The sequence below is a fragment of the Saimiri boliviensis genome, chromosome 8, assembly GCF_048565385.1.
Source record: "Saimiri boliviensis isolate mSaiBol1 chromosome 8, mSaiBol1.pri, whole genome shotgun sequence".
NCBI lineage: Eukaryota > Metazoa > Chordata > Mammalia > Primates > Cebidae > Saimiri > Saimiri boliviensis.
The window spans coordinates 76,522,414-76,594,502 of record NC_133456.1 but is presented as its reverse complement, the minus strand read 5'-3'; the positions used below and the strand labels follow the sequence as shown (position 1 = coordinate 76,594,502).

General features: G+C 43.5%; 2 long non-coding RNA genes across 2 annotated transcripts; one reads left to right on the top strand and one right to left on the bottom strand.

The window, feature by feature from the left end:
* Window positions 1–32,928: 32,928 nt before the first annotated feature.
* Window positions 32,929–52,421, top strand: LOC120367595 (uncharacterized). The gene is made up of 3 exons (XR_005581942.1): window positions 32,929–33,009; window positions 42,658–43,138; window positions 52,234–52,421. It is a non-coding gene; the product is annotated as an uncharacterized LOC120367595 (long non-coding RNA).
* Window positions 41,599–63,117, bottom strand: LOC141585266 (uncharacterized). Its single transcript, XR_012518663.1, has 3 exons — window positions 63,053–63,117; window positions 46,509–46,802; window positions 41,599–42,862 (listed from the first exon to the last, which is right to left on the bottom strand). It is a non-coding gene; the product is annotated as an uncharacterized LOC141585266 (long non-coding RNA).
* Window positions 63,118–72,089: the final 8,972 nt, after the last annotated feature.

The window sequence follows — 72,089 nt, the reverse complement described above, 5'->3', positions numbered from 1 at the left end:
TGTTGCATTTCTGGCTGTGTATTATTGACAGAGGAAATGCTGATTCATGGGTCTGAGTTATAGGAAGCCTTGTTTCCTGGTGGAGAAATAAGCCCGGTGGTGCTGCCAGGAGCCTCCTCTGCCAGTTTCTGCCACATGCCCTGCTTCTGGGCCTGCACCCAGACAGGCTGCAAAGCAGTAAGGCCAACTCGAGTGTGACCAATGAGGTCACTTTCCCTGGTGAACTGAGCTCAGCTCAGACTCCTCAAGGGCCTCTGGAGGCTCTTCAGCTCTGACCTCGCAATACCTTTCCAGCCCATCTCCCGCTGCTCCCTCTGGCTCCCCATGCTGCTGTCATACATGACTACTCCCAGTTCTTTGTGAACATCTTATATTTTCCAGTCTCTGTGCCCTGGCTCACGGTGTTCCCTGCCTGGAATGGCCCCTGACCCAGTGTCGGCTCATTGAAATCCTACCCATGCTTCAATTCTGCTAAACTGCTTCTCGCTATGTGAAGCCTGCTAGATTTCCATTTCTTTCTTTCCTTCTTTCTTTCTCTTTCTTCCTTCCTTCCCTCCTTCCTTCCTGCCTTTCTTTCTTTCTTTCTTTCTTTCTTTCTTTCTTTCTTTCTTTCTTTCTTTCTCTCTCTCTCTCTTTCTTCCTTTCTTTTGGGATATTTTCAAATATACACATAAGTAGACAGAATTATGAATTTCCATGCACCCTCACCCAGCTTCAACAGTTCTCTGATTCTTCTTGAATAGCGCTTGGTCCTTCCTTCTTTGAGCTTCCTCAGTAGCTCTTGTGTTCGGTGCATAACCCATATTTGCATTCAATTCAGAGTGGGAAGAAGGTGATTGTGTGGATTCAGGGTGCTCCTTTTACCCACCCCCCACAATGAGGAAACTCAGGACTGGAGAAGTGAAGTGAGTTGCCCAATGCCATAAGACAGGTAGTGGCAAATTGAAATCAGATTCTTTTGAAGGGCCTCCCAGTCTAGTTAGAAAGCTGAGATAATATGCTCAGAACATGCATATGTTATCAGATCTCAAGTACTACAGGAGCTTAGGTTATTATTGTGTGTTGAATGAATAAATTAATCTTCTATCCAACTGATTAATAAGATGACCTCTTAAGCTTGGCACTGAGTGGTCCATTGGTCCTCTCCATTCTATTACCTGACATCGCCATGCTGAAGGAGATTCCTGATTTCTATGGAGAAAAATCCTACACAATTATAATAGCCAGTATGAGTGAGTGAGTTTACACTGATATTCAAAAATTAATTTTGTTTTCTTACTACATGGAGTAGAGAGTGGGTATTTTGTATCTGAGGAACCTAAATACTCAAGAGTTAATTCTTTCTGGAAAGGTAAGAAGAAAAATTAAGGGAGTCTAAAGTTCTGTGGTTTAAAGTAATTGTACTTTGATGACTTGGGAGAAAGGCATAAAATGAAAGTGTGACGAGATAAAGGAAGACTTAAAAAGCCAGCGCTGGGATAATGGCAATTTTTTCCTCTTGATCCAGACCTGGATGAAACAGAATCTTAGACGTACAGCAAGGGGTCATCTGGATGTCCAGTCTGAGGCGCCCTGACTGTGCTATGCAGTCATGGGAGCAAGGATCTGGTCATCAGACAAGCACCAAAGCTGTTGCCAATTGGGCAGGAAGCGGGGTAGAAATTGTGGGTGCCTTTTCTTCATAAAATGGAGTTAAGACACAATTTGAGAATCTTGAGATTTTTTTTTTGAGATGACGTTTCACTCTTGTCGCCCAGGCTGGAGTACAATGGCATGATCTTGGCTCATTGCAACCTCTGCCTTCCAGGTTCAAGCGATTCTCTTGCCTCAGCCTCCTGAGTGGCTGGTGTTACAGGCGTGCACCACTCCGCCTGGCTAATTTTTTTTTTTTTTTAAAGTAGAGATGGGGTTTCTCCATGACGGTCAGGCTGGTCTCGAACTCCCGATCTCAGGTAATCCACCCACCTAGGCCCGCAAAAGTGCTGAGATTACAGGCATGAGCCACCGCACCTGGCTGAGATTCTATTTTTGAGAAGATCACTTGAATCAGATTCTTTCTGCAGGTCACACAGAAGCGGTGCATAATCACTGTGTGTCATGGTAGAGCAACATAAACAAGAAGAAAAATGCAGGGAGTTGCTGTCAGGCATCCACCAGGCATTCTGCCTGCTCTGTCCCGTGAGCTCCTTTGAAGGATGGTGGTCATGTCAATACCTAGGTCACAGGGCGGTTCAGAGGTTCATCAAAGTTGTGGAGGAGAGAATGATTTGCAAGCTATGAAGTGCCTCGTTCAGGCCCTGACTGCTTCACATCCGCTGTTCTTATTGGGGTACACTAGCGGTACCTGATGACATCAGAGACGTTGCCCTGAAGGCGAGAGGGGAGACAAAGAGGAGTTGTTAGAGGAGAGGTTGCATTTCACATTTTAGTGTGGGCCAGAGACCCGGGTAAGGAGAGCACTGGGGACATTCCTGGAACTCTTCTCCCTTCCCTACCCTCATCAGTTTCTGTTGGTTTCCCTGTGAAGATGATCATAAAATGCATCACAATAAAACTTGCCCCAGGTGCCAATTTTAGGGGCAGCGAGTTGAAGGGTGGGTACATGGGAGGACACGGGGTGGTGAGAAGTGTTTTGCATTCTGTAGGCAGCCTGCAATTATGACGAGAGAAAAATGAGTAGAATTTGTAAATTTTGTGAGGAAAAAAGGATTTTAGGAGGACGGGGAAGAAAGATGGAGTGTACCCCTGAATTGGGCTCGTGGTGGGGGGGGGTCCTTTCATGTACAGAAGGAATAAAATACTGCTAAAAGGAGATTTATGACACCCACTACAGTCAGATAGGATAGCGGATGATAGTTTTCTCTCTAAAATCTGTAAGAAAACATTTCCTCCTAAGGAAAAGTGTCCGTCCTCCCACCCCACCAGGCATAGGCGTACACATCTATTTATTTGCTTAATAAAGTATTTCTTCAAAGTTCCACTCTGTATGTTTATCTAACTGTAAACTCTCACATGTTAGAGTTCATTTAACCCCCAATAAGCCTACAGCAGTGCATCATGCATAGCAACTGTGGAAAAAAAAGAACTTTATGATGAATACAAGCATACAGAGGATGAATACGCAAACAATTAACATTTTAACAGCTTCCATTAATAAATGGCTGCTATGTATCCAGACAGAAAAAAGTATTTCTTCAAGGGAATTAGATAGGTAAGTGCGGCCTGGCACTAAGTAAATATTACATACTCTAAATGTAGTCTTCAGGACAGTAAACCTTAACTAAATACCATAAAGGGACAGGACACTTGTTCAGGCCTCTAGGGGACACATATCGGAACAGAATTTGAGCCCTCAAAATGCTCATCCGTTAGCAAACTCATGTGGCTCAGAGCCTTCACAATAAAGAAAAAAAGGCAAGCCCTCCCTTTTCCCCTGTAAAGGATGCATCTTCTTCTATACCCTCTTTGTTACAGGACAGCAATGCTTCCAAGCTAGAGGCATTGAAGGAGTGGCCCAGAGAACATGTCGCTTAGGGCCTGGAAGATTTCCGCAGTGTTCAGGTAACACCTTGGCCCCTGGAGCCTGTCCCACCAGGAGGGAACCTGGCAGGAAGAAAACACTCTGGTGTGTGAGCTGATCTCATTAGTGCTAGGGTTAATCCAGAGCTTAATGTATATTTGCTAGATTTTTTTGTTTCCTGGTGTAATATTTCCATCCCTCAGCTGAATTGCGCTGTAGGCTTTGGCATGGATTTAGCTGCATTCTCACTGAAATGCAGTGCCTATCAGTGTACATAAAAAAAGCTCTGGGGTCTTCTCTTAAAAGGGCTACACTTGAGTATTCAGGTCGGATGATCAGGCCCAGAGAAGGTACAGAAGAAATGAAAGGTCTGCACTGGTGTGCCTGTAAATGTTTAACAAATGGCTCTGTGGGGTGAGGGGGAAGCCCCGTTTGTAGTATTTGCTGGTTTCTGCTGTGTAAATACTCTCACTGTGCCTGATTTCAACCCACCAATATAATGCTTACTGAACATGGAGTTGGGAAGAGATGCTGGGGGCAGCTCTCATGAGCTGGTACCTGTTGGCTCCCAGGCACCATTAGCCTGCAGTCAGAACAGACACAACTAAAACACACTTGGAGGAGTGTTGGAACTCAGATGAGGAGGTTAGGTAGGTGCGATGGTGAATGTGGGAGTATCGGCAGCACATGAAGATAAGCAAGAGGTGGACAGACTTGGCTGCAGCCAGCATCAAGCCAGACATAATAAATGGTCATCCCAAGAAAGACAGCTACTCTTTACTGAGCAATGCTATGCGTCAAGCATTCTGCCTGCTTTTTCACTTATTCTCACAGCATCTCTGCAAGGGTAATTTTATTCTTATTTAACAAATGAGGAAATTGAGGCCTGGAGAGATGAATCACCAGTCATATAAAAAGTGATAGAGCCTGTAATCTCAGCACTTTGGGAGGCTGAGGTGGGCAGATCATGAGGTCAAGAGATCAAGAGCATCCTGGGTAACATAGTGAAACCCTGTCTCTACTAAAATACAAAACTTAGCTGGGCATGGTGGCATGTGCCTGTAGTCCCAGCTACTCAGGAGGCTGAGGCAGGAGAATTGTTTGAACCCAGGAAGCAGAGGTTGCTGTGAGCTGAGATCATGCCACTGTACTCCAGCCTGGCGCCTGGCGACAGAACGAGACTGTTTCAAAAAAAAAAAAAAAAAAAAAAGTGATAGAGTCAGAGTTCAAACCTGCTGTTTGTTTCCACACTACCATCAAGCATGGGGGAGGCTGGGAATAAGTCCTGTTCCTAGAGAGGAGGGCTATATAGCTGCTGGTGGAAGACCTTAATTCTAGGGAGGGCTAACAGTTTTGCAGGAATGAAGACCCTAAAATCAGGGATAAGATGAGTCACTGGACCCAGGGTGCAAGGTCAGAAAGGGACAAACTTGATGCTGGATCACCTGCCTCCTTAAATGCCCTCTCACTGAAAACAATAAAAGCCCTCAATCCTGGAGTGGAGCTGAGAATTAAGCTGAGAACTCTTGGGGTGTCAACCCTGCAAGGTATCAGTGATCAAGCCCTTGTGGTGGCAGCTGGGACTTCTGAGGAAAGACCCTATACAGGATAACTATGGATATCAATCCATAGTTTCATATCAATAGGATGTCTACAGTCCTACAAAACTGTAATACAGCCTATGTAAGCTAATTTGAAAATGCAAATGTATAATGAATAAATCGCTTAGGAGCCAACATCATTCCAAAGGAGAGTTGACACTATTGTGCAGCTGTGCACAGTGTAAGGCATGGAGGTTGGGTGACGGAGAGGCTGGGTGGTTACGGCATGGATGAGGATCTGATGACGATCCAGGTGAGTCAGGTACTTGAAGAGGGATGCGACAAACTGTACAGAGCTGAAAGCCTAAGGATGAGATGAAGAAGGAGTGAAGGAAGCCTGGGAATCATATGAAAGAAAACTAGAGGAAAATCACCTTTCGAGTAGAGGGTCAAGAAGTCCCAGTACTAACAAAAGCCCGAAAGTCCTCCAGGGAACATGACGCTTGCTCAAAAAGGAAGTGGAGTGGTAATAAATTGTTAAGGAATCAGATTAAACTTTACTGGTATTTGCTCTCTGTAGATAGCTTATGTCCCTGAAATTCCTTTCCTGAGTAGCAGAGTTTAACTGCGTCTCTTAACTCTCAGTATTCTGTGGGAGCATTGAGAGTTAAGAGATAGAATTACAGTGGCACAAGGTGGGGAACTGATTATTCAAAGAGAACCCAGATTGAAGTGGGATGTTGTGGTTGTAGATGCGCTGTCTACGCAGGACAAACCTCCCTGTTCATTCTTGGGTGCAGTAGCCAAAATCTGCACGGTGACATGAGTGAGCCCTTTACTAAAACAACCTTATGATGTAGGGTCTATTATTCTTCTCATTTTAAATAATGGAGAAGGAAAGTTTACCTTGCTAACAAACGACGGAATTAGGATTTGAATCTCATACACCCTTTACAACCTGAACCTATATTATCAGGGCAAACCATATAAAACTGTCTGGGTTTTTTAGTATTTTATTTTGGATGTTGGTAATTCCCAATCATGTTATTTTGATCGTCTGTGTACTGAGAATACCCTAGAAGTAAACAGATCTTGCTGTTTCAAGGAGCAGAAAAATCCGTTTCAGCTGCAACACCACTAGTGTCTTGTCTTTTGTCGCATGTGATGCCAGTGGTGGGAATAGAACTTTTGTAAGAAGCAGAGAGGATGAACTTGTGAGATTTTCAAGCATGCGGAAGTGACCTGAACGGATTCCCTTTAGGCAATGGACAACTGGATAGAGATCCAGGAAGAGACCACCCAGACTGCGAGCTACTTGAAGAGCCAGCATGGTTTCTGGCAGATAGTGTTGGTTAATAAATGGTGAGCACTGAACGTATGCCTGTGTCAGATTTCACACTGTGATGACATAATAATATGGCTCTCCCCTGATGTTGTGTACATTCACTACTCACCGACTCAACATCTTGGCACAAGCTTGAAATTTTGGACCAGAGCAAATTTTGGCAGAGCAAATGGTGTTGGGGTGGAAGAGTCAGTATTTGCTCAAATTGTTCTTGCACTGGCCAAGCCAGGTGGCTTCAGGAACATTGCTCCTACTTCCCAAGTCTTCTGTTGAGCAAGCAGGCTTATTCTTTCTAAAGTTCTCTCTAGGTGGTTGGGAGGATGTTAACAGCTTAGAGAAAGTCTTTGTGAGCTTAGAAAGAAAGAAAAAAAAAAGCCAAAAACACGATTTGAAGTGGGAAATAAAATGTTTAAGCTTGTAGGAAAAATAGGGAAGCAACATGGTGGCTGGTTTGGAATTTCTGGAAGGCCCACTATGAGGGAGATAGACAGTACGTGGGTCAAAAGGGACAGTGAGAAAGCACTTCTGACACTTTACACAAACCTGGCCCCGTGCCTGAATGTCTACAGAAGCCATGTCCCTGCGACCTCAGTACCTTCACCTGCTGCACAGGGTGATTAGCACAAGGCCCACCACCACAGCTGTGGGCTTCCTGCCCCAGCCTGCCCTTGGGGCCTCCGTCGCCTCATTCCTTCTAGCCTCCTCCCTTTCCCCCGTTTTGGAACAACTGTGCATAATTCCGTCTCCCCTCCCTCCCCCCTCCCCCAACACCCTCACCTGCCCCTTCTGGTTCTGTGCCAGCAGCTGGCCGGTGAGCAGTGCCAAATCAAACAGATGTGTGTGGTATTGACCAGCACGTGTTACCAGGCTTCCTGTCCAGCCCCGTGCCTGACCACGGCTCTGTCTCAGCTGACCGACACCAGAAACCCCCTCTCAGGGGCCCTGCAGGGCCTGGAACAGAGAAATGGTCAGATGCCATTGCCTTCTGGACATCCCAGTCTCCCTCGTCCTCACCTTGCGATTCTTTTTATTTCTTTCAGTTTAGCACCTCTTCCCCTGACTTGTTTACTTGTCTTTTTTATTTATTTATTTATAGCTCTTCCTCATTAATCAAGCTCCTGAACATTTAAAGAATACAATTTAGAAAGGCAAAACACGGTCCTTAGAACCAGCTTTAAAATTCAAATTCTCTCAGATTTATAAAGGACATCACAATAGGCCAGAACCAGCCAAAAGAATAATAGCAGCTGGTCTTCACCGCAGCTCGCCCAAGCCCAGGATCTTTAAGATGTCACTTCCTTCCTTCCTTTCTTAGCGGCATGCAAAATTCATGGTAATTCTCAGAAGTAGGTACTCTCGCAAGCAAATGTCTTTGATTCGCTGTACAGCTGGCTAATTCTACTCACTCCCACCTACCTGTCTAAGTCAGGCCGACTTGAGAACAGCAGCAATTAACCCAAGAGAGCCCTGTGACAGATCAAAGCCCTCTGGAGCACTGAAATCTCATTGAAAATAAAATTAGTGGGTCTAGCCCAATGATACAAAGATTGTTCCAGTTTTAGGGTGTGTATATATATATATATTCTTATAAACGTAAGAAGTGAAACAGCTTGAGTTCTGCATAGCTGCTACCTAAGAAACAATCCCAACAAAAATGAAAAGCAACAACAGTTTAGTGATTCATACTAAAGATGACGATTTTTCCAAAATAATGGCCTTAAATGTTGATAATCAACAGTGCCTACCTGAATTCCACAGACATGCATGCCTTTTGCATTTTTCATTTGAATTGAAAATGCAGAATCACTGAATTGGGCCTTGTCTAAGCTTCTGAATATTATTTTAGAGATCATCAACATGTAAGAAATACTAAATTATAATAATGTGTTTTCCATTTGATCTGTCCCTGTTGTCCAGGATGCTCAGCTGAATTTGACGCTCAGTTCAACAATTATATTAGTCTTCGCCACATCTTTATTTTTTAAATCTAAATTTCTAGTTCCATTTTTTTAATCCTCAGGGTATAACTTCTTTTATAGTATAAATTGTCCAAAATTCCTTTGGAAAAAGAGATGATATAATAAAGAAAGAGAATTCCATAAAGATGACATCTACCAGCAATGATACAGTTTATGACACTTCACTTTCTACATTTAATTAGTTATTTATGTACTTGTTGGAAGGTCCTCATTAGACTGCAGATTCCCTGAGGGCAGAGCCAGGCCTGCTGTCTCTGCATCTCCCGTGGGATGGGTGTTTAGTAAGATTTTGTTGGACAAATATAACCTTAGGATTAATTTTAGAGGCAATGAAATGAGGTTTTTCTTCTTCTTTCTTTTCCATGGGTTTCTCTTTCTTTTCTTGTTTCAGGGAAGACTATTGGTATGATGCTTTACCGTCAGGGCAGCTCTGAGTTATATAGGGCTGGCTTTATATTGCTGGATGAGATGTTATTTTCTGCTCTTTCTCCCCTTTGAAGCCCATCATAAATTTTTTCTTCCTCTACACTGTTCGCTCCCTCTTCCTGCATGATACTCAGTAATATTCTCCTACATAAATAATAACCACTTACATTTACATAAGCACCGGTAACACTGGCACATTCTTTCGAAAAACGATTTGAGATGAATGTCTTGGAGGATTTTTAAATTTTACAATGCACTCTCAGACGCTGTAGCTGCTGTTGTTAGCTAATAATTTATAGCATACCTACCATGTGCCAGGCACTAGGCAAGGGCCTTTTGTACACTGTCTCATTCAGTCCTCACAGTAATCTTCTGGAGGAGCTACTGACATTGTCCCCTTTTTCAATGCAAAGAAACAGCGAGGCTGTAGAGCCTGCTGTAGAGTCACACAGTCAGAATGGGGCAGGATTGGGATTTGAACCCTGGTCTCTGGCTACAAAACTGATGCTCCTAACCTCTGAATTATGTTATCCCTTTGGGTCATTACTTCAACCCAGTGAAACGGGCAGTGTGGAGGAATGAGGATTAAAGTAGAGGAACAACGTCTTCCGAGAGTATCTATCAATGTCCAGGACATTATGCTTCACTTACAATATCTCCTTTGGCACCTCAGTCATCGTACAAGGTAGACATCAATATAGTTAGCACAAATGAGAGGACAGAAGCTGTGAGTGCTTAGTTAACTTGCCAGACACTCAGATGAGAAGGCAGGCTTTTATTTGGCAGGTCTATTTGGTTCTAAAGTTCATTTTTTTCCCCTCATTGTACACGTGGACAAACTGGACCAAGTTTACACAGCGGGTTGTCAAAAACACCACCAAATCTGGCCCCTTAACTGCCCTTTGATGGTTCTGGTGTCCTACTGGGGTCAAAATGTGCAGGGTCTGGCTACTGAGTGTCCTTCCCCATGTAATCCTGGGGGGCAGAAAGAGCACTTTATTATGAGTTGACAAAAAAGGAATGCAATTGAATTTCTGACTCATTCAGAGCAGAGAGAGAGAATAGCTTTGGGAACCAGGCTGGTTTAAAACAAGGGTCCTGAAGCTAATTAAAAGCTAGGCTGGAGCTGTGCCTTTCATTCCTTAAGAATCTTCGACCTCATTAAATAGGAAAAAGCATGTAGAAATTTCTGATTTTTTTTTCTAGGTTCTGCAGGGGATGGGGAGCCTGAGTAAGTGAGACACGTTTCTAGGGCTTCTAGCCTGCCCCGTGCCTGCAATGACATTGCTGGTGCTGACGAAGACTTACTGTTCTCAAGCGCTTATCACACTGGGAGGACGGCAACCGGGCAAAGCAGACACAGAAGGACATCACGCTGCTGACTCATGGCTTCAGACTCCCAGTCTCCTGTGTTCCTTCCTCCTGCCATTGCAGGCGGTGCACAAAACATTTCCAGGCATGAACACAGTGAAGCAAATAGTTGTTCTTAGGAACAATTTCCCTTGCAGTCTTTCACAGACACCCGGGAGAAAACGGGTGCTCAGGGGCACAAAATTCCAGCTAAAAGAAACAGAGGACTTCACAGGCTTTCCATGTGGCACCTCTGGATAAAACAGAAAGCCTCAAGGGTTGTTCTCATGCTTGGACTTCAAGCTCACAGCAGCCAGCTGTAACTCAGAGGCCGTGTGCTCAAGCCACGAAGATGCCAGGAACCAGGAAGACAAGAGATCAGGTTGGCAGAGGCTCACAATGGATATCTTGTAGTTTTGATTTAGGACACTATTTATGGGGCATCCACTGGTGCCAAGCACTATGCTAGCAGCTTTGCATATATTGTATCTAATCCTTCCAAAGACTCCACAAAGTAGGCGTTCTTTTCATTTTGGACGTGAGTAAACAGGAGCACCAGCTATGACCTTCATCTTCATGGCTTTTGGTCCTTGCTAAGTTAGCAGAGTCTAGCCTGAGGAATCCTGATTTTGCAAGGTGTCAGAACTGAAAGAGATATTAGAGCTTGTGTCTACCTTTTGAGGATAAGGGTAAAAGAGATCGAAAGCCAGAACTATACATTAATTTGCCCAGGGACACAGAGCAGAGCTGACACATCCACTCAGGCCTCTGGGCCTGCATGTGGACCAGTCTTTTCTTCTCCATGTAACAGCAGGAGAACAAAGAGATTAAACTGCCATCTGGGGTGGACGGAACAAATGTCAAGGCCTGCCCTGGCTCTCTCTCTAAGCAATAATTGCCACAGACATGGCAGTTTTCAAAGGGTTTCTCACTTGATCTGCTCACCATCCCTTAAAAATGAGGGAAGGAGAACCTTTGAAGTTATGGAAGATGAAGTGACTTGCCAATGTACAATGATAAAAATGTACATCTATGTCCATAAAATATGTTAAGCTCCTTAGAAGAGAAAGGGGCCGGAAGAGGGTAAATGGTTTTGGTATTTTCTTATTTCCATCATCTTGTGATCTAGTTTGTCTGTCACTGCTAAATCTTCCTTTTGAAATCATGACATTCGTTTCTTTCCCTCTTTGATTTCTCTCCAAACTGCTTGGGGTTCCAGAGGACAGCGCTTCTGGAAACGCCCCTGTCTCATCTCGCAGAGCCTGCAGGAAGTGTATAGTCTACAATCACAGCCATAACATAAACACTGGTCTTTCCGAAGCACATGCAGCATCGCCTGGACTCTGGGGTATCAGAAACGAGCAATGGCTATATGTTCTGGGTGTGACCACTGTGCTGTGTTCAGGGTGCTTACAAAGTATTAGGGAGGAAAGGGGCTGAAGACGCCTTCAAACTCTTATTTTCTGAATCAATGATTACCTGTTTTTCTTCTGATCACTGGTCCTGACAGATTTTCAGATAGCAAACGCTTGATATAGTGAGAGTCAAAATCATTTGCAAAGGCATAGAATAAGTGGTTTAGATGCTCAGGTATATTTTTCACTTTGTTCCTTCTGAGTCAGTTTTGTTGATGTATTAAAATAATAAAATAATGGATTAAACCATGTTTCTAAGTTGAATGAAATATAAGACCTATGCATGTTTAAGGGTGTCTCCAAGCTAGTCTTAGTCATGCTCCCTACACTTCAGCCACTGGATGGCTGGCTGACTCCTGAATAGAGCATGTGAATTCCCACTTAAAATAATACTAATAACTTCTTCAGTGATATCAGTGCCTTATACTCTTACCATAAATGATTCTAAGTTAGGCATTTCCTGAATTGAATTAAACCTATCATGTTCATGATCTCACTTATCCCTCAGATGGACTTATAAAATAGATAAGAAAGGAATATCTATTTCCATTTTGCAGACAAAGATACTGAGGCACAGACAGGTGAAATGACCACCAGCTCAAGGTCACACAGTATTCTAGCTAGAAGAACAATGGGTCTTCTAAATTCCAATCCAGAATTCCTTCCTCTATATTGTTGGGATTAGTGTTTAACTCTCCCAGATTTGGTCACTGATACTTCCCCTCAAGATAAGGGAAAGCACCTGGTTGCTTCTTGCAGGGGTGATGACCACATACCCGCTGCATCCCACTACTTCCTCACTTTGATTCGTGCTGTTCCCTCTGCTGGAATTTTCTCTCCTCTCTCTCTCCAAATGGTCAACTCCTCCTGATTCAATTTTAAGCCAACCGAAATCACACCTACTCTTTGATTAATTTTGTGTGTTGCCATAGTGCCGTGCATGCTTCTGCTCCAGCACGTCAGTGCGCACCACACTGTAGACAGGTGTTTCTCATGGAGTCACAGAAGGGAGGGAATTCGCTGACAAACTAGAGGAAATACTTGTTGAGATCCAGGATTGGGTCTTTGTTTTCATATTTTTATCACTTATCACAGTGCCTGGAGTATAGTAGATATTTTTTGACTAAAAGTTGCTCAGGGCCTGATAATTAGGCTGCTCCTAAAAAGAAATGAGATGGCAGGCAAGGAGTTGTATAATAAATATGGAAACTAGAATCTCAGGCTTCAGATTTCAGAGTGGATTTCTTGAGACATTGGGTAACTTCCTACAGCTCTGTGAATCATGAGATGGTTATGAACTCTTTGGAGCTGAAGGGACTCTTGGATTCTTTTTGTAAGATGGGTCTACCAGCATTTCCTGTTCTGAGTGAGCATGAGCTCCCTTAACTAATGCCTTGAGAGTTGAATGCTGGTGTGCCACGTACTGTTGCCTTAACCCAGATTTTTTTCTTTAACTAAGTGTCAAAAACAACTTTAGATGGAGAAAGTGAATTGAGTGGGGGAAAAAGTCCATGAGTCCCAGAGTAACCTCCAGTTTGGTAGTGATTTATCCTGTACTGTTGTTAATTTTGCAATTAAGCAAAAGTACTTTATATGCCTGAATGACCCATGGATTGTATCTTAATCAAATTAATGTGTCTGCAACATGAGACTGATTCAGTGCTCCACTATTAGAATGACAAATGATGCAAAACCCCGATTTTTTTTCTCTCCTTTCTCTCTCTTCTCCCCACAAAAACCTCTATCATGAAAGGTCAACTGACTGAAAGCCTGTTGTTTTGATGGCTAACATGAGATCCTATTGGTTAAAAAGGTGAGAAGGCTGGCTACCTTCCCTCACCCCACTTCAAACCAACTGTGTGTGTGTGTGATTCTATGTTTGTAAGTTTGGATTGAAACAATTGTGGTTAATTCTTCTTCTTGTGTACTTCCTGCCACCGACATTTGTTGCTGTTGCTGTGTAGTGAGGTTGGGGCTGGGTGGGAGAATCAGATACAAATGACCTATATATTTGTTCCCCAATTATGACTGCCCCCTTCAATCACCATTCCTGGAAAACCTGGAAAGTAGAAAAAGATGGCCAGGAATGCCAGATAGAAATTGCATTGCCCTGAAGCAACCCCCAATGCCTTTGGGTCATCTTAGTTGATAAGACATTTGAAAATATATGGCTCTGCTTAATGGCATACTGTTTTTTTTAGATTATAAATCAAAAGTAGTGCCCTTGTCATTTGAGTTAAGGTAACTGGCATTTAAGCCTCCCTAGGCTCTATTCAATCTTTTTTTTCTTTTTCTGAAGGAGTATCACTCTTGTTGCCCAGGCTGGAGTACAATGGCACAATCTTGGTTTACTGCAACCTTTGCCTCCCAGGTTCCAGCGATTTTCCTGCCTCAGCCTCCCAAGGAGCTGGGATTACAGGCATGAGCCACGATGCCCAGCTAATTTTTGTGTTTTTAGTAGAGATGGGGTTTCTCCCTGTTGGTCAGGCTAGTTTCGAACTCCTGATCTCAGGTGATCCACCCACCTCGGCCTCCAAAAGTGCTGGGATTGCAGGCATGAGCCACTGCGCCCAGCCTATTCAATCATCTTTTACAGGAACTTCAGTAAATATTCTCCCACCATTGTCCGCTCCATTTTCCACAATTAGTGGGATACATTTTTTAAAATGTTAATTAGATTACAACTCTTCCTTGTTTAAAACTCTTTGATGGCTTCTCACTGCATCTAGCACTTAGAATAAAGTTCAAAGTTCTTGCCATGGCTTAGAAGGCCCACATCGACTGTCCCTGGCCTTCCCTTTGACCCCCTCATTTGCCCTCCCTCTTCTACACTGGCCACGCACTCTCCAACCTCCGGGCCTTCAGCTGGGTCCTGCTGCCTGCTTGCCTCTCTGCTTTTTTTCTGGCTCACAGCATACAGGTCACTCCTTCAGAAAGGGTTGATCTGACCCAACAATGTAGGTTATACTGTTCCTTCTGTTGTGTTTCTTTACACTATCATAAACCTTTTCTCTCATCATGAATCATAATTTGTGATTTTAGATATATTTTTGTGTTTAATTTTTGTTTAGTGTCTGTTTGTCCACTAGCGGATAAGCTTTATGTGTGCTTTGTTTGCTTGGTATCCAGTGCTGAGTATACAGGAGGAGCTTAATGAATATTTATTGAAGGAAAGAATGGGTAACCCATTGACTTTCATAATACTTAAAATTCCTCAGCCGTAAAATGGAAATGGTCTTGTCATCATTATTCTACAGCTAGCTATGGAATTCATTCTGATATTTGTTTCACACTGAACTTTGAGATGTTGGGATATGAATTGGATATGGAAGGAATGTGAGACAGATCGTTTTTGTTTCTTTCTTTTCCCCCTCCATTCAAAGTCCAGTAGCTCATGCAGTAGGGATTAGACACAGCCCCTGTTCTTCAACCCATGAGGAACATAAAGGGCAGCCACGCCATTGTGGGGTCTCTCCTTCTGTAACCCCATAAGTCATTGTCTCTGCCTTTAACAAGCCAGGTAAATTATGAAGAACACTTAACACCTTTAAGTCAACAGTTGAAGACTCACTCCTCACCATTTACCTTTTCTTTAGGAATTTCTTATTGTATAATAACCTTGGCGATATTTAAAAAGATGCTCAAAAGCTGTTAGAGAAGATACTAAGTGAGAAAGTCCACTGTTCTCCCAATCCTTTATCAAAAAGCTCAAGGCCCAGTCCCTCTGCTTTCTGCGTGACTTTCTCTTTGCCTATTCCCTCCAAGCCTTGAGATGTCAGAGCCCAGAACCTCTCCAGATATGTTCTCTTAGAACCCATAGATCTGATATTTGCGCCGGGCGCGGTGGCTCACGCCTGTAATCCCAGAACTTTGGGAGGCCGAGGCAGGCAGATCACGAGGTCAGGAGATCGAGATGATCCTGGCTAACATGGTGAAACCCCGTCTCTACCAAAAATACAGAAAATCAGTTGTGTGTGGTGGTGTGTGCCTGCAATCCCAGCTACTCAGGAGGCTGAGGCAGGAGAATCGCTTGAACCCAGGAGGTAGAGGTTGTAGTGAGCTGAGATCGTGCCACTGCACTCCAGCCTGGGCAACAGAGCGAGACTCTATATCAAAACAAACAAACAAACAAACAAACAAACAAAAAGAATCCATAGCTCTGATTTCTTTCTGGTTCAAGAATTTTTTCCAGGGTGGACACGGAAACCTGCAGGGAGGTAAGAATCAAAAGAGTCAAGGGAGCAAAAGAAGCTGGAAGGCTTCGGGAAAGCCAGTGAGTATCTCCGAGCTTTGATTCATCTGTAAGATCAAAGTTTCATATGCCAACCATATCAGGGCATTTAAAGCTAAACTGAATCACAAATGTAATAGCATTTTTTACAGTGTGGTCCTCAATGCTCAATAAACAACTGATTATTTTGATCACTTTTACTTCTTCCTGCTCTTCTTTGGCTACTCCAGAATGCCTATGATTTAGCCCAAGATGGGAGAAGAGTATCACTTACAGTTTAACCACCTGGTTGTTAAAGAGATGGATTGAGTGTAGATACTCAATTGGTTAGAAGCATTGATCTCACACCAGATTGTCCATCTGAGCTCTCTATGTGTGCTAGATTTTAATATTCCAGTATGTGGAGGGGTTTAAATAATAAGCAAATTCAACCTCCCCCACTCATTCATAACTAGAAATCTAGTAGACAAAGACTCTTTGGTTGGAACCATTCCACTATCTTGTTTTACACACATGCTCCATCTCTGCTTCCCAAGGAAAGAAAACCCTAGAAAGAATGTGAGATTAGCAGAAGATGTCACCAAACTACTAGCAAATCCCACCATCAAAATAAAACTTTAAGCCTGTAATGTTGGGCCTGAGAAAAATTGTTGGGTTCTCATTCAGGAAGTTTTGTTCTTTTTTCTTCAAAACAGAGTGTCCCTGACCCTCAAGAAGCTAAGCGAATGAAAGATATAGAAAGGTACTCATAGAAGATTGAGGATCTGCTTTGGACAGTATGATTTTTGCCTGGGAGACATGGCTACGCTGGTAACACCAGAAAAAGGTGAGAAGAGTTCTTGGTTTTCCAACTGCTTGCTCCACCTCCCATTCTTACTATATTCTCTGCTTCAGAAGAAGCCTTTCGAAAATGAGGGACAATGAGAAAAACAAATAAGGAAAATTTCAGGTGAGAGTGATGCCAGGGGCTTGAAGAGGAAGGTGAATAGCCCTTTTTATCTTCATCTTTTTTTTTGAGATGGAGTCTTGCTCTGTTGCTCAGGCTAGAGTGCAGTGGTGCGATCTCGGCTCACTGCAGCCTTGACCTCCCGGGTTCAAGCTATTCTCCTGCCTCCGCCTCCCAAGTATCTGGGATTACAGCTGCCTACCACCATATCCAGCTAATTTTTGTATTTTTTAGTAGAGATGGAGTTTCACCATACTGGCCAGGCTGGTCTTGAATTTCTGATCTCAAGTGATCCACCTGCCTTGGCCTCCCAAAGTGCTGGGATTACAAGCATGAGCCACCGCATCCGGCCCCCTTTATCATTTTTATCAGGTTAATTTTGCGTATGAAAAAGTCTCATCTTTGGAATTTGCACCACACTTTGACTAGGCAGGGCCTGACACCTGAAAATGAAATTGAAGCTGCAGACAATTTATTTGGTCTGTTTTTATGGGCTATGTTGAAATACACCTAAAGGTCCAAAGGAAGAATTTTCATTTCAAAATTATATGCTATTTTTTTTTCCTGCTGAAAGTGATCTTTACCATGAAGGAGCATGAGCACCGAGGCTTATCAGTTGAGGCACTGGAATCATTTTAATATTAGAGGTAATAAGACAGATGTCCAACCTGTTGTTATTAACTCTTTAGCAGAGGAGATAGAACATCAAACAAGCAATAAGAATAAACTGAGTAAGCGCTCAGAGAAGGTAGCACATGGTGTCCTGAGAGCACAAAGGGTTATATAGTGTGGGTGTACATACCACGCTAACCCAGGTGGGAGATATGGGGGATGTTTTGGTCAAGACAGGCCTTCTGCAGGAGTGGCATTTAAGTTGAGAAAGAATTGTGAGTAGAGGAAATCTGGATACAGAGTTAGAAGAGCATTTCAGGTGGAGAAGCCAGAATGGGCAAAGGCCTCAGGTGAAAGAGCATGAAGCCAGATAGAGGGCTGAAGGACGTTAGGTTGGGATGGATTAGAGGGTAGTAGATCGGGATTAGTCAGAGAGGGTGGTGGAAGCAGGCACATGAACATCTGGGAAGCTAAATGGAAGGATTATGCTCCACCTTGGAATTAAAAAGTGTTTTGATTAATAGGTGATCACAATCAGCAACGCTGAGTGCTGGGTGCGGAGTGTCTAGATGCAGGAGAGGAAGATGGCCAGGACTCAGGCAGCAGCAGTGGAGAAGGAGAGAGGAAAAGAGATCAGGAGATTTTAGATGAAACTCTAACGGGACTTGACAATGGGGTGATGGGGCATGCTTGAGGAGGAGGGAGCTGTCGAGGATGATAACCCAGGAGTTTTGTGGGGATACTAGGTACCGTTCAGGGAGAAGGGAACACCGGGCAAGAAGCAGGTGTTGGCAGACAGGTGGCGAGTTTAGTGTGTGAGCCAGGTTGGGGGGGTCTAGTTAGTAGACTAGTAGTAGTAGTAGCTGTAGTTGTAGTCTAATAATAGTAGAAGTACTTGTGGTAGTAGTAGTATTCGTAGTTTAGTAGTGGAGAGAGAAGGTAGAGATCAAGATTTGGGGGCTACAATTATCAGCATACCGATAATTGTTTCTCAAATTGTTCTTCAGGTATGATCTACACCAGACCCACCTGTGGTACTCAATAAACTTAGAGATTACTAGGCGGAGGCTGGGATAACAGTTAAAGAGTTGTTAAAAGTTTTGCCTGTGAAATGGGCATAGGAAATACAAAGTGGAACTTTCTCTCAAATGGCCACTTAAGTAACAGTGTCTGAATATTCCTGATGTAGACTAATGGCAGAACACTGCCGGAGAAGCGGGATGTGCTCTTTCTATTTCTTCCTTTCTCTCCTTTTTTTTTTCTTTGTCTTGTTATCCATTCCACACCCTTTGCCTCCAGCGTACGCTAATTCTGTTTGTTTTGTTTCTTGGGAGGAATGGTACAAATGAGGCCCAGCCCCGTTCTTTTTTGTTTCATGTTTTCTTCTTCTTTTTTTAGTCTAATTTGGGACAAAAAAAAAAAAAAAAAAAAAAAAAAAAAAAAGCTTTCATCGTAAGGGCAGATGTCATATGCTTTGGTCTTTTGTGGTGGTTTTATTTTATTTTATTAAAAAAAAAATCCTCCTGCAGATGAGGCTCATTTAAACATAATGAAGAGGCAACAAAAAGCCTCGTACAGAGGAGCTTCAGATTCGGGTTGACTCAGGGGCGGGAGACCAACAAGGAGATGTCCTGTCCATTTGGCTTCCCTCTATAGGGCCCAGAGCAGCTGCATTTCAGATGCAAATGGAAGATGCAGGAGGTGGGAGGGGGAGGGTGTGGAAATGCCCAGGAAGCTGGCGTGCAGGTGTTAAGGATTCCAGACATCGCTGCAACAACAGGCTCTGAAAACACAGAGCTCCCAGACAGAGGGGGCTTGAGAGTGCTTGCTTGGAGGGCTCAAGTGGACCCGCAGCTGCACTGGACATTCCTTTTTGTGGCCATCAATGGGCCCTGTATTGAAAATATGAGAGCGAGCAACTGGCACGTTCAGAGAAAGGAAGCGCTTTGGAAATTGAGCAAACGCTAGGCTGAAGGGGCCACCCCTTGTCTGCACCGATTACTTAAACCCACGTGCATGCGTAAAACAGATACTCGATATAGGGTACTACGACTCCTGGGGCTGGAAGGAATCCATGGAATCATCAAAGCCTTTTCTCTCATTCTATGGTGAGGAAGCATGCTCCAAGGGGCGGAGCAATTTGCCCCAGGTCACACAGTGGGTTAGTGAGACAGAGAACACAAAATGGGCAACAGTGACATTTATTGAGCCCTTTCTGTCCTAGACACAGTTCAGTATTATATTTTTTAAAGTGATTTACCCAGCAGACTTATGAGCCAAGTTTTATTATTTTCATTTTTTAGTATGAGGAAATTGAGGCTTTAGTAAATCTAAAACTTGTTCCCCAAAATACTGTTAGGTAGAAGGAATAAGTCCTAGCATTCAATAATATAGTAGGTAATTATAGTTAGCAATATTTTTTGTGTATTTCAAAATAGTGAGGAAAGAAGAATTATAATGGTCCTAACACGAAGAAAAAAGAGGTGATGAATATTCCAATTACTCTGACTTGATGATTACACATTGTATGCATGTATCAAAATATCACATGTACGCACAAAATATGTACAACTATTACATACCAGATTTTGAAACCTCATAAAAATAAAGTAAAATATGCCCCAGGTCAAAAAGCTAATAAGTGATAGTCAGAATGTGAATCTAGGTATGTATGTTTTATTTCAAAACTCATGCTTTTTTTTTACATTACACTTTATTCCTGACTCATTGGCAGTGTTTTCCTGTCAAACACACACACATGCAATATTGGTTCATATATGTCTATAGTTTCATATTTTACATATGAAAATATTATTTCTGCTTCTATGTATGTAAAATGTCCCACAATGCATGTATATTAAAACTATGAAACATGAAACCTTTTCCTTCAGACCTAAATATACTACAGCACTGTCTAATACAGCTACGAAATAGTTATTTATGGTTGGTGATAATCCCTTTCATGTAATATGTATTCAATAACTATCTGATTTTTGAATTGTTCCTTTTTTATTGTAGAAGGAGCTCTTCATTTGCGACAGAAACTACTGTCCACCAACATTATTATTTCTGTGATGTCCACACATTTGTGCTGTGCCTGTGTTTATGAGGTGCATTAGCATGCATTAGTCTGATACCTATTGAACTAATTAGGTAATTAGTTGGGAATACCCATGTAAGAAAAGAGTAAGCAGGGGCCACTAGTCCTGTCTTACAGATGAGAAAACTGAGGCTCATGGAAACGAAACGATTTTACCTGATGAGGTTGGATGGTGAACTCAGGTTTGTCTCACGCCAGCATATTGGCAGAAGTTGTTCAGTGAGGGCCAAGCTGATGACAGAGATCAGAGAGCTGTGAGAACACAGGTGCACTTATTTCTCTGCTGAAGGATGCTGTGGTACAATGTGTAGAACTCCAGGTTTGCAGACAGACAACCTGACACCCTGTGGGTGTGTGAGTGTGTGGGTGGTGCTGGGAGGTGCAGGAGATTGTGACCTAGGTGAGGTGAGGCTGTGGGGGTGGCTTTCTTTGTACAAATGTGTCACCCTGTGTGCCTGCCTGAGGACTATGCCAGTGCCCATGTGAATGCCTGCAAATGAGCGCCTGTATGCTATTCATGATTGTGCTGGTGATATGGCCAGAGTCCTTATCACCAGGGTTTTTGGGGTCCTTTTGTAGTGCGGTGGCTTTGAGTAGTTTTGTGATGTCCACCTGAGCTTCTGAGATCAGCCTCTCTGCAGTGTCAGTGGACCCAGAGTCCCACTCCCTCCTTGGGAAAAAACAACTCAGCCATATCTCCTCCCACTTAAAGGGCCAGGAATGTGACATGTGTATTTGAAGAATTATACAGTATAAAATCTGAGGCTGCTAGGCTTTTAAGGCACCTAGATCAGATACATTTTTTCCTTTTTTTTTTTTTTTTTGAGATGGAGTCTCGTTCTGTCGCCCAGGTTGGAGTGCAATGGCATGATCTCTGCTCAGTGCAACCTCTGCCTCCCGGGTTCAAGTGATTCCCCTGCCTCACTTAGTCTCCTAAGTAGCTGGGATTGCAGGCTTCCACCACCATGCCCAGCTAATTTTTGTATTTTTAGTAGAGTAGGGGTTTTACCAGGTTGGCCAGGCTGGTCTCGAACTCCTGACCTCAGGTGGTCCACCCACCTTGGCCTCCCAAAGTGCTGGGATTACAGACATGAGCCACCACGCCCGGCCCCAGATACACATTTTATAGATGAAAACACTGGAGACCAGAGGAAAAAATGGCTTGATTTGTTACTTTGTGCTTGTTTTTGATATTTCGTGTATTCAACAAACATTTGTTGAGTGGGTATTCTGTGGAAGGACCTGCCTTCAAGGATCTCTCCGTCTAGTGGAGAGAAGCATGCATGAACAGGAAGTCACAATGCCAATCGGTGGGCTAAATGGGCATCTGAGAGGCCCACACAGCAGAAACCACATTTGAACCCAATCTGGAAAGATATGCAGTCTTGCTCAAGGTGTAGAAGTACATAGCTGTGGGGAGGAGTGGCATGTTCCAAGACCCAGAGTTGGGAAGCGTGAGATGATACAAGGGCTCTTGAGAGCTGGCTGGAATGCAGGGTGTGTCTCTGTATGTATGAGTTTATGTGGTGGCGTCAGCAGGTAAAGCCAGAAGGTGAGGAGGTACTGGATCATGAAAGGCTTTTACACCAGATGAAGGAGTCTAGATGGTTCTGTAGAAACTGGGAAGGCCTTGAAGGTTGTTAAGCAGAGGGACAGCAGGTGTATACATTAGTTCTGTACCTATCCTTCTGTGCACAGTCTAGAAAATGGACTGGGGAGATCCTGCAGGCAGGGAGACTGGTCTGACCTTGCTGCATGTGCAATATCTGGGGATATCAAAGTAGTGGTGTGGGTGGAAAAGAGAGTCTGGAGCAGAGGAGGGAGGCTCAGGCTGAGAATCAGGTGGCTGACAGGATTAGAATCTATGCACATTGATCTTAGTCACATGGGATACTTCTTAAAAATCAGGTCGTCAGAAGTGGGATTCAGATGTGTCCTAGTGCCTGGTCTGAAAGGCTCCAGAGGACAGAGAATGCCCAGCATTTGTTCTGGACAAGACCTCCCTGGGTAGGCAGGAAGTTCCCCACGAGGTGAGGCGGAGGGCAGCATGGAGAAGCACTCAGGCCCCTGTTTACTTGCACCATGTCAGAGCCAGGAACCCACTGGGGCCAAGCCCTTTTAATCTTGGAACCATCCTTCATCAGATACAGTGTTCACTCACTTCCTCTTCAGCCCCCGCCCCACTCCCACCACCACCATCCGCTTGCCTGAGTCACTGGTGCTGAGTCATCCTTCCAGCCTATTCCCGTCTCCCTCCCCTGTGTCAGGGTGAAAGGGTTTGAGTAGGAGCCACTGGGAGTGGGCATTCCCCTCTGTTGGCCAGATGGGAAGAAGGGAAAGGGTCCCAGGGTCTGTGTTAGAATCCTTTTACCACTATTTCATTACCAGGAGCTAGAGGGAGGAATGAGGCTGGCCGGTCTCTGTGACTTCAGGAAAGAAGAGAGAAAAGGAGATGATGTAGCCTGGCACCTTCTGTGTGCCAGGCCAATGCCAGACTCATCAACATCTATGCACTGTCACGATTATCTTAGGCAGTGGTGTTATCCTCAGATGGGGAACATGAGGCTCAATGAGGTTCCGTCATTTCCCCAAGGCCACACAGTACATAGACCTGAAGGACTAACACTATTTCCAATACATTACTTTGCATGTTTACATCATCTCTGGGAAAGGAGGGCATTTGATTCAACTCATAGTTTAGTACCTACTATGTGTAACAGAGTGCTTAATAGAGGGTTCCTGCTGTCAAGAAGCTCAGCATCTCATGATGGAAAACTTTTGATCCTTTAATTTATTCACTCAATATTATTTGAGTACCACCTACAAGCAGAGCCCTCTTGGGGGATGCAGAGATAAATTACCCAGGATCTCAGCCCTGGCACACAATAGCACCAAGCACAGGATGCTGTGGTAAAACAGAAGAAAGGATATTTAATATTCTATGAAGAATTCAAGGAAGATATTGCAAAGTTACTTTCAGACTGACATTGAAGATTGAGTGTTTTGATAGACAGAGAATCTGGGGCAGGAAAACAGTGCTGTAGAAACTATAAGCACACAGAGGGGAAGTACAGGAAACACCAGGTACATGTGGAGAGTGGGAGGGACTGGCAGATAAGGGTAGTTGTGGAGCAGTTGAAACAAGCTTTGAAAGCCCTACTCATAAGAGAAAAATTCCTGAGGTCTTGAATAGTTGCTCATTCTTCTGTTGACCTGTTAGCTCTTCACTGTGTGCTTCTTCTGCACCAGGTCCAGGCGAGTTATTGGGGTACAATGGAGGTTAGAAAGTACAGAGAATCCCCAACATCAAGGTGGTCAAAGACTCATCAGATGGCCACAGTTCAATGGATGCTTGCAAACTGGGATAGTGTTGAGAAGGAAAAGCAGACGGTGTGAGAGACTGTAGAACAGGAGGAATTGTTTTAGGGGAGTATGGTAAGGAAGGGGTTATTTGAAGAAACAGCATTTAAGCTAAGCCTGAAAAATGAATAGGAGTAATTACATCAAGTGTGAGTGTGTATGTATGTGTGTGTGCGTGTGTGTGTGTGTGTGTGTACGTGTTTGTGTGTTGAGGGAGTGGCTGGGATAGGGGTTGGGGCAGAGAATACTGCTCCAGAAGGATGCCATTAACAAAGAGAAGACAGTTGATGTAACAAGCGTTCCGGTAAAATAACAGTGTGGAAGTGAATCATTGAGTTTAACATCAAAGATGGAGCGTGGGGAGGCAGGAATTGTGTTCTACTTTCTGGAATAAGAAATACATACATGTATGATTTGGAATTGTTTTGTAAGAAATATTTCTTCTTTGCCATTCAGTTACCAAAATATTCTTTAAACACTCAAATAAATTCATTTTTAAACCATCATGGCACCTTGTTGGGCTCCCTGAATTCAATTATCAAAGCCATGCCTTTGTGTTCATCCTGGGAAAGAGCTGCTGAGCCCTGGTCTCAGAGCTTTCACTGACTTCCACTCCTGGATTCTGCTGTGTGACTAGATGTTTGTTCCTCAGAGTCTTCGTCTGTAGAGTGGAACAGAACACGCTATGCACCTTTCAGAATACCGAATCTAATAAAAAGTGACAAGATACAAGTTGTCTGTAGAGATTCATTTAACAATTTGGGGTTAATGTTTAAAGTGAGAGAAGAGCTTTGGAGCTTTAATTGCACACACATGCACACACACACACATGCACACACACATGTACACACACACAGAGCCCAGGACTTCATATTATCAGCCTCTAGTAGACAGATGTGGGTATTCATTTCCATACTCACATATCTCTGAGTAAAGAGGTGGGATTTGAAGAGCTGCAGGGCACTGACACCATCACTGTGCTCCTTAAGATGCTCCTGAAAAGAGAACTGTCTTAATTTTTTCTTTTTTGTCTTCCTTCCTTTCTCTTTCTTTCTTTTTTCTCTCTTTCTTTCTCTCTTTCTTTCTTTCTTTCTTTCTTTCTTTCTTTCTTTCTTTCTTTTTCTTTCTTTCTTCTTTCTTTCTCTTTCTTTCTTTCTTTCTTTCTTTCTTTCTTTCTTTCTTTCTTTCTTTCTCTCTCTCTCTCTTTCTTTCTTTCTTTTCTTTTGCATCTTGCTCTGTCACCCAGGCTAGAGTCCAGTGACACAATCTCAGCTCACTGCAACCTCCACCTCCTGGGTTCCAGCGATTCTCCTGCCTCAGCCTCCCAAGTAGCTGGGATGACAGGTGCCTGCCACTGCACCTGGCTAATTTTTGTATTTTTAGTAGAGGTGAGGTTTCACCATCTTGGCCAGGCTGGTCTCGATCTCCTGACCTGATGATCCTCCCACCTCAGCCTCCCAAAGTGCTGCGATTACTGGTGTCAGCCATCACACCTGGCCCATTTTTTTCCCCTTGATTTGTGGCACCCTTTTTCTTCCTAGGGTTGCAAAGGGGTTTCAGTTTGGAGCCAAAGCACATCACAGAGAAGCAGTAGAGTCCAGATTTCCACAGCACTGAACTGCCACTTTCTGAGAGCCAAAGCCCTGGCAGTTTTCCAGTTTGTTGTACAAGAGCCTAAGAATGCCCAGACTCTGTAACCTTCAGAGACAAATGAGAAAATGTTTCCATGTTATTTGATAAGTTCCTATCCCTGAGAGCTTAACGGCCTGACAGTTCTTAGAATGACACTGCACTGTAGGAACAAGTGTCCTGAAGTTGAGCCTAGCATTTTGACTTCTAGCTTTGGCTCTGCCATAGGCTATGTGACCTTGGACATGGTCACTTCCACAGTCTGAGGCCCTGCTTCCCCATATCTAAAGCAAGGTGGGTGGTACATGGTTTTTGAGTCTTTGTAGCCTTGACATGCTATGCTCCTAGGACCTCAAGCTCTCCCAGAAGGACACTGGGTGGCATTTAACCTGGCCTTGACCTACCATTTGCCTATGTTTATCATCTGGAAGAACCTTCTCTCTTTCTTGCTGGTGTCTTGCCACCTAAACCCAAACTACAAATAAGTTTTCTCCACCACACTTTCAGTATCAGCATTTCACAGATGATTTCTACATAGTTTCAAGATTTCTGTTGAGAAAGGCCCAGTGGCTCTAAACTGATGTCAAATTATATTTGATGCATAATACAGGCAGTGTAGTGTTCAGTCAGTACAGGCTAAGGGAAAGATGATGAATAGCATGATCAAGAGCAGCCAGGGTGGGGATGGGCAGACTGATTTGGTCCAAACAGCCAATCATTAGAGCTTTCTCTTTCATCTCTACTATCCAATACTCTCCCTGTAAGGTTCTAGCTAAGAACAAATTTGCCTGGCAGGTAAGAGTTTTCTTGTGAAACTTGATGTTTTTTCTTTTCAAGATATTCACAATGATGTGTGCAAATATATGTATGCATAAAGTTTATATTCAATAATTTCTTTTATTGAGACAGAGTCTCACACTGTTGCCCAGGCTGGAGTACAGGGGCGTGATCTCAGCTCACTGCAACCTCCATCTCCTGGGTTCAAGCAATTCTCCTGCCTCAAACTCTTTAGTAGCTGAGATTACAGGTGTGCGCCACCATATCCGGCTAATGATTTGATTTTTTTTTAAACATCACCTGATTTTGATTACAGCTGTGATTGGTCCAGACCAGGGAAGGAAGGTGACAAAAACTTTAATTCTGTAAGAAAGCCTTTTATTGAGGGGTTTTCTGATCTCTCCTCTTCTAAAGACTTTTAGAAAATAAGAAAGTAGATATCATCCTCCCAACTTGAATCAAGGCAACCTCAATTCACGTCACTTGCTTGGATGCTCATGACAACTCTGTGGGGTAGGTAGACCTGGATGAGGAAACAGAGACTCATCAAGTCACCCAGCTAACAGGTTGCAGCACTAGAGTCCAACTGCTACCTTAAAAAATACTATGCAATTGTGTAACTCTCATGAGAGTATGCATAGTATTAATATGATTTTGTAGATGAGGAAACAGATCTCCAAAGTGTTCCCTGGTTTGTGCTTTGACCTGGCTGTGCCAGTGACTTGGACAGATTCCCATCACCCTGCAGTACTTCTTTCTGCTCCATTATGAACGTTGCCACTCTGGTGAGACAGTTTTACTCACGGCTCACACATCTGTCATTCTCTGGCCCTTTGAAAACCCATTTCATGGTCCAGTAGAGCAGAGTTTCATCCAATAACACTATTGACTTGGTGGCTTCAAAGTGCAGTGCCCACCCCCTGGCTGGGCTTGGGGCAGTAATGTTTAACAGTCTGGTAGTTAAATTAGAAACAATAATAACACAACAGTCAGGTTTGGTTCTAACACACGAATGAGTCTCAACCCTCTAGCTGTAACTGAAATAAGTAGAAGTGGAGGAATGGCTTTGTGATTCTTCTGTAGAACTCCTGATCTGTTCTTCTATAGCCAGACAGAGCAAGAAAACCCATGGGGACATAGACCATAACATAACCCCATGATCGGAAAAACCTGTGTTTTACAGACCACCTCTCTAGACTCAATGCCGACAAGCCAGAAATAAACTAGAGTAATTAATTCTAAAATAGTCACCAAGACAAATCTTCCTTCCAATCCAATCCAAAGGTCTAGATTGGTTTAATGTCTGGAGTGTGTGCTATTTGACTATTTTTCCCAAACAGTAATTAAATAATCCACCTAGCTCTGGCCCCTAGAGCCCCAGGGTTCCCAGAAGTGGAATGTCCTAACTGGTATCTGTCCCTTTCCAAGTGAGCCCTTGTATGAGTGCCCCACTGAGGTGAGGTAGTGGACTTTCGGCCTTCAGTACCCTCCGATGCTCCAACCAGAGCAGCTTGGTTTGTGGTTCACCTCAGGACAATGCAAACTGAGCTATGCATTTACTGTAATTCTAATCAGATGATTCTATAATTGGAAGAACACCAGTGGCATTCTGTCTTTGGAGTCTTTTCCATTAAGCAACTGAACAAGGGCCAGGGGACCTTTACTTGTCCCAAATGCAGACCATGACAGAGGCTCTGAGATCTGGATACTATGTTCCATTCTATAATAGGATCAAGTTCTTAATTTTTTCTTGGTAAGATTCTAAAATGTGTATAGCAGTCATTTCACCCATACTTTCAATAAATTCTAACCAACTGGTCTCCTAATAATGAAGAACAAATGAAATGAACAAAGTGTGTATGTATTTTGCGTAGGGAGTTTGTGTATGTATGCTTGAAGACAGTGATTAAATATTTTAGGTAAATATTTTCAAGTCTAGATTATAATCATATATGGTAATTATTGACTAAAATAGTAAGAATAATCATCTGACTTTCTTAATCTCTCTAGATGTCTCAATTAGAAACGGAAAGAAGTATTATGGACAAATGCATTGGGGAACTGATCTGTGGCAGGAACTTTGCAAAGTATTGTGTTGCTTTCAGAAATATAGGAATGATTCAGACCTCGACATTGACTTTGAAGAGCTCATAAGTTAAGGAAGGAGATAAATCATGATCATAAAAATTATACTCTAAGATAGAAAGTGCAGGGCCTGTGGCACTGGTGTTTAGAGGAAGGAAAGTTTACTTCCTCCTGGGAAGCTCTGGCTTGGCTTCTTGGAGGAGACAAACTTTAAGACAGACTTTAAAGAATGAGAAGGATTTGGTCCAGGGACAAACAAGGGGAAGAAATAATTACAGGAGCAGAGGTGAGATGTGAAGTGAGGAGGTATAACTGGACAGCGTTGCCTTCACAGGCAGTGGGGATAAGTAAAAGACTCCACCAGTGACCCAGGGAATCTTGCTAAAATACAGATACTGATGCGGTTGGTCTGGGGTGGAGCATGGAAATTTGCATTTCTAATAAACTACCAGGTGTTGCTGATGCTGCTGGTTCTCAGCTCCCTCTAAGCAACAGGGAATCATTACAGGTCTTAAACAATATAGAAAGAGTTCCTGCTGAGATTTTCAACCTTGCAAATCCCTTTAAGGAGACATTTTGAGGTTGTGGACACACATATGAGAATGGATACAATAGCATTTGCTTTTCCTTTCTCCGGTTGTACTGATTAAAATAAAAACCCAGTTAGGGGTGAAACGGTAAACTAAAGACCTGGATTCTACACACCAGATAATACACAAACCACAATGTAAATGCTGTTTTGGTTTCAGAAATGGTTTCTCCTCCTAAATTGCTAATTGAAGGGCAAAAGAGAACTGATGAGTACCTATAGATTTGAGAGTGATTTAAATGCTGGCCCTCTAGCTTGATCGTTAATATAATTTTATAATAAGATGATAATACTTCAGTAGTACTGTGGGGAAAGAACAGAAATTAGAATAAAAAGATCTGACTTTACATTCTTTAACCTCTCGGCCTCAGATAAACTTCCTCATCTATAACACGGGAGAAAAATCCCTTCCCCAACTACCTCTCAGTTCTTCATAAAAAGCAAATGAGTGAATGGGTATGAAAATGCTTTGCAGACTAAGTGCCTTGCAGGTGTGATGGCTCTACCTTTTGCTATTACAGATGGAGACAGTAGTCTTTTCTCTGTTCCTGGGACTTGCTGGCAGAATGAATTAGTGCAACCTCTGAGGAGGACCTGTGTCAGCCTCAGGGGCAAGGCCCCAGGTAATACGGCATGAGAGATCCTCCTGTAGAGTTTGTGTCTCCTGGCAAAGCAGGATGCACCTGCTGCCAGCAGATCAGACATACCCTTGCACCTGGTTGTGCAGCTTCCTGTGATCTCTGGGGAAATGTTATCAGCGGCAATATTGCCGTGCAGGACATCCCCTGGGAGTGATTCTGGGGGCAAGACTTATGTCTCATGCTCTCTGTTACTCACTGAAGGCTACTCTGGCCAAGCCCCAGAGCAGGTACAGTGGCAAGTAAGAATATTTGTTAGGTAAGAGGAAAGTCAAGAATACTAAGGCACCAAAGTCTAAGAGAAAATAAGGAAGACATCAAGAAGCAGTCTTTTAGCAGGAGAATAGGTGTCATTCAGAGAATGAATGGGGGGACAAGAAGATAACTCCTTAGATCCAAACTTAGGAAGTCAATGCCAGAAAGCTCACTTTGCAGGAGAACTCTACTGTATTTTTACATTTAATAGAACTGAGTGTCCCTTAAGATAACAGGCATTAGAAATCACCATGGAGGTCAGATTCGAATCCCTAATGGCCTGTGAGGAATCTGGCATTTGGCAAAAAGGGGCTTGCCCTGAGTTAATAGAAGAGCCCAGGCTAAATCCCAGCTCTCTTGTTCTGTTTCTCATGCTGTCTGTCAACCTTTTTGCCTCTCCTGGCCTAAGTTTCTTCATTTCAAAAATGACGGGAAAGGCCACTGTTTCCCTCGTGTACTCTTCCAGCTCCAATATTCCATGGGTCCCAGAGACCCAGGCTTCGATCTAGGCCTAGAACGTCTCCCCATTCAGGCCGTGTTCGTAGGAATCATAGCCTCTCCCCTTATTCTCCCTGGGGAATCTGCAGCAAATCCTTAATTCCTGCTCCCAGACTCATTTTTGCAAGGGGAAATCAATAGATTCTTTAAGTAGTTGGACCACAGAATGATGCCTCGGTCTATTTTCTCAACCAGGTGGCTCGGGTGAAGGAAGTTGTGTGAGTCATTGTCGGCCAGAAATGTAAATCTGGACTGAGGCTTCCCTTGCAGTGAAATTTAGGTCTTTAATAACAGTGACCTTCGGTATAGCACGTTACAGTTACAAAACACTTTACATACTTCATTTGCTTATCACAACTATTCAGAGACTCAGTGTTATTGTTATGCCCCTTTTACAGAGGGGGAAAATAGACACGGGCACCATGGCAATTTGCCCAAGGTGGCAGGAAGTGTGAGCAGCAGAGCTGGGACTTAGTGAAGTCTTTGGACCTTATCATCCATGCCCTGCGTACCACATCTCTTTGTATCAGGCTTCCTATTGCCTACTCAGCCTCAGTGGATACAAACTAAAGCAAGGAAGGTCAACCTGCTTGGGGTCATTTACATAGACGTGCATTTCTGAAGAAGGAATAATTGCAGCATCAGTGTGGATATTACAATCATGGAGACAGGCCTAGGAATAGGCAGACCGAGGGGACTGACAGCCTCTGGCCACTGCTCTCCACCACCCACAGACTCTTTCACCTTCCATTTCTCAGACTGAAACTCACCCTTCCTGATTTAAAAACCAGGCCTTTTTTTTCCCCATTGTGTAAAATATGAAGCATAATCCAAATATGTAAAAAAGGATGACAAGTACTGTAACAAACACCCATCGTAGTGAAGTTTCATGCTGTTCGCTAAATGTTTCCGGTTCTTTCCAGTTCTGGGAATGTGGTAGAATGGCAGTCCTGGCCCCTTGAGCTAGGTAAAGCCAGGTGCTAGTCTGGGCCACTTAGCTGTGAAAGGGGACAGCTTGTGTCACTTCCAGTCGGGGACAGCTTGTGTCACTTTGAGTCTGGAGCATGTAATTGCCCTCTCTTTCCTTCTGGTGCAGCTGCCAAGGAGGTGGTTACTGCTCTGTCAGCCTTGGTCCCTGAGTAGCGACAACAAGCAACGCCTTCTGCCAACCTACAATGTGTGAGGAAGAAAGAAATCTTTGCTCTTTCAAGCCATTGAGATTCAAGGTTTTTGTTATCGCAGCAAAACCTGACTTACACTGACCCTTACATTCATATTTCCACCATCCTGACTTTTGAGAATGTTAACATGTCCTTATACCTGGTTCAACTTTTTAAAGAAGCAAAATCCAAAAATAACTGTGTCCTTTGGAGCTTGCCCCTTTTCAGCCCTTTTTCCTCCTCCCCAGAATAACTACCATCTCAAATATGTATGCCTCTGTCCTGTTCATATTTGGTAGATTTACTCCATAAGTATGCCACTAAAATTTGCATGAATAATCTGATTTATTCTGAAAATTGCTTTTTAATTCGACATTATTATTTTAGATGTATCAACACTGATATCTTAGTTTTAGTTCATTCACTTTAACTTCTATGTAATATCACTTCGTATAAATGGGTCACAATTTATTAAGCATTTTCCTACTAATGAGCTTTTAATTTACTTTTTTTCTTTTAAAAACAATTCTCTTAAATAAAAGGCTTTTTGTGTATTCATGCAAGAACTTCTCTTGGTTGCATGCCAAGAGTGGAATTCCTAAGATATAAGGTATACTGAACCTCAAATTTGATAGATATTGCCAAATTTCTATTCAAAATGGCTTTATTCATTTACAGTCCTATCATCAGTGTTTATGTGTTTTGTCATTGCTTTATCATGTCAAACCTTTCATGTTGTCCAACTTTTAAAATTTTAGCCAGTCCGGTGGGTCTGAAATGGCATCTCCTAATTTTGTATTTTGCATTTCTTTGAGTATTAGGGAAGTTAAGCATCTTTCCATTTCTTCTAGGATTATTTCCTTTTTGGAGTTTTACATGTTGCTATAGTTTGTTCATTTATTTCTATGTTTGTTTTTTTTTTTCTCCTTATGGATGTGTAGAATTTTCTTCCTCCTCTATTCTGGGTACTAATCCAGTTATATTTATTGTAAGTGCATTTTCTGCATCTGTGACTTGCTTTTAATTTTGTTCATTGCCCAGTTATCCTTCTTTTGCAAGTCGTTGACTGCCTGCTTCCGCACACAGTTGATTTTTTCAGATCATAGCAACTACATGGTGAAAAATGGCTTGGAGGCGTGTTTTGAAAAACCTAGGTGAATAAATGTTCCTGGACTCTAAATATCTGTAGTAGGCTATGGAATGTGTTTTTACAAGAGAATCAGTGAAGGATCTGTTTTGCTTACTCAAGGATCTCATTCGCTAACACAATTGTGTGGTGAAAGCAAAAGAATCAGGTGTAAGTGGAAAAAACCTTAGTCATTAAGGGTTGTTTGGGCTGTTCAATGGGGAACATCAGGGGTGACTGGTTTCCCCCTGCCATGATGAATCCTGGCATGATTTGTCTGGCTGTTTTGACATTTTGTAGACCTAGCAAATGTGGGAGGGCACTTGAAAGACATCTCATACTCAAATGGTCTCTACTCTTCCCATACACACCTTACGGAGTCTTCACAGGGTGTGATGATGGGAAGCCGAGACACGCTCACCAGAAGGTAGGAAAAAATGGTGTATTGGAAATGCTTGTAGCTTTCCAATGAGGAGAGTCACTTTAAAGCTCTGTTTATCTTTCTGTGCCTCAGCTAACCCCAGAGGAAAATCTTAGCTCAGGACAGGAAGCTCAGAGCACCCAAAAGGATGACTACAGCAAGACTATTTATGTCTGCTTCTTACATATCCCTCCGTGCTCTCCCCCAGGAGGCCTGGGCTGTGCTGCAGCTCCAAGAGGGCCTGGATATATCATCACTCCCTAGGAAACCAAGGGGTATGGCAAAATCTGAGCTCTGGGATCAATTATGTTGGTAAAACTACAAAGGCAGGGGGTGAGCCAGAAGTGTTGTGGCTTAGGAACAACTTGCTGAAAAAAAGACTTGATGTTCCCAGGTAGAAGCCCGTGGCCCCAGGGGAGGTGACCTCCACTGTCTGCTCACCCAGCCAGAGTGCTAGGTCTCAGAAGCCAGGACACACCTTCCGTTCCAGTTGACTCACTTGAGTAGCAAATTCTTTTCTCCCTCACAATCCTCTCATCTTCAAAGGGAATTCATTAAGCCCCACCATGCCATCGGCACTTGGCCAGGTGTTATACTGGCCCATTAGTCGGACACAGGCCACAGCCCCAGGGAGCATGCCAAATGAGGTGGAGGGTGGCAGCTGTGACCCAGTGACATGCCCTGAGGTGGTTTTGCAGCACCTTCTATAAACCCTCCAGCTGTTTTGAACTATCTGTGTGGGGCTTTCCATTCAAGCTGTGTTCTCTCCTTTCCCCTCGCTTTAGTTCAGTCTTTTCCTTTTGCTTGGAATGCCCTTCCACTCTGCCAATGCGCTTAAATGCCCCCTCCTGGGTGGAGGCTTTCCTGACAACCCCAGGCAGAATTAGCCACTCTCAATTCTGTGTATTCCCATAGCACTCTGTATCATTAATATAGCACACGCCAATCTGTCCTGGAATCGTCTGCTTATATGTCTGTCTCCCTAAAGGACTCTGAATTCCTTAAAGATGCATTCTACGACTTACCCATCTTTACTTCTCCAGCAAGAATTTGGTTGGTGCTCAGTAAAATGTGTGCTGAGTTCAATGCAGAAAGGGACACAGCTTATGATTTTATCTGATTCTACTTTGTGGTATAACTGGAAGCAGGTCACATCTCTCTGAGTTTTAGTTTCCTTTTCTGTAAAATGGGTGGGGGGAGGATAAATTAGAAAATGGCCTCTAAGAGGTTTTCTGGCTCTACTGTCTACAATTTGAAAATTCCAGCCTCTTAGTGAAAAACCGAGAGTTCATCCTAACTCTTTAAAGACTAACATGTTTTCGTTTACGTATATTAAAGAGCCTGATGTTCCCTTCCCACCTCTAGTCTGCCACCTATAACAAAAGTTGTGTATTACTTAGTAGTTTGCAAATTTTCTGACTGAAGTTTCAAGAGGTTGTGGGATTGATTGATTACAGGAAGTGTGTAAATTTTATCTTCCCTGGGGAATAAAATTGTTGGACTAATTGATTATTCTAAAGCAGTTTCTGCCTGTAGTTTCTGGTGACTTTACTCAGCCTGGGTACATGTGGAAGGGAGCCTTATGGAGCGGTGCTTAAGCCCCCGACATCTCTCTTCTCACCACAATGCAGGCCTCACTGCACGTGCTGCACCTAGTAGTCTGTGTCCCATGAGACCCATGCTTTTCCTATGCTACCTCTTTGCCCCTTGACTTACATGTTGGAAACTCCTGTAGGGATAGAACTGAGTGCCCCTCACCTTCTGAGAACATAGTTACAAGGTACTAATAACACCTAACTCTGATCTTAGAACCAGTCTGCAAGGTGAGGCAGACGGGGCTGATTTTCAACCCCTTTTTCAGATGGAAGTAAGACACAGGGAAGTGAAATGATTTGCATGAGGTCCCATAGCTAAGAAGGTCTTCTGGACCTGGCTTAATAAAACCCTACGTTCTTAATTTCATCAACTCCTTTAAAAATGGGTTAGATTGCTGCTTGATAGATCGGCTGCTAAAACCAGAGGCAGGTGAATTCTACCAGAAGGAAAAAGGGTTCGAATCCACCATTGATTTTGTGGGACAAAGCGGCTGCATTCATGAGTGAAGGGGGAAGTCACATTAGTTAAAACTGTCCATTTTGTGGTTTCTATTATTAGCATCTCACTATGCCAGTAAATGAGCTGTTAAAGCCTGAAGTAGGGCCTCCTCCAAAAAGCTCGAGAGGATTCCAAAGCTGTTGGGCTCTGTGGAGGAACGGCCAGGAGCACACGGTCTCCATGTTTCCTTTGTAACTCTACAAAGGCAGCTAAGAGGGAGTGCCACTTTGTATCGCACCTCTCTGAGTCTCAGGTTTTCTATCTGTGAAATGGGGATAATAAATCCTCCCTGGCTTACCTCAGAGGATGGCTGTGAAGTTCACATGTTACGATGGGGGTGGCAGAGCTTTAGAATCTGAAAGTGCTGGGTGAAAATCAGGGAATACCATTTACTCTTCTCTTTTTTTTTTTTTTTTTTTTTTTTTTTTTTTTTTTTTTGAGACTGAGTCTTACTCTGTTGCCCAGGCTGGAGTACAATGGCATGATCTCAGCTCACTGCAACCTCTGCCTCCCAGGGTCAAGCAAGCCTCCTGCCTCAGCCTTCTGAGTAGCTGCGATTACAGGCGCCTGTCACCATGCCCAGTTAATTTTTGTATTTTTGGTAGAGAGGGTGTTTCACCATGTTGGTCAGGCTGGTCTTGAACTCCTGACCTCAGGTGATCCGCTCACCTTGGCCTTAAAATTGCTGGGATTATGGGTGTGAGCCACCGTGCCCGGCCTTGTTATTCTACTTTCCTAACTATGAATGATCTCAATAAAGGGGAGTAAGCGCAGCTTGATATGTGTTTCCTGAAAGGGGCCCAAAGTAACATTACGTGGGAATAGGCGAATCTACAAAGCGTGAACGATGGCAGTGCTTGTCCTAACCTACCCATCAGAACGCTGGAGAAGACTCAGGTAGATGATGGATTCAAGGGCGTTTTTAAATGGTAAAAATTATGTTGATGACAACTTTTTTTTTCTCCAATGTTAAGAATGCCTCTTAATAACCTGAAAAGAATTTACTCAAACGCTCTCTGATGCTATGTTTATCGTAGCCCTACCTCATCTTGGGAGTAAAGTGTTCCACTTGGCTGAGAAGTAGGAGCATTGCTGGGTCAGAACTCATCTGCTCGGGTTTTGTTCCTCATACCATTCAGATGCTCTTTTTGAGTCAATGGCTTTAGCTTCTTGTAATGATCTATGAGCTTCTGGCTCCTTTGGCTTTAACTAGTCCCTGAGGATCAATTCCCTTTCCAAAGATGGTGTTTTTTTTGTTTGTTTTTCGTTTTTTAATCTTTCTTTTATTTGGGTAAAAAAATAGCCACTCTCATAGACTGTAAAGAAAAACTTCTTTTTGGGAGCCTTAAAAATATTTGAAGTAAATAGGGCTCAACCTGAACTTAATAATGTAAGTGAAAACATACATACTTTTTATTACCAGAGAGAAGTAGAGGGAGCTTTCAGTATATGGGACATACACTGGGATGTTACATTGCAAATACAAAGATAAAGCTAGAACAATAGCAAGAAAGCCAATGTGTTACATTGTAAGGCTTGGCATAGTTACTGCAACTGAGTATGAAACATAACTGAGCTTCCTGGCAGGCAGGGTAAAAAAGTAAACATGACGACTTGCATCATTTTCTTTTTCTGATGGAAGTATGTGCCCTGATTATTTGAGAGACATTTTTTCCTAGTATTAATTTTGAAAAGGAATGTGTCACTGAGTACATTATCTGAGTACATTCATTACAAGAGTGATGAATATGTCTTTAGCAAGAGTTTCACATCTAATAAAAAAAAGTTTTTATATTTCCATCTCATTCCTTGTTTGGAACTGCAAACTCATATTAACTACTGACTAAAGTTTTTCACTTGGATATGTCAGAGTCATCCCAAACTGAACATATTCCAAACTGCATTCATTAACTTCTTTCTGAAATTGGTTCATCTCCCTGCGTTTATTATCTTGGTTAAAGCATCACATATGCAAGCTGTATCTGTCAGAAAAATCTCAGGTTGTTTAGGTGACTCCCACCCACTGAATCCTGGAGATACTATCTCCTCGATTTATTTAAAATCCTTCCTCTCCTCCTCACCTCCAACACCTCTGCTTCAGTTCTGGTCCCTGTCATCTCTCAGCTAGGTTATTTCAATAGCTTCTTAACTTGCCTTCCTGTTATTTCAACTTGTTCTCCACACTACCTCTCTATGAATTCATCTATAAAAAATGCAAACCTAATCTTTCTGAAAATCGTCCAAAGGCTGCCTATTGCTTTCAAGGTGAAGTCTAAAGTCATGGCCTGGCAGAAGAAGACTTTCACCTGCTTGGTTTTCAGTCTGATGTGCTGCCACATCCCTGACAAATTCTCTGTTGCAGTGACATGCGCTTCTCATTCCCCTGGTGCACATCGCTGCCCCTGTGGCTGTGCTTTGCATGGGTGACTTCTTCTGTCTACAAGTCCCACTGCCTTTGCAAACCTGGTCCCCTCCTATTCTGGGAAGCTTTCCCGGTCCCCTTCCAACAGCCCCCAGAGTGAGGATTTCCCTCCTTTTTATGCCCCAATACCTGTGTAAATCTCAGTCATACTCACCACATGTGCTGCAACTGTTTGCTTAGTTTCTGAATCCTCCAAGACTAACTTTTCAAAGACAGAAAAGGAACCTTATTCATCCTACATTTCCGGCTCTATATATGTGCCCGACATGGTTGGAGCGTGATAAGTATTTGTTGAATAAATGGGTAGATGAAAGATAGAATAATGTTGTACACAGAGCAATAAGGTTGTCTTTAGAATATATTAACTGATGATGCAGAATCAATAGGTGTTGTGTTGATCAACAGAACTCTTCCTTTAGGATATATACAGGACTGGGTGGATAGACAGAACTTTAGATAAACCTCTCTCAAATCATCTCTCTGTGCTGTCCTTGGGTGGATGCCGGATAGCAGAAAGTGAGCGTCTATACTGTTCACAGAAGCCTTGGTTGCTGACATTCTGTGTGCCCAACCTAGGCACAGCTGTGTATTTTAGCCATCCTATGTGTGTTTGGGTAGCTAGGGGCAGCGATACTGCATCAAAGGAAGGAAGAAGCCTGATCAAGAAGTGGACTATAAAGGTGTGTCTCCCTGCACAGCCAGGATTTCCCTCATGAAGTATTGCTTTCTAGCAAGTACCTGGCAGAGAATCAATGGAGAAATCTTTCCTTGTTCTGCTCCATCAAGTTTCACATCATACAAATTATTTTTTGGTATTTTTTTTTTGACCCAGTCCTACTTGTAACCGAATTATCTGGGGTGTTTGTTTAAAATGCAGACTCCCCAGCCCTCAACCCAACAGAAATATAGCCTCAAATATAGCCTCAAAGTTGGTTGGGGAAAAGTTTTGAGCACAGTCCATTGCCCAGCTCTTCGGAGATAATGGTAAAGCCCTAGAATGGTGATGCTTGGGCTGGATCATGTCTTTAACCTCTGTAAATTAATTGTAAAGGTTTGTGGGTAAAAGCAGTTTCAGATGCGCCTAGGCCCAGTACAATGGAGCTACTCCACAGGCCTCAGGGGCCATTCACTTTATGTCATGTAGGCCCCACCTGAGCCCGACTGTACTTAGCAGAGACACCACCTGAGCCCGACTGTACTCAGCAGAGACACCGCCTGAGCCCGACTGTACTTAGGAGAGACACTGTATGGGCTTGTGCTCTAGATAGAGTACTTATGTTCCTGTGCAGGGCTTGCCTAACACAGCTTGCAATGATCACTATTATGAATAATAGTATCTATTAATCACCTTTTAAGCAAGTAGTTAATAATTCAAAGCCAAATAGGATTTTGCTGTCCTCAAAATTCTTGTGATTGCATTCTTTCCTTTGATCTCAAAATAGCCCTGGAAACAGGCAAAGCCAGGGCCCTTCCCATTTCGTAGACATAGGAACTGAGATTCAGAAATGGCAGGTGACTTGTGCAAGGCCATACAGATGGAGCGATTGCCTCATCTAAGATCCTGACTCCATTTTCACACTGCGCTGGATTCCGCTATGCTTGCTGATCTCTCAAGTCATCAGATTTGAAAAGAACATTACTTAGGATCTTCGAACTAGATTTTAGGGCTCAGGGATGTCCCTGACAATAAGAATTTCCATTTCTGAATTATTAGAGCAGACGCGTCAAGAAGGCTTGCGAAGTTCATGATAGCATCCTAAGTCTCCAGAAAAGTTTCCAGTGGTATACTGACTTGCATAGATGGGAGAGACAGTGGTGGACATCTTCTCCTCACCCATGGTCATTGATGTCACGCTGATAGCTTAAATGTGCCATCATGCAAGTATTTATACCACAGAAATCAGCAAAACCTGCAATTCAGGGCTTTTTCAACACCACAGAACCAGTTAAAACATTTTCCAGCACGCTGCTGCTTATAGATAATGGTGACTGCCACAAATTAGAGTTAGAAAATTCTCTTCTGTCACCTGCATGAGACAGGCGTTGATTTTGCCTCTAACCACAAGTCATACCCCAGTGCCCTTCTTTAAATGGGAGACTCCTTCTACCTGAGCTTGCAAAATCAGACCTGGGTTTCTACTTAATAGTTCCTTGAATTTGTGTAGTTTGCAACGTGTTTTCACATCCCTCATCATTTCTGAACTGTGTATGATCTATGGGGCAGATGTTATGTATCCTTGGTAGGACAGAAGGGCCTGGAGATCTGACAGGTGATGTGACCACTCTCAGTGTCATAGGCCTTGTAAATGGCAGCCAGGGACTTGACCTGGGTCTTCACCCCCTTGTTCTGTGCTCCGTTCCCTGCAGTAGCTACCTCCTTCACCTAGGACACTTGCAACGTCTGGAGATGAAGCTACTCTCTGGGGCGCAGAGAAGAGTGGCCTAGCAGTAGCGTAACGTTGGAGTGTAACATTGGTTTTAGCCTTTGCCAGAAAAGAACAGATGTGCTAGTTTGAGAATATCTACACTTAGCTGCTAGCCCCACTTTACTGATCCAAAGAAGCAAAGAAGTCTACATTCACTTCTCTGTTTTCCATCTCCTTTTGTTTCTTTTAAAAATTTTACGGGGACCTTGTGTGTTTAGGTCCTGCTGAAGGTTCTGCCCACAACAGAAATTTGGAGTCTCCTGAATGACGCAGCAGTAATGCCCTGTTCCGCCTGTTGCATAACTCCCAGCCTCATGCTGCCTGGTGATGGAATTATTGATTGTTAAGCATTTCACAACACATTTTCAAAACATACTGAAGGTCAAGAATGGATGACTCATGGTCAGCAACAGTTCCTTCTGCCTCAGCCCCTCTGCATGATATTGGTGAGGTTGGTAATGCAAGTCACCGAGGAAACTGAGGTGAAAGTTAACTCTGTCCAATCTTGGTAAGCAGGATTATTAGGTGGCTTGAAAAAAATAATTCCTGATACTATTTAGTAATTCATCTCCTCAATTACTTTGTTTTGTTGTTGTTGTTTGTTTGTTTGATTTTTTTAAAGACAGTCTCATTCTGTCACCCAGGCTGGAGAGTAGTGACTCCATCTTGGCTCACTGCAACCTCTGCCTCCCGGTTCAAGTGATTCTCTTGCCTCAGCCTCTCAAGTAGCTGGGATTACAAGTGTGTGCCACCACACCTGGCTAAGTTTTGTATTTTTAGTGGAGATGGAGTTTTGTCATATTGGCCAGGCTGGTCTTGAACTTCTGCCCTCAAGCGATCCACCTCCCTCAGCCTCCCAAACTGCTGGCATTACAGGCATGAACCACAGTGCCTGGCTTCACTTTTTTTTTTTTTTTTGAGACGGAGATTCGCTCTTGTTACCCAGGCTGGAGTGCAATGGCGCGATCTCGACTCACTGCAACCTCTGCCTCCTGGGTTCAAGCAATTCTCCTGCCTCAGCCTCCTGAGTAGCTGGGATTACAGGCACGCACCACCATGCCCAGCTAATTTTTTGTATTTTTAGTAGAGACGGGGTTTCACCATGTTGACCAGGATGGTCTCGATCTCTTGACCTCGTGATCCACCCGTCTCGGCCTCCCAAAGTGCTGGGATTACAGGCGTGAGCCACCACGCCCGGCTTCACTTTGGTTTTTAATACCATGTTTCATAAAGAGTATACAGTGGGAGTTAAGAGATTCTCAGTCCTGATTTTGCCACTAGCTTGTCCTAGAGCACCAGAGAGGACCACTGAGGTACTCAGCTGAGGAAAAAGCTTAGTGCTATCTAGGGAACTTTATTGCTCTGATAGGCTGTGATTGCACATTAGTACTTTAGACAGCAGAGAGATAAACCCTGATTCTGGTTTACAGATAATTATTAATCTCTGCCTGAGGCCAAGCATAGCTCTCCGTGGAGCAGTGTAGAAGAATGCCTTAGAGCAAGCACAGTAGCAGAGTTCCAGACCCAGGGGCAAGGATTTCGGTTAACTCTCCATGTTGCCACCTGCGATTTGAATCTTCTGACCAGGTGCTGGGCCTGTTAGCATCTCAGCTTTCTCACCTATAAAACAGAGACAGTAACAGTGCATGAGATTTTGGTGCAAACTTTAATGCGTGACAAGACCTACCGCATGTTTTCACATGCGCTAGTTGAAAGTTTTGGAGGAAAAAATTGTTGACAATTTTTAATTTTTTTTTTTTTTTTTTTTTAAGCAGAGTCTCACTCTGTTGCCCAGGCTGGGTTGCAATGGTACAATCTTGGCTCACTGCAACCTCTGCCTGCCAGGTTCAAGTGAATCTCATGCCTCAGGCTTCTGAGTAGCTGGGACTACAGGCGCGTGCTACATTGCCTGGCTAATTTTTGTATTTTTAGTAAAGATGGGGTTTCACAATGCTGGCCAGGCTAGTCTCGAACTCCCAACCTGAGGTGATCCACCTGCCTCAGCTTCCCAAAGTGCTGAGATTACAGTCGGGAGCCACGGCATCCGGCCGTACAATTCTTAATATGTAAGTATTTTCTTCAAAAACTAATCTAATTCGCATCATTAAAGTTTCTGAATGTTTCATCTAGAATAATCATGGGACTGGCAGTTTCTTAGTAGTTCTCTAGGTTTTTGTACTTTAAACACCCTGCAGGTCTTTTCATTCTAATACAACATAAAATCACAGTAACAAGAAATGTAAGAAATGGTCTCTACCCTCTGGACCCTTACAACTCAGGGAGACCAAGACACATCCCCTATATAACACCTCAAGTCTGTGAAGTACTTACTACCTAAATGATGCCCAGAGACTCTGAACCCCTTAGGAGTACAGAGAACGGGAAGATCATTGATGGTGTGGAGAAGCTGGAGGAAGTGAGATGATGCCATTCTAATACAGCATAATCACGGTAATAAGAAGGTCTAGTAGTTCATGGTACCTGTGCCTCATTCACTCGCTGGCAAAACCTCCCTCAGCTTCCCCTCCCCTCATCCATCCCTGCACAGGCACCCTCTCCAAGCCGCTGCCAGCCTTGCTGCTCCCCTGCCTCCTGACTGGAGGGCAAGCCAGTCAAAAAGGAAGGAAATTCAGTTATGTAAAGCACATTCTGGGTGAGGAAAGGCAAGCATGTGTTTCTGCTTGACTGAAATTGCTATTTTTCCCCCACCAGTTTGTCCTCTTATTGGGACACGTCAGAAATTAGAGAGACCCTGGCAATCACAGCTTCCACCTCTTCGTTTTACAAATGAGCAACTCGGCTCGGAGCAGAGAAGTGGCTTTCCCGGGGTCACACAGCCAGCTTGTGACAGAGTCAGGATTCAAGCACCATCTCCTGACTTCTCCATGGCACCAGACGTTGAGAGAACACAGAGAACCTAAAAGAAGAAAGAAAAAAAAATAGAACTTTTGGGAATATATTGGGCTTCTGGTTTTCAAGGACAATTTTATGATAAGTAGCAATGATGCCTCAAAAGCTCTGGTAGCTAGCTTGAATGAACTTATGTAATAAACATTTATCGCAGAACATGTGTCATCAAACACCTGCCAGTTCTGAGCGTTGGCACCAAAGCTGCTTTCATTGTCAAAGAAAAGAGGGGGAAAGGAACTTGGCTGAACAAAGCTGGCAGACGTTTATACTAGAAAATTTAGAGGTAATTTCTAGAGGAACAGAAACACATTTTCAGAGTCTCATAAAATTTATTTAAATGTGATTGGGTGAATTTAGCAGTTAAACAAGTGAAAAACACTGAGGTCCAATTGGTGCCTAAGGCTTCTTCCAGGCCCCTATCCGTTCGATCTGCCTTGGGTACAGGTTTCTAGACGCCTGGAGATGGACAGACCCAGGGGTTGCCCAGAGCAACGTCTAACGTTACTGATTTTCATCTAGGCTCCCACAGAAACACATCTCAAAGCCTTCTTGGTTCTTATTGGAATCTCATCTCATTTGCAGAACACGGCCAGAGTCAAAGAAACACGGATCATGTGTCAGTCAGACCGAGTCCATCCATCCAAAGAATTCTCTAGTCTGTATTGGCAGTCAATCTACCGCAACATGATGGCACCTATAGTCAAATATGTGCCCACTTCCCTTTGGCTACCCACACATTTTTGAGCTGCAGGATCTGTTCTTTATCTACTCATTCAGTCGTTATTACTGGGAGAGCATTGGACTATAAACTCTATTGCACTCGCCGGTGTTATGAGCTCTTTGAACTTCAGTGTCTCCACCTGTAAGATACTATTCCTTATCTGCCTTGCGAATGACAGCTAGTTGTTGGGAACATTACATGAAGGGCAGATGGAAGTGCTTTGTACACACTAAAGCCTGCCATGAATGTTAAGAATGGTTGCTACTCTCCCATGCCCTACAATGTGCTAAGCACCAAGGGAGTTCAAAAGAAATGTAGGAGATGGTCCCTACCTTCCGGGAACTTACAACTCATTGTTGGGAGACCGAGACACAGACCCTAAAAAACAGATATATAACACCTCAAGTCTGTAAAGTACGTACTGCTTAAATGATGCCCAGAGACTCTGAATCCCCTACGAGTGCAGAGAAGGGGGAGATTATTAATGGTGTGGAGAAGTTGGAGGAGGTGAGACAATGCCAGGTGATGAAGTAGACAGAGATGATGAACGTCAGTTTTTTTTTTTTTTTTTTTTTTTTTTTTTTCTGAGGCAGGGTCTTACCCTACCTGGAGTACAGTGGCATGATTGGCCTGCTGCAACCTCTACTTCCTGGGTTCAAGCAATTCTTGTCCCTCAGCTTCCTGACATAGCTGGGACTACAGGCATGCATCACCATGCCCAGCTAATCTTTGTGTTTTCAGTAGAGATGGGGTTTCACCATGTGAGCCAGGCTGGTCTCAAACTCACAGCCTCAAGCAATCCTCTCACCTCAGCCTCCCAAAGTGCTAAAATTACAGGTACGAGCCACTGTGCCCTGGCCTGAAGAAGGTCTTTATGGGTGCAGCATGGCAGAATCAATTGGTGGAGGGTTTTGTCAGTAAACTTTGGATAGACCAATCTGCATGGACTGAGAACTCCCAGTCAGAATGGAGTTCTGGATTTACATGCTGAGGAGAGTTTACATCCTGAGGGAGGGACACAGTTTTTAAAACAATGATAAGTGATGATGAAATGATAATTTAGAGAGACTATGTAAAGAATGAACTTGTGGATACAGGAGGGAAGAGGGATGCTGCAGGAGTCTGCCTGGTGGTTCTGGACCAGACCAATGAAAGTGGAGAAAGAATTACATGTTAAGTGAAAGGCAGTTCTGGTTGTAGGGGAAGAAAACGTCATATTATTTTTTGTGACTACACTTTGGGATGTGAGACAAATTTAGGAAGGAGAACCAAATAAGTAGGGAGCCTCTCCACACGTACACAGGAAAATTCTTGAAAACCCAAAGTGGGCCAGGTGCAGTGGCTCACGCTTGTAATCTCAGCACTTTGGGAGGCCAAGGCAGGTGGATCACCTGAGGTCAGGAGTTCAAGACCAGCCTGCTCAACATGATGAAACCCTGTCTCTACTAAAAATACAAAAAAAAAAAAAAAAAAAAAAAAAAAAAAAAATTAGTCAGGTGTGGCGATGTACTCCTGTAGCCCCAGCTACTTGGGAGGCAGAGACAGGAGAATTGCCTGAATCCAAGAGGTGGAGGTTGCAGTGAGCCGAGATTGTGCCATTGCACATCAGCCTAGGCAACAGAGCGAGACACCGTCTCAAAAAAAAAAAAAAAAAAAAAAAAAGAGACAACCCAACGTGGTCTCACAGTGTCTATTTGCCTAGCTATCAAAAAGGATGTGAAGTTGCTGACTGATCTGTAGAATCAGAGGTTTTCAGAGCAGGACAGGACCATGAAGGTTACTGAGTCACACGTGTGGCCAATTTAAGGATTTCTGCAGCAACATCCCCAGAAGAAATGCTCATGCATGCTCTTCCTGAACCTAATTAAGGGCATTCACCCCTGCTTAAGAGATTTCCAATGTTGGATATGTCTGTAACTTGATAATTTTTTTTAAAAAAACCTTGGCTTTTGTGAATTTCCCTGATTGGCTTTCTTATTGACTCCCAGGGTGACACAGAACACTTCAAAATCCTCTGACATATTCTTGATTTCATCATTTAGTTGAAGACTGCAGGTCTCAACTTTCTTTCTGAGTTTTCCTTACCACCTTCCTTTTAAATTACCTTTTTCATTGGATAAGTGCCATGAAATTCATCAATTCTGTTGTTATCTGTCACCTGACCCAAAGATAAGAGAATTGAATCCTGGACCTTAGAGGAAAAAAAAAAATAAAAATAAAAATAAATAAATAAATAAAAAGAGCTTGGGGGAACCTTACTGACCTCAACTGGGGAAATTTTTTCCTCTTGCACAAAAGTCAGGTCCCCTGAAACTTGTGAAATAGGTGTTTTCATGTCTTTCGTTTACCAAATGATCAGATAGATATCTTTCCAGGAATCTGGTGTCAGAAATCAAATCCAATGAGTGGGAAGTTTGACAAGATTCAGGACAGTCTTGCCAAATAGCACAGCAGAGGAGGTAAAGTTAGGTCAGTTCAAGGGGGCAGCAGAAATGAAGTTTATAATAAATGTACTGTATATTTGTCATGGGAGAAGGCTTCAGTCAATAGCAATTGATAATAAAACATAAAACCAAAAGAAATAATAGTAATAAACAATCAGGAAAGCTTTGAAACAACTTCTTTTTTTGTAGGTAACAATAAAGAAAAGGAATCTCTTTTATTTTATAAAATAAATGTTCTAATATTTGCAAAAAGAAATCACCTAAAAATGCTGCTACTAAACAAATAAAACTACCACGAAATTAGACAAAAAATCATAAAAATAGTTAAAAATAATCATATTTTTGAAATGTCTTAGATGATACACAAGAAATGCAGAAGATTTGTATAAATACATCATTGCCCTGATATGACCTCTTCTCATTGTCTGAGCAAGTTATAGTGCCACAGTGTATTTCAGACTACGTTGTAGAAGATCTTTAGCACTCACCTTAAAAGTTTAAAGTAGAAAGAACAACCTTTAACAGGATCATAGAAAATGTTCCATCGGATCAAAACAAATAAGCAAACAAACCAAAGCAGGTCATTTTTCTCTTTTTGGCACTGTGCAGGACCATATGCTTCCAGAGATGGGAATTTAAAAATAGCCTGTCACACAGCTCACGCTGTAGCGCTGGAACATGATGGGGGTGGGAAGGATCGCCTCGCACTTAATAATAGTGACACTTCACATTTACAACAACCTCTTTGCAGAGTAACCAAAAGTATTTTCAGTTCTTTTTTCCTAAAAAAAAAAAAAAGAAAAAAAGATCTTCCTGATACCATGTAAGTGGAATAGGAGGTGGTACAATTCTTCCCACCTTACAGAGAAGACGATTGAGGAATCCAAAGGTAGAGTCACTCACTCAGGATTACAGAGTCACTCAGAAATTAGTGCTGTGCTGTTCAAAACACAGCCGGCTGCCAACTGCAGCAATATCCTGGGCCTGTGAGAGCCACAGGTTCATAGGATGTTACACACACACACACACACACACACAAAGAGAAATTTGCTTTCAATTGCCTCTGTTTTGAAATGCACTGCCTTTCGTTTTAAGCATTTCATGTTTCTAATTTTAAGGCAAATTGCTTTTAAGCCACGGTGACCTATATTAGCTGACATTTGAAATCAGTCTCACACCAGAAATGTCTTAGATTTGCATTTGGTACCCCCGTTGCAGAGTCGTAATAACAATGTAATTTCTCACATCTCCATAATTCCTTACACTTGAAAATGGTTGTACATTCACCATCTCATCAGATCTGTATAAGAAGCTGTAATTTAAGCCAGGCCAGAGTTGTGATGAGAGGGAACAGAGGTTCAGGATATGAAAAAACTTTCTCATTTGGTAAAAGCCACAGAAACTGATGAAACCCAGGTCTTTTCTCTGCATGTTTAGGGTATTTTCCTGCCAGCCAGGCAGCCCCTTAGGTCTAAAGAATGTGCTGAGACTTCGCTGCAAGTGTGTGTGTGCTCACAAGTGATTCTTTCACCCAGTTTGGTGCCCAACACTCAGTCCTTAATTGACTGCAAAACCCTGAAGGGGGATTCTAGATGTTGCAGGCATCAGGTGAAGTCAGTAGTGAGCTTCCTTTGAGCAGGGAAGGAAAATTCTTGACATACTGATGGGTCCAGGCAGACACTTTGGATATGTGCAGAGCCCAGTGATGTGTTCCTGGGTAGCCTATTCCAACGATAACTCCCTCTACTCTGTGCCATAAACACTGTCCTTTCAATACCTCGCCTTCTCCTGCTAGTTTATTGTACCTGGCAAAACCACAGTTCTGGTGAAATGTATATTCTCTAATTCCTCCTTTGCTTGGAACCAAACCGTAGAATGTTGTTAAGAACATTGTAAGCGCCGGGCACGGCGCCTCACACCTGTAATCCCAGCACTTTGGGAGGCCGAGGCGGGTGGGTCATGAGGTCAAGAGATCAAGACCATTCTGGTCAACATGGTGAAACCCCGTCTCTACTAAAAATACAAAAAATTAGCTGGGCGTGGTGGTGCGTGCCTGTAATCCCAGCTACTCAGGAGGCTGAGGCAGGAGAATTGCCTGAACCCAGGAGGCGGAGGTTGCGGTGAGCCGAGATTGCGCCATTGCACTCCAGCCTGGGTAACAAGAGCGAAACTCCATCTCAAAAGAGAGAGAGAAAAAAAGGACATTGTAAACCATGCTGATCAGTTCACTTTAAACTGATCACAAACCTGAAATGGACCGTGCTGCTGGATCCTATGACACTTCTAGAAAATTTACTTTTCAGTCTCTGGGATAACTTTTTCAAACCTTTAGCTCCCTATTTGAATATCCACCATGCTCTACACATTCCATGCCCCAGAATTATGACCTTCCTTTTTGCTATCAGAGGAGAGTTATTGCATTTTTCCTTAACCCACCTGCCTCTGTACCCACATGCACTGCCTCCCTCTTATTATAGTGGAGGAAGTGGCATGGTTTCTAAGGCCAACCCTTCCATTTGTCCTCTGGATCCTATCTCCTTTCTCCTTTCCTATGTTTCTCTCTTGCAATATCAATTTCTGATGTTCCATTACATCTATTCCATCACCATACAAATATGCTTTTATAACAACTAAAAAAAAAAAAATGCCAGCTCTCCCTTGACCTTACACCTCCCTTTAGCTACCACCCCCTTACTTTGATGGTTTCACCAAAAAAAAAAAAAAAAAAAAAACAAACCTTTAAAAGTAAGATCTACATTTCCTGTTTCCACTCTGTTAGCTCCCATTATCTCCTCAACTCTGCTCTAATTTTCTTTAGACTCTGTGACTCCACTTAAATAGTCTTTATCAGAGTCACCAATGACCTACATGTTTCCAATGTCAAAGGGTATTCCACTAACAGAACTGCTGAGCTGAATTTGACATGGTCAATCCTTCACACTTCCATAAACACTTTCTTCTCTAGGCTTTGTGATCCCACACTCACCTGGCTTGTCCTTACCTTTCTGTCTCCTTGTCTGACTGTTTCTCCTCGACATCAGATTTTGGCATGCACTGGGGTTCTTATCTCTATTCTGTCTGTACTCTTCTTAGATGAACTCATTGAGTCCTATGGCTTTAAAATACCATTTATATGCAGATAACTTCAAATCTCTATCTCTAACCAACTTCTCCCTTGAGCTTCAGACTCCATAACTCTATTTGTATGTGTAATAAGCACTTCACACAAACTGTGACCCAAACCAAACGATTGAGTTAGTCTTTCTCTACCCCCACATCTCTCCTCCTCAAGTCTTCCCTGTCACAGTAAGTGTCACCTGGCCCCTTTGCCATTTATTCAACACAAATAATCGAGTCATTCTGATATTCTTCATTTCCCTGAAACCCTACGTTTAATCTCTCAGCAAGTCCTATTGACTTTACAGCTAAAATATTAGACTATTTCTCACCATCTGTACTACTGACTCTCTTATTCCAAGCTATTATCATGTTCTTCCTGCCCACACTTTTTCCCTCTACAGTCAGCTCTTCGTGCAGTAGCCAGACCGATCTTTCCAAAGCTATAAATTCTAAGTTTGTCTCTTTGCTAAACCCTCTCACCACAAGCTATAAAACCCTATGTGATCTGGTCCCAACTGCCTGTTCGGCATCATCTCCCTCCACTCTCAGCCTCATCCACGAAGTTCACTGGCCTTTTTCTTCCTCAGATTTGCTCAATACTTTCAGATGTAAGGAACATTCACTTACTTTTCCTTCCGTTTGGATGTTCTTCTGGATCTACAATGGCAGCATCATCTTGCTGTTCAGGCCTCAGATTCTAATGTCATTCCCGTAGAGCAAATTCACTTGACAGATTTTGCTAAGCTATCTCTGTTTAGAACCAGGTAAGCATCCTAACCTCTCACCAGGGAAATGTTTTCATTAGGTTGAATTTTAGTGAATTATAAACTGAAAGTGTCTCTTGTGGTTTCTGAAGACATTATTTTCCGTGTCACTTGGTGAACTTTTCTATAAAGCCCCATATGAGGAATTCTTTTAGGTCTAAGTGCTAGAAAGGTTTTGCTTCCCTTGAGGAATTGATAATGACACAACTGATTTTGCTTTGCTTTATTTGGCTTTAGCAACACGAAGCTCAGAGCCAAAATTTTCGCTGCTTCATTGCAAATGTGTGAGAACGTATGACTTGGTTGTCTGTCTAGACAGCACTGTCTAATAGATGTTTCTGTAATCATGGCACTATTCTGTGTCTGAAATGTCCAATATGTAGCCACTGGCCACATGGGGTGATTGAGCACTTAAAATGTGGCTTGTGAACCTGAAGGGCTACATTTTAGTTATATTTACTTTTAATTAATTTAAACATAAATAGACACATGTGTCTTGTGGCTGCCACATTGGAAAGCACAATCCTATATATCCTATGGTCTATTTATAGGATATTGTAGTTTATTTTTATGTACTCTTCATTATTCATTATTGTATTTCCTATAAATTACCTCAAACCATTGTGGCTGGAAGTAGAAAAAAAAAAAGGAAGGATCAAAGCACAATTAAATGAATAATTGACTTTGCAGGGCATGTCAGCATGTTTATAGGGTTGAAGGAAGTGGCAAGGGTACAGTAACAGTGAATCTTAAATCCTGCTTCTCTTTGTGAGATCTCTGTGATGAGTACCAGCATCAAGTCAGAGATTCAAGTTCTAACTCTTATTTTGCTGTTGAACATGTGCGGTTCTGAGTGAACCAGAGGTTTATTATGTTCCTATATAAAATGGGACTTCTGTATTGGTGATCGGAAGCCTTTGGCCCCCTGAGATGCAGATGTACAACCACTGTACCCATTTTTGTGCCTTCCAAAGTCATGGAGGTCAGTCCTTGGATACCCTCTTAAATAGGAGGCAAGCCTTTGATAAATTATCTTATTCAAGCCCGTGCTTCAAGTCAGAGTCGCTGGTAAATCAGTTTAAAACAAATAGGAAGAGTCCTACCTTCCAAATGTCTTCTGGAGAAAAATAATTCATTCTACATACCTAGGAATTTGGATGTTTTTAATACAGACTGAAGTATCATACCCCTTGGTATATAAATGCACACCACTGAAACCAGAAGACTTAGGTTCCAGTCCCAGTTCAGCTCAGCTACTAACTATCTGTGTGACTTTGATCAAGTCAAAGTTTCTTCTTTGTTCAGATGAGAAGATTGGCCCAAATGATCTTTAATTTCTTGTCTAACACTAACCATAATCATAGCTAATATTTATAAGTACTTGGAATGTGCTGAAATGCATTACCTTATTTAGTCCTATTGCCACTGAAAGTATTATTATTCCCATTTTAAAGATTAAAGAAACTGAGCTTGAGTGTTTCCTAAAGACACACAGTTGGTAAATAGTAGAGTGTCCACTGAATCCCATGGTCTGGATTCAGGACCCACTTTCTTACCTGTTTTGCCTTCTCTAGAATTTTGCGATTTTCATAAGTCAGAACACTCTTGTTATTCTGGTTAGAACAAGAGTTGTCTTAATCCTTTAAATTGAACTTTCCCAAGTCTGGGTCTCAAATGGGCCCAAATATTCTCTCTTCAATCTTTAAAGTTGCCAGGAAGAGCTCAGCACGGCCACAATTAATGAGCTGGTTGCTACCGGGCAAGAGTGGCTTTGTTCTTTTGCCCTGTTTGCTGAACTAAAAATACTATGTTCTAGGTATGCTGTGATATAAGAAAATGTTGGGAAGCATGTGGGTTTGTATGTATGCCATGACAAAGGTTTAGCTTGGACTTTTCACAAGTCATATCATGCACATTTCACAAGATCCTATCACAAAGAGATGGTTGTGAGGTACTCCACGTTCAGTCATTGCTTCTTGAACGTGGAGTACCTCAATCATCCCTGTGCCTCCAACATGTTTATTTCAGAAGCTGACCCTAAGCTCATCTTCAATACGTAAATGATTTTTGCCAGTTGTTAGAAAAGCACACTGTTAGAACAGCTAATTGTTAAAATGGTTAGGAATCCACCAGAGCTTCAGCAATTCTGAGTCCAATCCAGAGAGGGAAGAGGATTTTTTCATGGTCAGTGTCAGGGTTTGGACTAAATCCGTGGTCTCTTTCATGGCCAAGAAAGGCCCTTTTTCCCTTATCTGACTAGTAGTCAGGGCCACTTCCTTGGGAGATGGAACAAATGAAACACAACTGAAATTTCATCTTGCCTCTGCAGATGTCAGGAGCAATGGAGCACCAGCGGTGGGAGAACCTGCCTCCCCTAGCTCCATCAAAGGCCACAGGCCCATGAGAATCACCCAGCCTACTCCGAGCCGCACAGCGGAGGCCACAGCCGCGCACAGGAAAGTGAGAGGAAGTGGAAACGTGCGAGCAGAGGGCTCAAAGCAACGGGCTCACCACCGGAAAAAAAAAAATAAAAATAAACATGCTCAGAAATAGTGTAACTGATATGCAAAGAAGATCAAAACAAGTGTTTTAAAATATCTTGGCTGCCTTAAGGAGGTGGGGGCAGTAATTAAAGCGAGGTTGCAAATGCGTCTTAGGGGAGGGGGGCCGTTAGGTGGATGATTCACTGAAGCCTGCCAGATCTTGGGAGCCTGGGAGTCCAAGAGTATTTCAGATGAAAATGTGGCACTTACATGCGGAATGTAGAATAGTTGAACTCAAAGCAGAGAGTAAAATGGTTATTCTCAGAGGTTGCCAGATGGTGGGACTAGGGAGATGTTGGTCAAGGGATACAAAATTTGAACACATTCAGGAGATCCATTGCCCATCATAAGTGACTATAGTTAATATCAATATATTACATATATATATATATTTAAATGTTTGTTTGTTTGTTTTAGTTTGGGAGCAAATGGGCAGGATATGCAGGTTGGTTACATAGGTAACTCTGTGCCTTGGTGGTTTGCTGCACCTATCAACCCATCACCTAGGTATTAAGCCCAGCATCGCATTAACTTCTTAAAGACTGCTCAAAGAGTCGATTTTAAGTGTTCTTGTCACAAAAAAGATAAGGTGCTACATATGTTAATTAGCTTCATTTAGCCATTCCATAATATAGGCATATATCAAAGCATCATCTTGTACACCACAAGTATATATAATTTTTGTGAATTAAACAAATAACGGATAAAGAAAGAAAATATGGGAGACATAAGTTCCCATGAGTAACTCGGAGGCAGATACAGACTTGAGAGCAAGAACCCGAGTCCCTCAGACCCAAACTCCGTCTTCCCCAACCCTTTTACCGTTCCCTGAGATTCTGCTTGATTTGGATTCATGTACATTTGTCCCAGGGCAGGGCTCCCGCAAGCCAGCGGTGGAGGCACCAGGAAGTCCACCCAACTTGGCTGAACTTCAAGGCTCAAGTTCCACCTTGGAACAAATGTTCCAGGGTTAATGGCTGGGACTGAGAAAACTCAGGAAAGACAATCTCCCCAGTCTTGCAGAGTGAAATTCTCTTTTCTTTCAGTGTGTTATGAAGATCTACAGAAATGTGCTCTCCTTAAAAAAAAAAAAAAATAGATTTTATTTTGAAACTGGTTTCTGAAACGGGAAACCGAAAGGTTAATGATGGCTATGCTGGCAGTTTTTAGCTTCCCTCGACCAGTTTAACCATCCCTAATAATAGTCTAAGGATCACAGGACATTTCCAGCACCAGAAGGCCATCAGTCAACAGCATAGATGCAAAAAGGAGCATTTGCTCTTCTACAGATCCCAATGGTCTCACGTATTTTAACAGACATACTCTGAAGGTGGGGTTGGGGGTGGCCTGGCCTTTGGAAATTAGTCACCACTCACAGAGCTCTAGCATTTACACTTATACAGCACTTTCACAGCAAGTATCCAGTGAGATGGGCTGGGCAGAGAAAATCACCCACATTTTCCAGAAATCTAATACCCCAACGTGAAATGGCTGAAGGTCATCACTATTGAACACATAGACTGGGTATGTTCATTACGGGTCCCGGAAGAACCACAAATGGGAATCAGGTACCTTCGCTCTAAACTTGAGCCATCCCGCTCAGTGTCTTCCTTTTTCTTCCCACTCCTCCTCTTCCTCCTCTGATAAAGTAGGGTACATTTAATATTTTGGTGATGAAATAGAAATATTGGACCTTTGATCCAATATTTTTTCCTCCCTTTCTCTTATTTTTCTAATCAGGAGAAAGCAAGCCCTAATTTAAACTCTTTTGGAACCTGATGTTTAGTAAATAACCACCAGCAGATGCATGTGAGCTGAGGTGGGAGATGACAGATAAAGGCTAGCCTTCACCTCTGCCTAATGCACATTTGCTCTCTAGGTCCAGAGAGTATTACGGTTGGATTTCTTTTATTTTTTTTTATTTTTATTTTTTAATTCTCTGAAAATCTTCCTTGAGGACTCGTGGTATAGGAGTCTGTGATTTAGATCAGTATGAAAGCTTGTTTTTTGTTTGTTTGTTTGTTTTGTTTTTGTTTTTATTATACTTTAAGTTCTGGGGTACATGTGCAGAATGTGCAGGTTTGTTACATAGGTATACACATGCCATGGTGGTTTGCTGCATCCATCCCACTTCATCTACATTAGGTATTTCTCCTAATGCTATCCCTCCCCAATCCCCCCCACCCGCTGCTATCCCTCCCCTACCCCCCCACCCCACAACAGGTGTGTGACGTTCCCCTCCCTGTGTCCCTGTGTTCTCATTGTTCAACACCCACTTATGAGTGAGAACATGCGGTGTTTGGTTTTCTGTTCTTGTGTCAGTTTGCTGAGAACGATGGTTTCCAGCTTCATCCAGGCTGTGGAATTTAAGAAGTGAGAGCTCATTGTGTGCTGGGAGTATCCAGAGATCTTCTAGCAATGGGCGCCATTATTAAAGAGGCACCTCGAAGATGGATCTGTGGGGTGGCATGGGGATGCAACAAGATAAGGGCCAGAGGTTGAAAAAGTGCATAAGACATTGCGGGAAACTCACGTAGCTTCACCCGAGCTGACAGGGTGGGAATAGTGCTAGTGAGATACTTTGGAGTCTTATTGTGGAGGGCCTTAAAAGAGAAACAGAGTCATTGGAATTTCATCCTATGGACTTTCAGGAGTTGCTGAAAGTTTGTGAATGAGAGAGCAGTCGAAGAAGAATGGTATTCTAGAAAGCTCTTTCAGCTTGGTGTACAAGATGGAAAATAGGGAGAGTAGCTGGCAGAAGAAAGATTAGAAGGAGCACTGAACATGGAGTCAAGAGGCTGACTATACTTTCTAACGCTGTAACCTTGATTAGGTTCGTCCCAGATATAAGCATAAACATATATGATTATCTCCTCTCTAATACGCATCCTGCCTTTCAGGGAGGTCCTGGACATTCCATGTATCGAGGGAGGTTAGAATGCTTTGTAAACTCTGAAACTACAGAAGAAAAGTGAGAGATACTGATGCATTGAAAACACGGGCAGGTTGGTGCCCTGGGGATGGGGTGGTTGGAGGGACGGTTGAGTGAATGCCAATCTCCATTTAGAAAGCATCTTCCCTCTGGATGAGTGTCCCCTTTCTTCCCTGGTACCTTCTGTGTCACCTGGCACAGGCTCGGGGCTAGCAGAAGATGGAGGCTTGTCAAGCTGGTAGTCAAAAGTCAAAGACAAGAAATCCCTGAGGTCTCTAGTAACTTCCTCAAGGGGAATAAAAAAAAAATGACAAAGCTAGCTCTTTAACCTTGAGCTTGAAGTCAAAATAAACAGTTGGGTTACTGTTTTGCAGAGTTGCTGAGTAATTGTAAAGGGCAAGGAAGAGTCAGTTTGCACAAGAAGATTGCTCAATGGAAAGATCTTGCCAGTGGAGGTGTCTGGGAAGGTACAAGCAGAAGGCAGCTTTAGTTATCGTAAGGTGCTGCTCGTCGGAAGACAAGCCTTGGCCTCATGGAGAAAAAGGGTTAACGTGAACCAGTGGGAAGCAAATTGCTGAACTGGGACTAGGTTAGGAGGGTTAAAAGAGAAGCATCTGGGCTTTCAGCCAGCCTTGGGCTTCTAGTGGAAGCATTTCACAATCTCCTTTCTTCAAGGGTTATGTCCTTAGATTGAACAGCCGGTGGGGGCATCTTGGGGTAGTGGAAAGTGTGTTGCAGGCCTGGCTTCAGCACTGCCTGGTGGTGTGACCCTTCCTCTCTGGGCTGGGGTTAGACTAGATGGGATGATCCCTGGGGGTCCTTTCAGATCTAGACCCTTAGGAGGTGTAGGGCAGGTGTGGCCTATTTTTTTCAGATTTAAATTCAGAAAAGTACAGCGACTGTAAATGACCAGGCTTTAGTCTGGCAGTGACAGCTACATAAGGAATGTCAAATGCTGACCAAGGCTTGTGGATCAGACGAATCAGAAAGCTGGGACCTTTCTGAGTTCATGCTTACCAAGCTGCGGAGTTCTGTGTAACTAGAGGAGACTTTCCCTGATCAACATCATGTATGGGGCAGCAAGTTTGCTTTGAGCTTTAGAGAACATAAGCCACAGATGATTTCCCTCCCACTTTCATTTTCCCTTCCCAAGTCTTAGAAAATAAGATCTCTTCCCTTCCGCTTTCGCCCATGTCCCAAGCAGGCTGTCAGTGATCAATGCACCACTTTTTCTCCTGCACTCACTTGCCCTCGTCCTTTCTGGTCAAAAGGACATTACTGGTCCAGGCTTTGGGAAACAGGGTGTTGGGGCGAGAGGACAAAGTTCACAAAGCTTTCCCAGCTGGTTCCTCTGGTGGCCCAGGCTGGGTTGGGTTGTGTGTCCACATAAACAGAGAGGTACCACAATGAGGTACTCTTTTATTTCTGGAGAAACCCGATTCTCCCAGAATAGTTCAGGACCACCATTAGCTTTTTCTCACCCTGCCTGTAGGATTCAGAAAAATATCCACATGAAATAAAGCTTACCAAGTGTCAGCATTCATTTTCAGATGAGGCAAAGGACCCAGAGGCAGAGAAGCCACAGTCCCTGCTTCCAAAGAAGGAGACAGGATAAGTGGGGAAGTCTCAGTATTACCCTGTGGCATCTGGGGGCCCTGCAAGTATACGGTGACTTTGAAACAAAGAGGTATAGAGCTCAGATGGGAGATCAGAGAAGGCTTCATGGAAGAGATGACATGAGGTAGAACAATTATCACTGTCGTTATTATTTTGATGATTATGATTAAAGCTAACTTCTGTTGCTCTCTTCCTATGTTTGAGGTACTATGCTAGGCCCTCGTACAGGCGTCCCCAAACTACGGCCCCGCGGGCCACATGCGGCCCCCTGAGGCCATGTATCCGCCCCCCCCCCCCGCACTTCAGGCAGGGGCACCTCTTTCATTGGTGGCCAGTGAGAGGAGCACAGTATGTGGCGGCCCTCCAGCGGTCTGAGGGACAGTGAACTGGTCCCTTGTGTAAAAAGTTTGAGGACGCCTGCCCTTGTGTATTATCTCAGTTCCTCTTCATGGAAATCCTCCCCTATTAGCATAATTTTGTAGATGAGGAAATTGAGGCTCAGAGGTAATAAATTACTTTTCCAAGGCCACCCAGAGAGTAAATGATTAGAGCCTCTGATTTCTGTGGAGGTATAGATGTGAGATGTTCTTAGTGGAGGATAAGAATGACTGATTAGAGTGAGTACATCATAATTTTCACTGGGTAGGGAATCTGTGGGAGTTAAGGCCAGTGGGCCTTGAGGACCAGTGAGAAGTCCAACTTTGTCTGCAGGCTACAAAGAACCTGGCAGTTTTTGAGCAAGACAGTGACATAATGAGAATATGGCTCTTGTGATGGTCATTTAGTCTCGAGTGCAAGCGGACTCCAGGAAGGGCTGGTGGTGAGGGGATGGGCTCAGAACTGGAGTGCGATCTTCTGAGAGGCAACGAGGGCTTGAGCTAATGGTGCCAGGCAGGAAGGAGAGTCAGAGGAGCAACCTGAGTCTGAGCACCTGGCCATCCATGCCCTTGCTTCTAGCACCAAAGGCACAGTAAGTAGAAAAGAAAGTAAATAAAGACAGTCTGCGTGCTGGTGAAGATCCACAGGTGTCTCGGGAGCTTGCCTGTCACTCATGTCTGATGCCAGGCACTGGTAAGGTGGCTGCCAGTCTTTCCTCACCTTCAGATAAAGGGCAATGAATGCACCCTCTAAATTAGAACACTTCACCAGTCCAATTTGTACCTTTTCTCCATTACCCTTGTATCCCCACTCCCCAAACCCCAAAGTAGTGGAATTGAATGAATCATAGAGTTGTTTTCTTTTTGTTTTTTAAATGGAATGAAGGTCTGAAGGAGAACACCCGGGCGGAACCAAAGATGGGATGCTGTGAGTCATCAGCCACCTTCAGGGCATCAAACAAGAGGTGACTCAGAGAGAGAGAGAGAGAGAGAGAGAGAAGGACAAGAAGTAATGAGCGCCCTGCATACTGGTGAATTTCAGAGGCCCCGTGTAGACTGCTAGTGGGCAGATTCTCTACTTCCAAGCTCCTGAGGTTCTGCCTGCAATGACGGTGGCTAAGGTCAAGGCGACAATTAAAACGGCAGTGGTTTTTGACTCAGCCAGGAGAGTTTAGCCAGGTGTAGTCGCACTGTTCCTTGGTGCTTCCAAAGCACTGCTTTGACATCTCAGAGAACAGCACAGAGCAGCATTTCCAGGCTTGCCATCACCAGGACAGTGAAAGAAAGGGGATCTAAAGAGTATTTAATCCAATATGTGAATGCCTAGTGTAACTGAGACTGTCTCCTGCCTTCTTAGTTTATTGATTTTACAAACACATAATCCTCGTTATGTGCCAGGCATGTTCTATCTACTTTGTAAGTTACTAATTTGTTTAATTCTCGTAATAATCCTACGAGTCAAGTGCCTTTGCCCTATTTACAGATGGGAAAACTGAGGCACATAGACATAAAGTAACTTGGCCTAGGCCTCACAGTAATTGGTAGAACCAGGATTTGAATCTAGGCAGTTTGGTTACAGGATCCACACCCTCAACCCATACACTCTCTTACTCTTTATTCTAATTTCTACTCTAAGACTCTGGCATCCCTACAAAAGAGGGAGACTAGGTTAACTCATGTCTAAAGGTGAACCACTTGAGACTCTCTAACACATTGTCATTCAATGGAATCAGTAAGTGTTAGGACTTAGGCTGTGGCATTATCAGTGGGTTGTTAAATATGCTTTTGTGAACACAAATACCTGTATCTGTTAATTCCAGAGTCCTAGCACTGGCTTGCCACCACCCTGCTGGCGAGTTGGATGGATCTTCCGACCCTTTAAAGGGCCCCAGGCCTTTACGTAGACTCTACATTAGTTTGCAACCCTGTAGCCAACTGGGGTGTAAAAATAGTGCTTAATCTAAGCAAAGAAAACTGAGATGGGGAAGTGACTCTACAGATTTGGGCTGCAGAGTGATTCAGCAAGATAAGGAGGAGAGAAAATACTTGGCCCCAAGTGTTGACCACAGGGTGGGCCGAAAGCTTCAGTTTCCCTAGCAAGGAGGGTGAGGCAGATAATTAGTTGGTATAAATGGGCTTACTTGAGTAGAAGAAATATAACCTTTCTAGTGGTCCAAATGAGAAAGGTTCCATATGACAATGCAGTATCAAAGTTCCTCGTTAGTTTAAACATTCAATGGGATAAGGCTGAATTCATCTTGTAGATTCCCTGGTAGGAAGGTAGCAGGAGTAATAGAAAGAACACTGGAGTGTTCTCTCTATTAAGAAAGAAAGCAGGAGTAAGAGAAAATACACCTAGTATTTGGGGCATCTGGGTTCGAACTTTGCATCTGCTTCTAACTAGATGAGCGGCATTGGATGAGTCATATCTCCTTTTGGCCTCAGTTTATCTATAATGACAGTGACCTTTTATTGAGTAATTGCCAGGCCACTCTTTGCCCTCAGACTTGACATGTATTGCCTTATCTAATGCTTATAGCAGTCTGTAGGCACTATGATTACTGCTGTGACCCAGAGGAAGAAAATAGAGCTCAGACAGTGGGAAAGTGAAGTTCAGTAACTACCAAGGTATACAGTAAGCAATAGAGCTGGGAATTTTTCCTAGGGAGTCGACCTACCTCCCATGCTCATAAATAGAACACTAAACTCCCCTTGTCTTCATAGACAGAAGGTTGGACTCTGGATGTTCTATGTATAATGGGTTTTTTCAGTCCTAACATTCTGTTCTTCTCTTCTATTTAGGATATTTGTGCCAAAGACGGCCCTTCCAGGAAGAGCAAGTGGCTTTGCTCAGCACTGGGATCTGGATTGAGCCAATGCTTTGCTCATGTGATTGTTGCAGTGAAATTTGGCAGTGTTCATCAACCTCCTCTGGATGGTCAGCTCTGTGAGGGTAGGGCTCCCTTATCTTCCCTATGACCCTTTTGGGAAGATCAAACGAGGCAATGCGAGAGAAAGCACTTTGTAAATACTGAAGCATTTTCTGAGCATTAGGTGTTACTGTTGCTGTTTTTATCATACATCGCATTCAGACAAAATTCATGTGGTATTCCTAGTTATGAGCACTGCAGGTCCTTGGGGAATATTTGTTGAGTGAATGTATGAAGGAATGATGGAAGCCAGTGGAGCAGAGGAGCCACTGAAGTGATGAGAGATACAGAGAAGCAGAACAGGATGAGCCCAGTGGAGTGTGACCAGTGCCCTGATCTGGACAGTTTGAAAGCTGATGATCTTCACCAAGAGTCAAGATTTTGGCTTTTAATTTAAGAGCAGCAATGTGGCCTATGATCTCCTTATAACAAATAAGACGCATTCTAGTCTCTTCATTCAGTAGTCCATATATGGAAACAGGTGCTGAAGGCTGAACCATAGAATGCGGCTGTTAAAGATGAGCTTGGAGAGCCCAATACCACCAACTCTCAGGGAGGCTCCGGGAAGCCCATTAGGCTTTCTGGGCTGGGGTGTCCTCCTCTATCCAACTAGGGTTTGGACTAAGCCCCCAACCCCTTACGTCCCCATCTGAAATTTCCTTCATACATGCAGATCTTACAATTCCTATCTTTCCTGCCATCTGCTGCCAATCAAAACTCACCTGTGTCATGTCCTGTAGTCCAACAATCTCTTTCTCAGCCAAGTGATATTTATCACTAGCTGTTCTGAGGACCTCACCTGATGGGTGTTCTCAGGTTTTCATGTCCTTTGCCCTGGTAAAACAGTCATTTTTTTCCCTTTTTTTTTTTTTTTTTTTTTTTTTTTGAGATTGAGTGTCACTCTGCCACCAGGCTATCTCAGCCCACTGCAAACTCCTACTCCCTGGTTCAAGCGATTCTCTTGCCTCAGCCTCCCAAGTAGCTGGGATTACAGGCACGCGTCACCATGCCCAGCTAATTTTTGTGTCTTTAGTAGAGAGGGGGTTTCACCATGCTGGCCAGACTGGGCTCGAACTCCTGACCTCGTAATCCTCCCACCTCGGCCTCCTAAACTGTTGGGATTACAGGCGTAAGCCACTGCGCCTGGCCCAAATAGTCATATTTTACTGTGCCCTTGAAGACATAGCTAATGACATTTTTATTCCCTGGGATAGATTTGTAGGGGAAGGATTGTTATTATTAATTACAATGATGGCAACCACTGTTGCAATGGACAAAACACTACTTCATCCTTTATGTCATTTGATACTCACATGGGTAGGTCCTGTCATCTTCATGGGCAGGTGGGAGGGGCACCATGAGACTGTGAAAGGAGGGAGACTGGTGGCCCAGCTCTGCCCCCATCTGTGAACCTCTCTCACATTTTTCTTTTTATATAAGAGTAGTTGGTCTGATGATTCTAGGGCTTCTCCGGCTTTAACTTTCTTCAAATCTAGGTCTTATTTTTTATGAAGAGTAAATGACACTTAGGTGTTCTTGGCTGTTTGGGATCCACAGCTTGCTTACGTGACCTCCCTCTGTGGAATTCTTATGCGGCATTTCCAGTGCGTAAAGTGCCAGCCTGTCCTGAGATGGGCAGCCCAGGGATTGTTATACTCATTTCACGAAGGCTCAGAGATTCAGAGAGATTAAATGAAGTGGACAGAGTCACAGCCTGGAATTGGGCAGAATGGTGGAACTGGGATCTAAACCCAGCCCACAGGATGGCCAACCCTGCCTGTGGGGTTAGTAGAGTCTCTTGGGAGCTCGTGATCTGGTTTTTCTTTGGCTCCTCTGGGGTGCAAGTCCAGATTGGCTTCCAGAGAGCTAACTGCAGGTGGGCTTTGAAATAATTACACTTTGAGAGAACAAGGCTCATCCCCACCTTGCAAAGCTCAGCCCCTCTGACTCTGTGCAATTTCCTCCTCTCCCAAGTCCTGGGCTATCTTAGTGAGCACAGCTGTGTGCTGGGTGTTTCCTATTCAACCCTACAAAGCTATTCTTCATCCTCATCTTGCAGCCACTCCAGGAGTCTGGTCTTTATGGATATCTTTAGGTTCCCTATTCTTTTGACTTCCGGTTGGAGTCAGCCTAGCACCGATCAGGTGGTTGGAAGGTGGGAGGGAGGAGAGGTGAGCTACTATTTTCCCCTAGCACCCTCACTGATGGCTGCAGGTTGGCAATGCCAAAGGCTACGGCCCTCTCCTGCAGCTTTCCAGCACTTTCCAGACTCTGGTAACTGCCTCTCCCTTTGCCCTTTCAGGCCAAGAGCAGGTAACAGCTTCCATTTGTTGTGAGCCTTAGGGGACATTGCTAGCTCTTGGTTTTCCTTAAGCCTTCCTGCATCTTTGCAAATTATCGAATGAATCTCTTTTTTGCCTATCCTCTTTAAGCAAGTCCTCTGCTTTCTGCCAGGACCGTGACTGATATAAGCTGCCTCATTCTTCCTTGTTTCAAATCTTCCATTTCTTAAAAACATTGATGACCCTAGGCTTTTTAACATGGAGGTCTATAGATACTGAATCTTGTAATATTTAACAAAATGAAACCAAGCTAGGGGAGAAGCAGAAAGCTGGGACTGCATGGGGGTATGGTAAGTGCACTGAGTTAGGATGAAGGGGCTGAAGGCTCAAGTTTACTACTTACTAGCAGTGTTATCTTGGCAACTCCCCTGGCCCGTCTATTAAATAGAAATAAGAGCGATTTTTACCTTATCTTTCCCATGAGCCTCTCAGGAAGATCAAATGAGGCAATGCGGGAGAAAGCGCTCAGTAAATGCTGAAGCATTTTCTGAGCATTAGGTGTTACTGATGTTGTTTTTATCATACATGGCATTCAGACAAAATCCTCAAAAGGCCATGCACTGCAATTTCTAAGGCACTCAGATTTCCCTGTCGCCTCCATGCCTCCTGGATCAGGAGACCTGGCATTTGTGGAATCCAAGATTAACGTCCAGGGAGAGTTGGCCAAGCATGAGCCCACATGGCATAGCTAAAAATACTTTTGACCTCAGTGGGAGCATCTCAGTCCCCAAAAAGGGGGTGGACCTGAGGGATAGAGGGTGTGTGAGGGAAATGACCTCCATCAGCTGGGGTTAGGAGAGGGCAGGGAGAGGGTGGCTGTCACCCTTCTTTTTAAGTGCCAAGGGGAACACTGGCTTGATCTCTCTTTCTCTCTGTCTTCTGTGTGTGTTGCAGTGGCAGATGGAGATGGAGAGAAGGCCTGATCTGAACCTTTTGTACTTTTCTATTAGAGTAAAGCCCTCATGTTAAAGCTCTTTCGCATGGCCAAGCCTCTTAGGAATTTTCCCAGACTGCCAGTGGAGAAGAGAGTCACCTAGAGTCAGAAGGAGGCAATCCTAGGATCTTGGTTTACAGTTGATTATAGAAGCCGACTTTGGTCTAGGCAGAATCTAATCTGGGAAACTCGGCTTAATATCTCCAGGAACGGGGAGTGGGGAGGCTCATTGTCTCTATAACCTAAAGATCAGCGGTTTTCAAACTGTAATTCTTAGAGCTGTAGACTCTTGTTTCTTAAAGTTTGGAATTTCTGTCTATGGATCAGTGGCATTGACATAATCTGGAAAGTTACTAGAAATGCAGAATTTCAGGTCCCACCATCAACCTTTCAACTGCATTTTAACCATACCCACTATGGATTAGTGTACACATCAAAGCTTGAGAAACACTGTGTTAGAATCCCTTTGGGATAACTGAGACAGTCACCAGTGGGCGAACTCAAGTTGTATGTGTGGAATCCCATAAGAGATGATGTTTGTAAAGGGAGTACCATTTGCAGTTTTTTTTTTTCCAAAGATTAAAAAGTTGAAACCAATGTGGTCCTTTCCTTTCTTCATTAAAAAAGGAAATTCTGTGGATGTTAGGACCCTGCTCCTCGTCTCTCCTTCTGGGCCACGCCCCTGACTGCCCTGGCTTGTCCATCACCTCCTTGGATGAGTCCTTTGTGTCCAACATAAGCCTGGCACAAGGAAGAGGCAGCTCCAGAAGTGAAGGGCTGCCTTAGGAGGCGAACAGGACACCAGATCGTTTGTTCCATTAGCCTCCTGTGCCATTCCCAGATCCAAAGGTCTAGCCTTGATAGGGCTACCTGGTAAGGCAATGATGACACAAAATTGGAACTTGTCACGACCTGGAAGTTTAGAACTCAGCTTAGTTTTCTAAAAGGGGAGGGCAGAAGGGTGCGGAGCTTCCTCCTCTGTAGGTGGAACTATGCAGGGAGATTAGTGTTTGTTTCATGAGGAACATCCTGGCAGGATCGGAAGAAGCACCGGGAACTGAGAAGAGATAAGCCTGCTTCCAGCTGGGATCTGGGCACAGCCCTGCAGTAGCAGGTTTTCAGGATTTCCAGAGGGAGTGTTTGGCGGCCTGCAGCACTGGCTTCTCAGCATCTCAGTTTGCTGCCATTATAAATAACTGTGATTTGCATTTCCTTTGCATCGGATCCTGGAGGAGCTCAAAGCATTGTGCTACCACTTTCCCCTGGCCCACCCTCACAGGTGCCTTATAGGCAACATCCATGTCTTCCATTTTACAGAAGGGGAAACTGAGGCCCTAAGAAGTCATGCAAGGTATCACCTGTGTCTGGGCACATCTAGGACTGGCAAACTCTGGAAAGAAACAAGCACCTTAGCACAATCTCAGAGCCCTCCAAACATCAGCCCCAGACTCCTTCTGGCCTGAACTCCAGCTTCTCTTCCTCCTGCATCCTACCCTCTGCTCAGACCACTCAGCCCTGCTTGCCTCCCTTAATTCCTTAGACCCTCTAGTTAGGCAGACACACTCTCTTCTCCCCTCTTCTATCTCTATAGCCCCCGTACACATTTTGACCTCTCGTGTGACACACTTGTCCTCTTCTGATTGGGGTTGTCTGACATTGTGCTCCTGGACAATCACCAAACTTCAAAACCTTGCAGGCAGGGCTATGGTTCAGGCCTTCAGATCACAGCGCAATGCTGTTCTCCGAAAATGCTTGTGCAATGATGAATTAATCAGAAGACAGAAACATCCAAGCTAGTGGATAAAACAGAGGGAGTCTGTATTTATAGAATTTCATGGGTAAAACAGTCATGTCGTTCAACAGTTCTGATACTATGGAAGAGCTCATTCTGAAAGCGTTTGAAGTAGAGGCTGTAGTTTCCTATTAAAAATAAAAACCTTTGCTGTACTTTGGGGAGGTCTTGAGAGACACAACCTGGCAGTGGCCCGTGACTCAAGACACTTGAGTTCTCTGAGTCTCAGGGTGTGTGTGTGTGTGTGTGTTTAACTGAGGGTACTGAGATGATTTACTGCTTAAGGTTGTCATGAAGATGAAACAAGGTAGGGTAATTATACATGTTTGTTGGAGGATTGACACCCTCTATGCCTTTGATACTTAACAGCTACTAGCTAGTCAGAGGAATCATCCCTTTTCCTCCCATCCCAGAGCCCAAATAATTCATGGGGACATAGGAGAAAAGGGCAATAGGAATTTGAAACTGAGTCTTCCTTTTCAGGACATGAATACTCTGGATCTTAGGAAATGGTTATCCAGGATTCTAAACCTAATGATTTAAAGAAATGGTGTCTCATATCGAGTCCCATGCCAAGCTCTTCCTTAGTTTCAGTTGTGTAACTACTCACCAGCAATTCAGGAGTCCAGCATGCCTGGGCTCTGGGCCTGTGGTCTCCACCCTGGAGAACTTCACGTTGGACAGCTAGAGGTGTGGGGTGGAGAAAGGACTGGCCTGGCACCCGCGGGATCAGGGTTTGTCCTCTGAATCATCTCGTGACCATGGACCCTTCATGTCCCCTCTTTGGGCCTCAGTTTCCTTGTCAAATGAGAAACTGGACTAGATCCTCCATAAGGCCAATCACCATAGTTCTATTATGCAAAATTGAGACATTCATAGCCTCTGCTCCCCGGCATCTATATTCTTCTTCCTTCTTTTCATGTCTACCTATCCTAATGAATAGGGTCAGCTGAGTGAGAAAAAGCCTGTAATACAGTGCTTTACGTGTTTAAAGTGCTTTCATACTCACTTACCTTGTTCTACCTTTACAAACGAGTCAACAGGACACACAAGGTAGATGTCATAATCCCCATTTTACAGAAGATAAAACTGAGGCTTAGAGACGGGGAGGGGTGCTCAGTAGAGGCAGAGCAGCACCTTTGTATTCCCTGTTATGATTTTTGCTGCCAGTGACTCCCAGGACCGCTGGTGGGGATAGTTGCTGGATGGTTCCCTGAACCAGAACGAAGCTCCTTCTGCTTCCTCATGATCTTTCTCCCACTGTCCTTTCTCCCACTGCCCAGGTCCCCAGTCACCTGAATCCTTCCTGCTTGGCCTCCCAGTAAGAGTAGGATGTGGCGGAGCTGAGTCTGGGGCAGAGCACTTGGTGAAGTTTGATGGGGGTTGGTCTTACCCCTCTGCCACTTCGTCCCTCATCCTGTGCTAAAATCCTTGTTCAGGTTTCGCCTTCAACCAAGCCTCCACATGAGGGTCTGGGAGATGTGGAGCTATTGTTCTGTGGGTACGCAGAGGCAGAATACAGGGAACAGAGACAGTGCACGAGGGCAACCTAGGCCAAGTATGACAGTGAGACTTCTGAACTGCATGCTTGACCTGCTCTGATGGGTTGAAAACAAGTAATTGGGCAGAAAGTCATGCACCTGGAAGATAAAAAGATAAGTTTCCGAAGTGGGGGGCAGGGAGAGGTAGCCCAGCGCTTGCAATGAAAACAGGTGTATGAGTTATTGAGGATAATCAGTCAAGGTGAGTTGGAAGAATTTAGGCATCTCTGTTGAAACATTTTTCACACCCATCCTATTTTTTTTTTTTAAACTGCCGCCACCCTCTCACTTCTCACTCAGGAGATTGCAAAAGCCTCCCAACTGGTCTCCCTGTGCCTGTCTCTTCCGGCTCCTTTCCATCCCCCAACATGGATCTCAACCTACCTGTTCAGCCGTATTCCTCAGTGCTCTGGTCTGAGCATGCAGAGCTGCAACCCGGGCGAACGACTCATGCTTCCTCGTCCTGTACTTTTCCATCTCCAGCCTTTACTAGTGTGTTTTTCCCTCTGCTTAATTCTCCTATCCCTGCAAGTGAAAATCCAACCTCACTCTTTCAGGTCCACTTCAAATGTCACCTCCCCTGTGAAGTCTTTCCTAATCTTTCCTTCCCAGAAAAATGACCCCTCCCCCCGCTCGGGAGTGTATATAATACATGATGATTCAGCCTCCCGTTTAAGGGTTTCTATTGCCTTCTACCTAGTATTTTACCTCTTTCTGTGCATATCCTGTCTTCCCTGTCAGACAGGGATCACCTTGTAGTCAGGGAAGGGATCCTTTCGAATTTGTATCCCTCAGAGTCTTGGCTGCTGTTTAGCTATTTGAAGAATTAATAAAGACATGAACGAAGAGAACTTGTTGAGACAGGAAAGAGAAAAGCTCTAGCATCTTAGCTTAAAACCCACATTAAACTGGTGATGCAATTTGAGGCACGTGTTGAGTGAAACGCAAATAAGTATGTTCAAAGAAAGCTGGATCAGAAAGAAAAGAGCCTGGCAAGGGAGTGCAGCCTAGGGGACCAAGAAAATAGGTATGAGGGAGAAGGAGACAGTAGTGTTTGTTTTATACTTGGTAACAGGAGAAGTCAACAGAAGCTGGAAGAAGCATTTTAGGGTGGGACTGAATGAATCACAGAGCTTCTATTTAACCCTTATATAGTCCCATGGATCTTCCCAATGTAGAAGCCACAGGAAAGAAAAGTGTCTGCAGCATTAGAGAGCATCAAGAGTTATGATCACCTTTAGTCAGGCCAATGAAGAATATCAACACGGGCAGGTTATGATCCATGCCCCCAAATGTTCATAGCCTACTTGGAAAAGACAACATGGTTCCAAGCAACCGTGACAAAGTATATATCAAATGTGCCTTCAGAATGTATGGAACATAACGCTGTGCGAAAATGGAAGAGCCCACAAGCAATTTCAAATAGGAGAAGGTAGAAGCGAGCACAGATGAGGGAGATCCTGCGGAGAACATGATTTAGAAGCACAGGCTTCAAGAATGGGTCCGACTTTCACCAGCCTCCAGAAGTGGTCCGAGAGAAGGAATCATGGTACAAGTGAAGCTAGAAAGGATGCCCGAGGAAGGCAAGCCCGATAGGCAGGAGCAGAGGGGACTATAATGCCCAGCTGGGCAGCAATGCTTGCTTGCCTTTCTGAACACCTGTGGGTATTGACTGACCAGCTTGTTTATTGTTATTCATGTTCTATGCCCTAGAATGAGAAAGCTCACACTGTTTTCTGTGTGTGGTGAGTAGGAAAGAAAACTACTAGAAACAAACAAACAAAAAAGCCTACTGAACAATGGAAAGCAATTCTCCCTCATCCTAACTCAGTTCTACCTGTGCAGATGGAATGCAGGTGGTGAGTCCCTAAGGGAGGCCAGTGTTGGAAAAGGAGGCTCATCTGGGTCATTCATTGTCTCTTGGCTTAGGGAAAGTGAAGACTAACAGTAACGTGAGGAATAAAGAACTTTTCACTTTCAGCAGATCTTGTCTATTTATCGCCTCATCTGCATAGGTAAATCAGAGTGGTCTGCAATGCAGGGTGAGGCAGCTGTTAGCTGTGCAGCTGCATGAGGAGACTCCAGCAGTGGCAGGGCGGGGAGTCCCCGAAGCCTCTTTTGGGCCCCACCGCCTGCACTGTCTGGAGCTAGGTGGAAGAGAAGAGGGAAGGACAGAGGAAAGGGAAAGAGAGGCTGTGTCAGAGAGGAAAGGGCCCCTAGGTATCATTTAGGACAATCTCTCTATTTTACACATGGGAATGCTGAAGTCAAGAGGTCCGTGTCTGCAGTTACAGGGTCCTCAAGAATTAGTGCGCAACCTATCCCTTTGCACAGCTGTGGTAGAGGAGAGGGATGGGAAAGGTAGACAACTAAAAGTGAAGAATCCCTGGGTCCCCCACAAGGTACGTTGGCACACCCTTCTAACCTGCTGTTCCCTGAAGGTCGGCTTCTGTCTCTTACTTACTCATGTTTTGAACCACCATTCTCCAGAGCCACTGGACCTTTGGGGGCAATATGTCTTCCATCAGAAAAACATCCCTGATTTCCATGAAATTCACAAGCTCTCTTCGTAGTTATTGTTGCTTGCTTTTGTTTTCCAGTTGAATGGAATTCTTTTTAAATCTGTTTAATATTGCTTTTGTGGGAAAGTAATTCATGGTCACTTATTATTTCTGAAGGCTTTGGATGGCTAAAAAAAGAAGAGCATTAAGAAATGTATGCTTGCTCCACAAATTTTACTTTATGTTTTTGAAAGGATTAAACTGGATTTTATTTTTGGTTTTTAAGGTAGTTAAGCTGAGAGGCAGCTATGCTCTGTTGGGAAGAGTGCTGACCTTGACATCAGAAAACTTGTGCTCAAAGGCTAGCTCTGCTATTATTACTTGCTTGTTTGTTGTACTTTGGTCAAGTCCATTTATCTCTCTGAGCCTCAAGTTCCTAATCTTTAAAATGGGGGTATTAACATCTACCTCATTAATTTGTTTATTTAAATTTATTTAACAGATATTTATTGATCTTCTATTAAGTGTCAGGTGATGTTCTTGAGTCTGAGATAAAATTATAAACAAGACAGCTAAAATCCCTGCTTCCCCAGAGCTTATAACAGAGATTAAAGGGGATAAGATGTGTTGGTGAGTTTAGCACAGTACTCGGCATGGAGTTGCTGCTTAATACATTCTGAAGGGGGAACTCCGGGAACACTGAGTCCTGAGACAGCTGCTTCAGTCTTAGTTGTGGCATTGACCAGACAGGAGACCCTTGGAATCTCTAGACACCTACGTGCTTTTCAGCACTGCCTTTGGGCTAGTGTGGCCTTCTTCTACACAAATGGTGGGGATCATCATTCACACAGGGTTTCCACAGACAGAAAACTCCTTTGTTCAGGTGAGTCCCATTTATGTAGGGAGAAGACCAGATTCACTGGCCCTAAACATGTCTATGGAAGGGTCCCATCCCATGCATGGGTCAATTTTATGATCTGGAATGAAATTTCGGTCTGTTTGTTTGTTGCTCGCTTTCTCCTTATCAACCCTTCTCTGGCTATTAGTAAGCAGCTTAGCTCAAAACAAATGAAAATCTGATGAAATCTGCTCTATCCCTAGATGAACTTGCTTTCACAGGAAATGGAGGTGGGACAGTTAGTGACCAGGAATCATGGTCAGTAAAATCACCACCTAATTGGGTTGTTCTATCTTAAGGGATTGATACAACTCTTTTTCTAGTGGTAGTATATTAAAGTGAGTTTCAAAAAGAAGTGGATTTGGATCTCAGAACCACCACTGGTTAACTGAGTCCAAGTCACAGACAGAGGAAGAATAAACACTATTTTGCTCAACCCTTTTATTTTGCAATTAAGAGATCTGTGGTCCAGAAATCTGAGGTCCCTGCCCTGGAAGGTCCATCTGCTAATTAGTGGCAGATACAGAGACATGAATTTTCATACAAATAGTGACAGAACCCAATTAGAAGGTAGGTCTCCTGATTCCCGCTCTACTACTTGTTCCTTTGGTCCTTTCCAAGTTGAGAGAGCCACATGATACTTGTCTTTTAGAATTTGAATATCCCCCTAAACGATTTCTGAGTAAATTTGATTTCTGTCATGACACTGACTTCAACAACCACAATTGACAGCTGAATTTAAATACCTGCAGAAATGTAAAAATGAGTGGAATCTTAAATACAGAAATAAAGTCAAAATGGATGTAATAAATGGAGGTAGGTTCTGTTTAAACCTAGAAAAGAAATTTTTTTTTTTTAAGACAGGGACTTCCCGTGATGTCCAGGCAGCAGTGCAGTGATTATGCCCAGGCACCATGACAGTGCCACAGCCTAGAAGTTCCTGGATTCAAAGGATCCTCCTGCCTCAGCCACTCAAGTAGCTGGGACTACAGGTGTGTGCCTCAGCACCCAGCTTAGACAGGACTTTTTGACATGTAGAGCTGTCAAGGCTGGAACATTCTGCCTTGGAAAAGAGTGAACTCTTGGCCACTGGAGGTGACTAAGTATGTGCCTGATATTTCCAAGGTAGTAGAGGTTGGGCTGGGTGATGTTTAAGGTTTCCCACATCTTTCATATACCCATGTGGATTTTATGAGGTCCTGGTATTTAAATAACCCTTTTTTGAAACCATTTATGCATCTGTACTACCAGTTAGTCCCCACCTCTCCTGCTCTTTAAATTTACTATCTACTATGTAAAGTACTACCACTTTCTTTTATTTGGTCTAAAATTAACTCTTGCAAACTTTGGGGTAAAGGGAGGTTGGGATAGCTCTGTTTTTCTGAGATTTGCTGATTAAGTACATCGTTCCATTCTATCAAGTATTGTTATATCCCTCCTCAGTCTGCTCATTTTTTGATTGAGAAAAATCTAATTTTGTTAAATCTATCTTTGTACCAACAAGCCTCCGTCATATTGGTGATTTGAATAGTTCTTCTCTGTCCTTCTCCCACCTCCCCAGCTCTACTAAATTTTTCTTGAAGGTCCATGAATAGAACTGCCACATTTTTTCTGAGCCCACACACTGCTTTCATGTGAATATGGGATAATGCCTTTTCTCTCTGGCTTCCATACTCTTTCTGATGAAACCCAACATTCCTCTGAGCATCTCTGAGCTATTTTGTTAGAGCCGATCACAATTTCTACTCTGTCATTATTAGTTTGTAACATTGTGCAAG